Below are 72,089 nucleotides of genomic sequence, written 5' to 3'. Positions count from 1 at the left end.
CGTGTATGCAACTCCAGATCTTGAACTCCAGAACATAAATGAACTCCAGAATGAGCTAAATGAACATAAATGAACTCCAGAAGTGTATGAACTCCAGAACATAAATAAACCGGCATGCATATGTGTGTACGCATGCATGTGCGTGTATGTGTGAAATTATTTCAGAGACACAGCAAGGTGCTGATGAGCATTGGTGGAACAGTTCGTATAGAACCTTTGCCACCCTTTTGTCGAGCATGTCTAACACTAGTGTCTGCAGCTTGATCCGGAGAATGCTCTGTCGGCGACTCGCACGTTGCACCTCATTGCGTCGCATGTTGCACCATGCACTAGTGCGTTAGACGCACTAGTACGTGGGTGCAGTAGAATTGCGACGCATTTCCGATGGCACACCGACTAGCCGAAACCATACCAGTGATCGCCTTGGTAACGGAAATGCGTGTCTACTGTAGTACACATAAGTCAGAGGTTTGTGAATATATAAGGGAGCATAACATTGCCAAATGCTCGGCGATTTGAGAAGCAGAAATACACTTAAATAGATTTTAATGGCACGATAGTAGATACCGGTCCATTTTGTATGGATTCATGGTTGTTTGAATGTGCAAGCACACACAAAAACGCTCGTTGTGTCTGGTTCTACTTTGTTGTGTGTGGTTGCGCTTCCAAACAACCATGAGACTTTGGTTCCCCAAACCTTTGTCCTATATTGTCTGAGCCTTGGCGTGTACAGGTAATAAGCTGCTTACGTACACCAGTGAGTGGTCCTTTAGGAGGTTCAAAAACTCCTTTCCCGTATTAAACATTCAAACCTGACATACTTGCCTTTGACAATGATGGACAAATGACCACGGTGTCTCTCAAAGCATAGACTACCACATTTCCCGTTGATGCACACAATAAGAAAGCTGTGATGTGCAGTTTGGTTGCGATTGATGAAAAGTGGGCAGCAATTTCAAGATCCTGCAAGGAAGTGTGTGAATAAAAATTACATGCAGCAGACGACCGAAAAAAGTATGCAGATCCCACCCAGTGTGGTAATTGTAAGTGGAGCTTTCTGTGCTGCTTGCGGCGATTGACGATATTTCGCGGTGACGTTGGTGTCCTGCGACAGGCGGGTTGTGATGTTAAATGTTACCTTGCGTGCACCACTTGTGTTTGTCTACGTAGTGCACAAAAAATAGAACCATATGTGTTTGCTCGAGGCGTCGTGCGCCATTGTTCGTAGCCGGCGAGAAAGCACTGCCATTCCCTCACACGGGCGCATCGCATCGTGGCAGAAGTGTTGATTTTGCGGGGAGCCGCTTGCGCGTTGCCGTCTTGACGCGCGGAGCTCTAGTGCGGCTTTGCCACTGCACGCCCTGCGTCAGTTGTCCGCATGTGCCAACTTACATGGTGGTTACTTTTTCAGAAATAGCGGTAACGTGCCATATCATTCCTTGAATTAAAATCTTTACAGTTTGTCCGCAATTGTTGCAATGCCAAATAGTAGGGTTTCTTTCACAGAAGCGACCCCAAACGAAGCATGCTTTATGACGGCGCCTATCCCTTCTTCCGGGATCACCCCATGTATGCAAGCTGCCACAAGCGAACAGTGGTTATTGTTCACCCGTTTCGTCAGGGCCTTGGCTCTACGCATTCTCTGTCTCCTCGTTATACCATACTATCTCTGCTCTGGGCTATTCAACGTGGGTACAAAAGTAAGCGCAGCAGCTACTGCAGTTTTTTTTCGGGGGCCAGCGCCTCATTGCAGCCGTCCAGAGGGCATTGTGTCAATGGCCAAGGAGTTGCAGAGGGCACTGTGACAACGATCACGGAGCACCATAGGGCATTGTGGCAGCACCAACGAAGTTCTCGCTTGAAAGAGCTCACAGACGCCTCCTGCGTCCCTACCATGTACAGCGGTGAGCACTGTTAGGGTGAACACGCGAGCGCGTGGCCGACGGCACTGTCAGCGCCCCGTTACGGTCATCACTGGAAACATTGCGCATGCGCATCACGCCTTCCGCGAAATAATTGTTCCACCGCGCGCATGACGTCATGAATGCACTTGTTCGCCGTCTGCTAGCCGCATTTTTGTTTTCTAAGCCCATGCATCCTGCATCTTAAGATTTCTTTAAACATCTGTGCTTGAACAGAACAAGACAAAAAAACTTGTATATCTATGGGGGCGTGTCTATTCGTTCCCTTCAAAGTTGTTGTGCATGCAACGCCGTATATAAAACAACCAAACATCTTTCGCAGCCGTTCATTCTGTCGCCAGATCGTATTATGGCTAGGGTTCCCGATGATGAACGGCGCTCAATTGTCGATCGTTCCCTGAAAGGTTATTCCCAGCGGTATATTGGCGCTTTAGTTAATAGGCCCCTGAAGACTGTGAACAGGATAATTCAAGCCTACAAGTATGAAGGTCGCATTCAGGATGCACCCCGCGCGCCCCGCCCTAAAGCTACCACAGACGATGAAGACGCCCTCATAGTTGCAGCTGCTGTTCGTAACCCTTTCTTGCCAGCCCCAGCAATACGCGAGGACTTGGATTTGGACGTTTCGGACACCACTGTTCGACGTCGCCTGCGTACTGCGGGCCTTCGCAGTCGCGTCGCAGCGCAGAAGCCACTACTAACGGCGGCAAACAAGGACGCACGACGGCAGTTCGCTGAGCTGCACGAAGCATGGACATCAGAAGAGTGGGGTCGCGTCATCTTTTCGGATGAGTCGACGTTTTCGACGCGACAAGACCAAAGATTGCGTGTTTGGAGACTACCAGGCACACGGTGAGGCAAACTTCCTGCTTTGAAAAGCAATTGTTTTAGTTAACGTCACAATGCCACGCAGGAACGACCCGGACAACGTGCAAGGTGTTTCTGCCAGTGGGAGATCGAGTGTGAACGTGTGGGGTGCTGTTTCAAGATATGGTTTAGGGCCCCTGCAACGTATACGTGGACACTTATAGTCGGAACAATACTGCAACATTTTGAACAATGTGCTGTTGCCATATGCGAGCAGTTTATTCCCAGACGGTGATTACCTGTTCCAACAGGACCGGTCACCTATACACACGGCGCGGGCTGTCAAGGAGTTCCAGGCGGAGCAGCACATGCAGCTACTGGAATGGCCTCCGAAAGGAGCGGACCTGAATGTGATAGAAAACGTGTGGGGCCGTCTGAAAGCTTCTTTGGCAAGGAAGCCCCTTTATTCCGCGACTTCGGACCAGTTGTGGGCGCAAGTCAGCAACGAGTGGGAAAGGCTGAAAGCCGATCGGGAATATGTTCGATCACTTTACGACTCGTTACCGTCCAGAATAGCTGCAGTCGTTGCTGTAAGTGGTCACATGACTCGCTATTAGATTTGCTCATGTTTTTATATTTGTTCTCATGGTCTTGTTTAACTTGAATTGCAAAAGTGCAATTTTCTTGAATAAAAAGTTTAATAATTATCCCTCTTACACTCACTTTTTTCCTTCACGCGCCAATCTTCAATCCAGATGGACCTTGAAATGCAGAAGGTATCAGCTCAGCGAACAAAAAATGCGGCTAGCAGACGACGAACAAGCGTATCGATGACGTGATGCGCGCGGTGGAAAGAGTGTTTCGCAAAGCACATGCTGCGCATGTGCAATGTTTCCAACGATGGCTGTTACGCGGCGCTGATAGTGCCGTCGGCCACGCGCTCGCGTGTTCACCCTAACAGTGCTCACCGCTGTACATTATACACGTTCTCAAGCCCCCTTGAACCCGATGTGCAAGACAGCAACACCAGTGGAAAAGTCGAGGGAAGAGGAAAAAAAAAGCTTCCCTTGAAAAAAGTATGGCATATATGTTTTGCGAAAATCTGCAAAATCGAGGCAGTTTCATTCAATTCAGTTTATTTGGACATACATAGATGGTACAGGATGTCCACGAGGCGTAGCAAAAGGAAGGAAATTAAAGAATAAAATTGCCATCCACCCGAGAGTAGAACAGAGGAAACCCATACTGGTTTCTCAAAAGGAGAGCCTCGTCGTCGAGGAAACGCGTGTCTTCGTGCGCAGATCAAACACTGCTTTTGAGCAGTTCTGGTAACTCGGCTAACCTGGAATATTGCAGAGCAAGGACGAATTAACAGACAACTGAAGCGTATGGAATACAAGATTAAGAGCGTTAGCTCAATCATGTATGTTCTTTAACACCTACGGGTTGTAAGGCGCAGAGGGAACGTACACAAAAAGAAAGACAAGACGACACACAAAGCGCTTACTCTGTCGCCTTCATTTCGGGGTCGTTCCCTTTGCACTATACAGCCCGAAGATGATAAACCAACAAGCCCAAATTTCACTATCTAACACCTAGTTTTGTTTACAGACTTTTTTAAATTAAGCCAAGGATTTCACTGAATGATTGCGCTATCCGGGAAATCCTTGTGCAAGACTTGCAATCATTATTGATGCGGTTCCTCGGAATTCATACGCTTCGTTTTGTTTCTATATATTAGTTGGCCCTTTTGAAGTGAAGAAGGCTCCTCACTTGTAGTCTTTTGTTCCTCTGCTTAATAATGACAACTTAGTGTATTTTCACAGTGTAGCAATGTAGGCATCTTTTAAAGAGCTCCTTAATTCCTATCTGTGTGCGACTACTGCGAGATTGGAAAATCAGACCTTTGTGCAGAAGAAGGGCATATGCATTTGTTCTTGTTAGAGTATACAGATATGTTGATGACTTACTTGTATTTCTGAACATACCCACTAACATATCGCATACTTTGATCACTAGCAGCATCTTAAATGTGCTATTCATTTCTCACATTGATTAATAATTACTCATAAACAAACTGCTAATGATGCCTTGCAGTTTTTAGAACTTTGTTTTTTTTTATAAAGCCGATCATGTGTGTTGGGAACTTTCCTCATGGTTCAACGAAGGTCTGTTACCTTATGATTCATTACACATTAATCTTGTAAAATGACCTATTGCTATGTCATACCTTCGTTATTCGTTGGAGAATTCTTATAGGCATAAGATCGAGCATATTTTGAGTATGCAATTGAGTCGTCTGACCAGCTCTGGTTACCCAGCCAGTCTGCTAGCTGCTGTAGGGGTTAAGCTGCCAACGATGTTATGAAGACAACCGCTACAAACGCTCAGGACAAGCGGCCACCACGAAAGTTTGCTGTTATGCCGTATGTAAATACTCTGTAACACAATCTGAAAAAAAAAATTGGTTGGAAGCATGGGGTGGACGTCGTCTTCACAGCCCCCTTTAAACTGTCCCAGATGTACTCCCTCGTTAATGGCCATGGGAACGGGAAGGTGAAGAAGCAGGCATGTACTTGAAAAAACAACAAAAAAGCACAACAAGCACTTTGTTCCGTGCGTTTTGGGGGGCGCGCCTTGCGGACGAGGATCAGGACAGCCAACTGGCTCTCTTGGACCAAGCCCAGCGAGCCGCTCGTGCCAGTGGAGCCCTGGACTAGGGGCCCCAACCACGGGACCACAAATTTTGTTTCATTCATTATATATATATATATATATATATATATCTTACGGGGTGGTGTATAGAGTCCCACTGAGTTGCGGAAAAGTTTACATCAGCCAGGCGGGCCAGTGTCTGGCAGACACAAATATCAAACACTGGATATCAGGAGCTTCCCCGAAGACGTCGTCCTCCTGAATGGGGGACGGAGGACCTCCGCGCCCTCCTGACAAGGCGAGTGCTGCGGCGGTAGCCCTTTCCGTGGGAAACCCCGACATCACCGACTATAGGCTTCTCAATTCATCTGACAGCTCAACAGCGGCAGAGATGGAATCGGACAGTGATTACACGCTAGTCCAAACGCGCCACATGAAGCGGAAGCTTCGCCGGACGTAAGCAGGCAGTGATTCTACTTGTAAAAGCAGATGTGGCTAACGGGTCTTCTCCATGGGCTACACCCGAACTACGGCAGGAACGAATTTGAATTCGTTGAACAGACAATCGCAGACCAAATACTTCGATCGAATAGCCTCAGGACATGTGAGAGAGATCCGCATTAATGCTCGGAAGAACATTCTGGCGGTGGGCGTGAGCTCTCATGCAGTTTAGGAGGCTTTTAAAGCCATTCAAATGATTGGCAACATACCAGTTCGCTCATTCCTAGCGTACGGCAACGATACCTGCACTGGTGTCGTATCAGATGTGGGCATTGACATCAAGAATGAAGACCTGCGATCTCTTCTATCGCCGACAGTGCGAATCCTCGACATCCACCGATTCGGCCACTCGCGGTGCATCAAGTTAGTATTTGAGTCAGACTCTTTGCCAGCATCAATCAAAGTAGGTTATGTGCGGCACTGAGTGCGTCCATATGTGCCACGACCGTTACAGTGTCAACAGTGTTTCAAACTGGGCCACGTGAGTGCTGTGTGTAAGAACCCTACGTCGTGCCGAAGATATGATGGTGCTCATCAGGTAGACTCCTGCGACACTGGCGCCATGAAATGTGCAAATTGCTCCGGAACCCATGAAGCGACATATAAGGACTGCCCCAAAATGGCAGAGGACAGAAAATTCTGAGGAAAATGGTGAGAGAGAACTCCACGCACAAGGAGGCTGCCGATTGCGTCCGCAAGAGAAGGCCTCGGTTGCGGCAACGGCGTCGCCGCTCCCAGAGCAAGTCCCGGGTGAAAGAGGCCCTTCCTGTGAGTAGTTGGATGCAAAATGTGCCACAGAGAGAGCAAGGCCGGCACACACAAGATGCGCCTCCCCCAGTACCTCCGCGGCCGTCAAGGAATGAAGCGTCATCTAGCGTGCGTCCAACCTCTTCAGCTGTAGAGTGGCCTTCGCTACCACAAAGGGCTTCAGATGTAGATACTCCTTCGGCGCTCCCCAAGAGCCGGGAGCGTAATGATGAAAAGGTGATAGACATGCTAAACTGATAGTAAACACTATGCGTATATTGCTCTTCGGATTGGCAACGCCAACTGCACTATCTGTCGTGAAGGTGTTAGATGCTATGGGGCCGCTATTAGCGGCTCTAAAATAAGGGTGGCAATCATGGTTCTCACGATAAAACACTGGACATTGGAACAGAAGATGCATCATTCGGTTATAATGCAATGGAATGATCGAGGTCTATGCGGCCGCATGTCTGACTTTAGGCAACGGGTTTTAAAATACCGCTTTTCAGTGATCGTAATATGCGAGCCAAATCTCAGGTCGGAATTTCGCCTTTCCGGATACGTTAAGCTCTGGTCACGTGAAGATGGACACAAAGCAAAGTGTTAATGTGTATACGCAGTGACAAGACGTTTGTTCGGCACACGATCACTCCACATGACAGCAATGAATATGTGTGTGCGACACTAAAACATAAACTGCATGTGTTTTCGATCATCGGCGCCTACATACCTCCTAGAGAAAGACTTGTCCTCTCCTAGCTATCTACTGTGTTACAAGGGTCCCCAGGCCCGCCTGTTCTTATTGAAGACTTCAATGCTCATCATCCTTCCTGGGGAAGTGCCGCAATGAACTGACGGGGTAGGAACTTGGTGGACTCTGAAGGTTTGACTCTGTCTGACTCATAGACTCTGAAGGTCTGACTGTCATCAACGATGGGTCTCCCACTTACATCCGCGGCAGTACCTACGGAAGTTGCTTAGACCTCACTATTGTATGTCAGAGCCTCCTTCCCTCAGTCAGCTGGTGCTTGGACATAGAAACGCATGGGAGCAATCATATACCAACATAGGTGCAGATGAAGTGGCCATGAAATGTTTGTATTCCAGTGCAATTGAATATAGAGACTCAGAGCACTGGGTTACATAATTTCACATTCGTTTGTGCAGTCAACTGCATCTACTGTACGCTGCACTGATTGGTCCACATTATCTACATGTGACGAAGAGTATTGCGGAGACATCATTTCACCATCTGATATAGAAGACATTATTGTATCGTCAGTGCAGAAGACAAAGTTTATCAGTGCACCTACATACCAAATGGCGATTGATATTGAATATGAACGGCTCCGCGCGATCCGTCGTAGAGCGGAAAGGAAGGTTAGCTGAACTCAATCGAGGAGCTCAACCAAAAATACGGCGCCACCTTCAAAAAATGGGAAAACAACGGTGGAGGACCTTCTGTTCGTCTCTGGACCCTCGAAAGCCACTTTCCAGGATCTAGCAGATAGTACGAAGCCTTCGTGACGCTCCTCAGGAAAAACATCCTTTCCGTGCTTTAGCACTTCACCAATCTCTGACGGAAGTGCAGGTTGCCGAAGACTTCTGTAAGAGAGTCACCCGTACCGATATTTCAACATGTTCAACATTGTACCGACCTGTGCCACCTCCTAAAGATGCTCGTCTTGGCCTTCCTTTCACGATGCCGGAATTGGAAGCTGCACTTGCTGCTTCGAGATGATCTTCTGCACCTGGACCGGACGGTATTTCATATAACGCCGCGTGGTCATCCAGTACAGTCCCGAAGCCGTGGAAAACTAGCCGTTTGGTGGCCCTCCTAAATCCAGGAAAATCGCCTTACGAAATGTCATCTTACCGGCCAGTAGCTTTAGCTAGCTGTGTCGGTAAGGTGATGGAACGGATGGTGCTCACTAGATCAGAATGGTTCATGGAAAAGAGCGAGCTTTATCCTGAATTGATGACCGGATTTAGACGTGGACGGTCTGCAATAGAAGGGGTCATTGATCTCGTGTCCATGATAGAACACGAAAAAAGGCGACACCGACTTGTAGGAGCAGTTTTCTTAGACATAAGGGGAGCCTATGACAATGTACTGCACGAAGTCATTCTTGATGCCCATCAGTAATTTGGGCATCGGCGGCCGTCTCTACATGTGGATTGAAAATTACCTAGATGGTCGCACAGTCCTCATGTCCACGAATGATGGCGAAACGACAAGACACCTTGTGGTCTGTGGGGTGCTTCAGGGAGGAGTGCTCAGCCCGACTCTTTTCAATTTTTCCCTTATTGGCCTTGCGGAAATAATTCATGATACAGTAGGCATCAATACCTACGCAGACGACATATGCTGTCACGTGACCGCAAATTCGTGCACGATTGCAGAGATCTGTTTCTTTAACGTGTCAGTACCTGCAGTTCCAAGGACTACAACTGGCCCCAGATAAGTGCGCGGCGATAGCGTTCACGCGGATGCTTATGTGTTGGTATCCAATTATGATCAATGGCAATGCCATCCCACATGTGACCAACCAAACATACCTCGGCGTTGTCATTGACGCCGTGTTTCATGGTCGAACCTTTTGGCAATGTTAATGCAAAAATTAACTGGGCTTGCTCAAGTTTTTCGCATTCTGGCCGGTATGAAGTGGGGTCCATCTGACCATTCGCTACTGCGGTTGTACCAGGCTCTCTACGTCGGCTACATTTGGTATAGCCTGCCAGTTTTATCAAGTATGAGCCGGTCATGTTTGCGTACGCTGGAAAGTGCCCAGGCACAGATGCTGAAATCATGTCTTGGTGTTCCACGTTGCACCTCAACCTACGGAACAATTGAGGAAGCTCGCGTCACCCCGTTACCTGTCTATCTACGATGCGAACCTCTTCGAGTATTCCTGCCACTGCTGTGCCGTCATGGACGTTACCACTTTTCGACACACCCCGACATACGGCTGGACTCCACTTTTTCAAGAGCCATTAAATGCCGAGAATCTGCCATACCATCATACTTTGCCCCTGCTGACCTTCCACGTATGCCCCCATGGGTAATGTCCAAAATACGGGTACGTCTATCTATTCCAGGAATTTCCAAAAAATCGCGAATACCTATCGTTGGCCTGAGACATTTAACACTTCAATATATGTCGAAAGAATATGACTCCTTGGTGAATGTGTACACAGACGGATCGGTCTGGTCGTATGCGTCTGGTGCGGCTTTCGTCGTACCTGCTCATCTAGTCATTCGACGGTTTCTTCTGTGTAACAAGACGACTACAACATCTACGGAACTAGTGGCAATCAGGAAGTCCGGTCAGTATATCACACGACAGCCTCCTCAAGCATGGACAGTCTTCAGTGACGCAAAATCGGCTCTGCGACTACTTAGAGTGGTGTTGAAAGAAAGTGCTTCCAGAGTGTTGGCTCTTCAAACGGCCGAGCTCTACACTTTAGCGCAACCAAACGGCCACCACATTACATTTCAGTGCATTCCCAGTCACTAGGGTATACACGCCAACGAACTGGCCTATGCCGAAGCGAAGAAAGCACTCGAAGAAGCAGAGTCACTGCTTGCAATTCCTTTTTCAAGAGTGGACGCCTACTGCCTCCTCTCCAGTGTCATCCGAAAATCGAGAGAAAAGCACTGGGACAATCCGGATAATCGACACGGACGACTACAGAGATTGGACCCTACCATGAAATTTAGGCTACAACCGAAAATTCAACGCAGCTGTGCCAGTCTTCTGCACAGACTAAGGCTGGGGGTAGCGTTTACGCGCGGATACGTGCACCTCATGCGACGCACCGAGTCTCCAGACTGTGAGTTGTGCAATGTGAATGGGACTATTCGCAATGCACACAGACTGTCGCGCCGCGTAGTGCCCAGCGAGTGAAATATTGTTACGGAGAGTTGGGCAGAAATGACTTTATTTACAGGAGATGGATGATGGTGAGCGCGCAACCAGGCCTAGAAGCACTTCGTCCTCCTCTTCTTTCCAACTGCTTCTTGTATGCTCGTTACATTCCCCCACAAGCAGACGAAGCCCGTAGGGCGAGTTAGGAGGCATCAGTAGGGTAAAAACGTTTCAGGCGAGCAACATGAGTCACTTGCGTTCTACTTGATCGCCGGCCATTACCCAGGAGGCAAGCTACCACATAACAAAGTTCACTCAAACGTTCCAGGACAACGTATGGGCCGGAATAGTGGGACAGGAACTTTTGACACAAGGCCCGCTTGCGTTGTGGTGTCCAAAGAAGCACCAAGTCGCCTTTGGCGAACGAAACAGGTCCGTGACGCTCGTCGTAACGGTCCTTTGAACGGTGTTGCGAGGCCAAAGTACGAAGGCGGGCTATTCGGCGGGCTTCTTCAGCGAGGCACACAGTCTTTAACACAGAATCGTCGTCGTGCAGAATAAAGTATAAGAAAGTATCGAGAGGGCTGCGCGGTAGCCTTGCATAGAGGAGATAAAATGGGCTGTAGTTCGTGGTTTCATGTTTCGCCGTGTTGTATGCGTAGGTTATGAAGGGCAGCACGTCGTCCCAGTTCTTATGGTTGGAGGAAACATACATGGCAAGCATGTTGGTCAGTGTTCGGTTCGTCCTTTCAACGAGGCCATTGGTCTGTGGATGATACGGTGTGGAGTGACGGAACTCAGAAGTGCACAGACGAAGTAGCTCCTCAACGGCGTCCGCAGTGAACTGGCGACCACGGTCACTGATGATAACACGCGGCGGACCATGACGAAGAACTACGGAACGCAGCAGGAAAAGCGCCACACATGCAGCGGTGGAAGAGGGTATGGCTGCAGTTTCTGCGTACCGTGTGAGATGGTCCACGCAAACGATTATCCAACGGTTCTTATTGTTAGATAACGGGAATGGACCCATAAGGTCAATGCCTACTTGCTCGAAAGGTGTACTGGGCGGTGTCAATGGCTGCAGGGGACCTGGTACAGCGGTGGTTGGTCGCTTGTGACGTTGACACGTTTCACAACTAGCGACATAGTGTTTGGTTGTCTGGGACATGTTGGGCCAGTAAAATCGCTCTTGCGTGCGGTGTAGCGTTAGCACGAAACCAAAATGACCAGATATCGCATCGTCATGCATGGCGCGTAAGACGTCGGCGCGGAAACTCTCGGGAACAACTAGAAGAAAACGTGCTCCATTCCCGGAGTAATTGTTCTTATACAGCAACTCATCACGAATGGTGAAGCGACCGCTGCCTTGAGCAGTACGAGCGGCGGCAAACAGCGGATCCAGGTTGAGATCATTGCGTTGCTCTCTCTGAAAGTCTGCCGCGTCGGGGAACGTACGAGTAATGGCAGCGAGATAGTCATCAAAATTCTCAGCTTCGCAGTCGGAAGTCGCAAGAGGAATGCGAGAAAGGCAGTCTGCGTCGGCATGACGACGTCCGCTCTTGTATGACACCACGAAGTCATATTCCTGTAGGCGCAGCGCCCAGCGCGCGAGTCGACCTGATGGATCACGCAAGCCAACCAGCCAGTATAAAGAGTGATGATCGGTGACTATCTTAAATGGTCTTCCGTAAAGATAACATCGAAATTTCTGCACGGCGAAAACAGCTGCCAGGCATTCCTGCTCCGTAACCGTATAATATGTATATATTATACATATTATACGGTTACATATATATTATACGGTTATACATATATATACGGTTATACGGTTACCGTATAACCGTATATATATGCAACGACATGTTCGGCGTTGTTGTGACGTTGTACAAGTACCACTCCTATTCCGATTCCACTAGCATCGGTGTGCACTTCAGTCGGGCAAGATGGGTCGAAGTGACGCAAGAGGGGTGCTGACGTTAGTATAAATTTCAGTTGCGAGAATGATGCGTCACACTCCGGTGTCCATGTGAAGGATACATCCTGTCGCAGAATAGATGTCAACGGGTGAACAATATCGGCAAATCGGGGTACAAAACGACGAAAATAGGAACATAGACCAATGAAAGAGCGAAGTTCTCGTGCTGTCTGTGGTGGTTTGAAAGAGCTGACTGCTTCAATCTTACGGGGATCGGGTCTGACGCCATCCTTGTCGACTAGATGTCCCAGAACCAATGTTTGACGCTCGCCAAACCGACACTTTTTTGAGTTTAAAACTAGTCCAGCTTTCTCGATGCAACTCAGAACAAGACTCAGGCGGGCGTTATGTTCTTCCAACGTGCGGCCGAAGATTACAACATCATCCAAGTAACACATGCATATCTCCCACTTTAGGCCACGTAAAATTGTATCCAAGAATCTTTCAAAGGTGGCGGGAGCATTACAGAGGCCAAAAGGCATAACATTAAATTCGAATAAGCCATCTGGGGTCACGAATGCGGTCTTTTCCTTGTCTTTAGATTCCATAGGTATTTGCCAATACCCCGATCGTAGATCAAGCGTCGAAAAATAAGAAGCAGCGTGTAAGCAATCGATGACGTCGTCGATTCGCGGTAGTGGGTAGACATCCTTCTTCGTCACAGCGTTTAGACGTCTGTAATCTACGCAGAATCTCCAGGAACCATCTTTCTTCCGGACGAGGATTACTGGAGCTGCCCATGGGCTGGACGACTCTTGAACAACACCTTTTTTCATCATTTCCTTAACTTGTTCTGCGATAACCTTGCGCTCTGAGGATGACACGCGGTAGAGCTTCTGGCGAATGGGGTGTGCTGAGCCGGTATCTATTCTGTGGCGAGCTCGTGATGATGGTAAATCAAGTGGCTTATCTCCGTGGGTAAAATCAAATGCAGCAACATGTCGAGATAGGACTTGTACCAGTGCTTGACGCTCAGGTGTGCAGAGAGCCTTGCTGATCATACCGAGAATCAGCTCTTCAGAAGGGCGATAATCGCATGGAGAGTAAGCAGGAGCGGGCTCTGCTGTGAGTACTGCTATTGAGCTGCATAAAGCTTCATCGAAAAGGGCAATTTTCATGCCTCGAGGCAGAACTACTGGCGTGGCGGAACAATTCAGCGCCCACAACGTTGCGACTCCTCTCGTCAAGCACACGACAGAGCAAGGCACGAGTATACATTTTTTAGCACAGTTAATGGCTGATGGGCCTAATCACGAGGGCAACGCAAGGAGCGTCAACAGTAGTTGCACAAACACGAACGGGCGTTAGGCACCATGAGGGGGCAAGCACTGCATCAAGCACACTGAGTGTATTCCTTTCTTAGTCACACGAGCTTTGTTCAGAAAGCGCGGGTAAAAGCACCTCGTTCACATGGATTTCACCATTTCCACAGTCCACAGAAGCGCCGCAGTGTTGAAGGAAATCTATGCTGAGAATTACATCGTGCGAACAGCGGGCAAGGACTAAAAACTCCGACACAAACACTTTCCCAGCCAACGTAACACTTACAGCGCAAACACCGAGGGGGTGGAGCCACTCTCCGCCCACTCCACGAAAGGTAACGGCATCGTCCCATGAAAACATAACTTTGTGGCCTAGGCGGTTCTTGAAAGCGAGGCTCATGACAGACACATTCGCACCAGTATCAACTAAAGCAGTGGTCGGCAATCCGTTAACTAGCACATTCACTTTGTTTTTGATCATCACAGCAGGCAGAGGTATTTCATCCAAAGACCGTCCGGCGACCTCACCTCCATCGGCCGCGGATGCTAGTTTCCCGGCGGGGGCGAAGATGCACGGCGCCGAGGGGACGGAGAACGACGAGGACGGTTAATTGGTGGTGTCAGGCTGCGGTCAGACGCTGGCGAATCGCTGCGTCTGACCTCGCGCGAGAAACGGTCCGTGGGAAGTGAACTGGTCCATGGGTCGTGCGAAGTACGGGTTCCAGGTGGCGAAAACATCGGCGGTGTCCTTCGTGGCTGACGGTGCTGGCGACAGTAACGAGCTATGTGTCCCGTGGAACCGCAGCTGTAGCACACGGGAGGGTCACGGTTCACTGTATACTCTTCAAAACCAATGCTTGCTCTCTGTGGGCGGTAAGCGAGTTCGTTCTCTCTTGGGTAACTCGCCTCCGGTGTTCGCTGGGATCGGTTGTATCGGTCGTAATTGGGGTCCTGGTAGTAGGGTCGACGTTGCTCTGGTCGCGTCCCGGCATCATAAGTCACGGGGACTTGGCGATAATACCGTGGCTCTGCCCATCGTGATCGAGCGTCAGAGGGAGCGCCGCTTTCGTAAACAAGTGGTGGCTGTCGAGGCGGGAGTCTATATTCCGCTGGATACTCGGAAAAGGATGAAACGGTTGTCTCAACAGCTGGGGACGAGCATGGGTGATAAGTATCGCGGTGAGTCACTTGTGAGTGCAGGCTGAGCTCTTCTCGAACTATTTGACGGATCGTTGAAGCAAGATCGAGCGACTGGTCGTTATCTATGCTTGCAACGGTCGTAACGTTGGCTAATCTGCCAAACTTCGGCGTAACGCGCCTCGTCTTAAGCTGTTCGAACGTGCGGCAGTGCCGGATGACGTCGGCGACAGAGGCCAGGTTGTCTTTAGCAATCAGAAAGCTATAAACGTCCTCGGCGATTCCTTTTAGGATGTGCCCGACTTTGTCTTCCTCGGACATGCCAGAGTCCACCATCCTGCAGAGTTTTAGCACTTCCTCAATGTAGGTCATGCATGTTTCGCCCGGTACTTGCGCGCGTTGTGAAAGCGTCAGCTCTGCCCTTTTCTTTTTCGTCACGGAGTCACCGAAGCGCTCTTTGATTTGCGAAACAAATCTTTCCCATGTTGTGAATGTCTCCTCGTTGTTGTCAAACCCCACCAACGCGGTATCCGTAAGAAAGAACACAACGTTGGAAAGCTGGGAAGTGCTATTCCACTTGTTGTAGGCGCTCACCCGTTTGTAATGGATGAGCCATTCATCGACGTCTTCGCCCGGTTTTCCGGCGAAGGGACGTGCATCTCGTAGTTGCTGGGCAGAACTGGCAGAGGCTGGGACAGGCCGTTGCTCTTCCGCGTCGCGGGACATCTCCAACTCCGCTGGGTTCGGTGGAAGTCCAGCAAGGCGGCGGCTTCGACGAAGAACTTGCGGTATAACCTCCGTCTTCGGGTGTCGATTACCCAGCACCTCCACCACAACTGTTACGGAGAGCTGGGCAGAAATGACTTTATTTACAGGAGATGGATGATGGTGAGCGCGCAACCAGGCCTAGAAGCACTTCGTCCTCCTCTTCTTTCCAACTGCTTCTTGTATGCTCGTTACAATATTTCAAACAGTATCCGCATGGTGTTACCATGTGCGCGGTGTTACCTGACTCGGTACGCGCGGACGCCTTTCCGTTTTGCTCACAGCTTCTATTTACGTCATGTAAAAAAATATCAAAAGCAACAAGAGGTGTTGCGTGCCTCAGTGCACCAACCGAGCGGCGAAGGATGAGATAAGGTTGATTATTTTGCGCTGGACGAGTGTCTTAAAAAGGAGTGGGCGGTGAAGCTCCGGTTCGGCAAGCCTGAGGCGCGGCCAGTGAATGTTTGCAGCGCACGTTTTGTCGCCGTAGTTTGCGCTGCAAACCTCTCCATGCCCCACCCCTCCCACACACACACAAATCTTCGCTTTTGACTCAGTGGCAGGCAAAAGGGCAGCAAACAATAAATTTGGGCGGCATGCTGAAACGCGTCCTCGACCTCACCAGGCTCTTTACATCAGAGCGTAACTACATTCGCAGCTGTGCACCGATCGCTAGGTCTCTGGCTTATTTGCTTGCACTGACCCTTTTCGATTAAAACCGAATTTGAAAACAAGATCGGCGTACTTTTTCTGACTTAAACCGATAATGCCGGACTCTAGCCTAAGCGTTTGTTCTAGATTCGCTTCGCGTCGCATACATCGGTAAGGCCAAGGGCGTCATTCGCCGTAAAATAACAAGCACACACGTATACTTCTGGTTATGCACACTAGTCATCTATATTTACGCGGGGCCGTGAATTATTACATTGAAGGCTCATATATATTTACGGGGCGCGCGCTGCGGCTGCAACACACAACAAATAGCTTGGACGTGAGACGTCCTTCCAACGTGGGACGTCTGCACAGACAGTCCTTGAATTGTAACAGCGTGAGCATTGTATGTTTTGACGCCGCAACAAATTAGATGGCCAGCGTTGAAAATCTCTTCGCCTTCGATTAGACACCGGATCCTTTTTTCGTACGATTCAAGGTGTCCCATAATCTGTCCTAGAGATAGCCTTTTTGTAAAAGGCAGCGGCATTTCCCCAGCCGATGCGAATAAACTCTAAAAAATAATACACTCGGTGTGTTACGAGCAGGATTAGAAAAAGCCCGGCGTGCTACGACGCGGATGCGCAGTCGAGAATTCCGATACTATCTCTGTCCGCCATCGATGATGATGATGATGACGATTTATTGGCATCCCCTTTGAAACGGGGCAGCGACAAATAGTTACCTAGCCTCCTTGATTTAATCAGGTATACTATACATGTTCTTTATCTAGCATTGTGTATACCTAGCTCTCATTATTATTTTTCTTTTTCAAAAGTTTACCTTGTGCCGCTGCCTATGATTTTAAGAGATCAGGTCGTATCCATCTTTTCCTTGCTTTTTTTCCACGAGTACTGTAATCGTCTCTTGCTGATCTCTACGGATGATTTGTTTGTTTCCTTGCACTATAAGCCAAAGCGCTTCTGGGAGTTACACGTTACCTACGGTTCTCGCTGGGTGGATCCCGTCGCATTACATCAGGATGTGCTGAGTGGTTTCTGGATCTTTACTGCAGCATACACATGTCTCATCTAGTTCCGAATATTTGTTCTGGTATGTTTTGGTCCTTACGCAACCGGCTCGAGCCTCAAATAGCAAGGCACTGCCCTTTTTGTTATCGTACAGAATTTCCCTTCTAATTTCTTTCTTCTCATTCTTGTAAATCTCCATTGTCCTTTTTGTTTCCATTCTTTGCATCCAATTCACGGTCTCTATTTCTCTCACTTTCTTTCTGATGACTCCTGGTTGTCTATTTACAGTTTCGATTATCCTGCACTTGGTTGCCAACTTCCTTGACCTCTTCCTCCATTCTGTGTCCCCGCTTTTCATGTAGAGATACTTGTGCACTTTAGCCGCCCATTTATTTTCATCCATGTTCCTGAGCCTTTCTTCAAAACTAATTTTGCTCTGTGCTTCTCTGACTTCAAAAGAGGCCCAACCCATCTCACCCTGCACTGCCTCATTTATGGTATTACCGTGGGCTCCCAAAGCCAACCGGCCTACTGATCTTTGGTTACCTTCCAAACGCGACAAGGTATCCGATCTTAAGCATAGAATGGCAGCTTTCTAGTACACTGAACTGCGGCCGCGCGCTCCCGCTGCGCGGGAAGCCTTCGGGGTGATGAGGGAGCTAGGAGCGTGGTCTGCGCCGCGAGCTCCCGCCCGCGCTGCTGTATCTTGAAAGCCATCTGCGGCGGGTGCAGAGTCCGCTCTGCTTGTGTTTTCGTGGCAAAGATCGCGTTGATGCGAGCGCCGGCACGAAGCTCAATTCGCTGCTGCTGCACTGACTCGTTCCAGCGTTTTGACAGCCAGTTTCCGCGGTCACCGAGTGAGATGCGTTTCTGTTTGGTTGTGCGCGCGACACCATGCTTGTTAATTTAGTTGGTATGCCTACGTTTACAAGTTTATATGGCCGATAAATCTACTATCCTTACTTTGTATAGCTGTCCACTAATTTTCTATCGCAATCGATGCTTCGCCTTGCGGGCGCAACTTCGACTTTTTTTTTAACAGCGAAGCTGTTTAAGCTAGCCGTAATTTGTGCGTGTGCCACGAAATTATCACCATCAGCATTGGCTCGAGCGTCGTCTTCTTCCGCCGTTTAAGCTAGCCGTAATTTGTGCGTGTGCCACGAAATTATCATCATCAGCATTGGCTCGAGCGTCGTCATCTTCTTCCGCAGTTTAAGCCAGCCGTAATTTGCGCGTGTGGTACGAAGCAGTCGTGCCGTAGCCATGGCAACCAGGCGACGCCCCACAGACACGGCTGCGCCAAGCTCCCGCCAGCTGCGCGCTACTGCGCATCCGCCGTGACGTCATCCTGGCGCGTCTGCGCTCGCCGCCCGATAGTAATAAATAAAACAAAGTGAACGTCCTTGGCAAGGCAGGATTGGAACCCGGGTACCCACGGTCCGAAGGTGAGTGTCATAACCAATACACCCACGCTTGCACAACGTGCATTTATGGGAACCATATGGTTGCATTGTACTGGCGATTGCAACACAACTTCCTTTGGGAGAGAGAAAGAGAAAATGAGAGCGAGAGAGAGATAGAGAAATAAATAGAAAGACGGAGAGATAGAGAGAGAGAGAAAGAAATGGAGAAAGAAAGAAAGCGAGAGGAAGAAAGAAAGAGAGATATCATAGCTACAGCGAAGAGACGCAATCAATAGGCCAGCTTCGCTGTGCCTTGAGCTTTGCGCGGCCTAGTGCAAGCTTTTGCCTTTTTTACATAGCGATAGAGTTCATGTCGATTCCAGCAAATCTATAGTGTCCGAGCGTCTATTCTCGCATGATGTTTGTGTAGTCATTCAGAGAAGGTGCCCGTCTCATGCAAACATCCCAGCCAATTGATATTACTTCGCTCTGTAGAAAAAAAACATGTGCATCAAAATCCTAAACTAGTAATTTTATTTTACACTGTGCATATTGCAATTTCTTGCATATTTCTGTTTGGACTTCACCTTTAGCTTTTGCCATCTTTTTATTTCTTGTGCTACGGTGCTGTACAGCGATTCACTAGTGTCATGTATCTTATTGAATTCTGCACTGAATGCATTTTATAACATATATTGTTTATCTTTTCAAAGCCGCTAGTGCCAACTATATTTAGTCTTTAACAAGTTAAAGATTATCCTTTATCAAACGTTTATACACTTATGTTTCAAACTTGGTTGCAACTCTCAAACAAAAAATAGGATCCTGCAAAAAGTAGCTAACAGTTTTGTACAAGTGCCCGTCAGAAATTTCAATTAATTGATGAAAACCCCCGCATCGAAAGCGATTAATCAATTAAAGGCTGTAATAATTAATGACTATTCGTTAATCGAATAAAAAAGAATAATAGACCATCCATACTGTGCTCGGAAAGCGTAAGTTGCCCACCACGCTGTCTCCGCAGACGAGGGTCTTCGCCTGACTCGTCACACAGCCATGCAGCGCACTGAAAGGCGAAAATGACGCTGAAACTCTACGTCGGACATGTAGGTGAACGGGTCCAGATGGTCATATTGACACGTGCTGCCGCTGGATGCAATTGCACAGGCTGCTGATGGCGCCGCCATGTTCCCGGGTTCAACTCAAGCTTTTTTTTTTGTGATGTACGAGTTTGGCACGAGTTCGCCCGTCAATGAAACAGTCACGCCCCGCGTGGGGCTTGTAACTCTTGTGCGCGTACCCACCTCGGTTGGGCCACGCGCAACTTATTTTTCGGAAACAGCGACACGGTGCTTAACTGAGAGGCATCAACAATCTTGACCGACGAAATAAAATATGCACAACGCACTGTCATCGGTGATTTACTGTGCACCACTATCAAAAACAAAACACAAACTGTCACTGGTTTATTCATATATCTTCTCAAGCTGTGATGGCCCCACCACATAGTTTCATTGCCTGCATTGTGGCGACGTAGCGTGCAGCAAATAATTATCGGCAGGTCACTGTAGTTGCTTACAAGGCGTCAATGCGCCGTGGTGGACAACGATGTTGAGAAGTGCACAATATTGAGCAAGGTATCGCAGCTGTCGTTTGAGATGGCTGCGCAGTCATCAGTTATGTATCGGAGCCGCAGTGTCGTAAACATGGTCAGCGTCGAGATCGCTGGCTTTTCTAGACCCAGTGCGATGGCATTTCTTCATCGCAATCAATGCACACTATTGCAACACCTTCCTCCGTTGGAAGTCTCATTTCATAACTGCACACAAGTGCCCTCACCTGCCAAAAGGCGATTGCTGCGGTGTCGTTACGATATCCATCTGCGATCCCTTTTAGCTCCATCAGAGGCAAGCACCTTGGAGTGCACAACACACTCAAATACTGCGTGCATGCGCACAGAGGCACTTTCACTGGACAAGCGATGACAAGCGATGAATTGTGTCGCTGGGCAGCATGCTCTTCTGCACAATGCATCGCAGAGGCTTCGCGCACACATAAACTGGTACATTTTCACTGTGCTGCGTTACTACGAACCCTAGAATACCGTACAGCGATTTTGCAGCGACAACCGTTGCTCCCATCTCTATGGCTAGAGTGTCACTTTTAGTTGGTAAAGCGGCGCCCTTAATAGCCCCAGCGAAGCGCCTGCGGTGAACAGCCATGCCGCGGCGCTGCGTTGCCATTTCCCGAATGGACAGGTAATGGACAGATCATTGTCGTGACTGGGTTTATCGAGATTAGCACCGCAGCGCCCCTGGCGATTTCTCGCCGTATGAACTCCCTCGTGTGCGGGACCCTCTAGAATGTATCCGCGTGTAAGCCTTCTCCTCGCTGTCGCCACTAGCGGCAAAAGTGCAAAATTTAATGGCTTTCGCAATCTTGAGTTACAGGAGTGTAACATGCTGCCGAACGTTTTGGGTGACTGGTTTGAGCGCACGGCTAATCCTTTTCGACGTGAAACGTATTTCGATTTGTTACATTTCAATTTAGCATAGGGGTTCGCACATCAAATAACGAAAATATGTTCAACTATTATCGCTTATATCTTTCCAAGCACAGAACCAGACGCTTTACTTAAGCATCATTGTGTAGAGAAAAGAAACCATTACCAGATATTGCATGTCTGCTTGCGCAGATAGCATTGTTCTTGCGCCGCTCATGGCGTAATCGCAGTTAAAGTTAGCCTCCAGCTCACGTTAGTAGAGGTATAACTAGCTCTTACGTTTGTCGATGCCAGAGGGAGTGGTCGCGTTTGAGATACCTGACTCAACCATTCTAAGTATAATGAATAAAGCGCAAACTTGCGCTGGTCAGGAGTTATAAGGCCTACAAGTGTGCAATTTTCTGCAAAATCTGTGGCTTGCTCGGTTAAGACGCCCCCGCGTTCAACACGTAGAGTCGAAACATAGCGTGAAGAGACGCGGGTACCAAGACAAATGGATTCTAATTCGCATCCACCTCTTTAGACGACATCGGGCTCATTGCGAATGGGAAGCAACCAGATAGATAGATAGATAGATAGATAGATAGATAGATAGATAGATAGATAGATAGATAGATAGATAGATAGATAGATAGATAGATAAACTTTAATTCAAATATAGTTTTGTCTTGCCCCAATGGGGCATCGCTAATGGTCGGGGCCCCTAGTCCAGGGCTCCGCTGGCTCTTGCCAGCAACCAGGACTGCAAGGTTAGACTCTTTGACCCCAGCCAGCTATATCATAAGTTAGGCAGGTAAGCTTCATAATGTGTGATTGATGCGCCTTGCTTTGGTATCATTCTGATAGACACAAGAAGCCATTACTCGATCATGCATGTGTCCCGTGCGCAGATGGCCCCGTTGTCTCGCCAGACACGACGCAATCCGAATTCAATTTAGCCGACCGTGCATATGGCATTCAGGGAGGCGTACCTCAGCAGTACGTTTGTCGATCCGAGCAGGAGTGGTCGCGTTGGAGAGAGCTCCCTATGCCAGATTAGGTACAATTAATCGAACTCAAACCGGTGCTACTCAGTATAGTCAAAGGCCTGCAAGTGTTCAATGTATTGAAGAAATTTCACGCTTGCCTGGATATGTTGGCGCTGCGTTGGACACGTAAGGTACAGAAATGGTCTGAAGAAACTCGAGCAGCAAACAGTCGACCCCTTGGACCACGGCGGAGTATGTACGTCTCCATAGGGAGCGCCGGCTCAGGAGATTGAGGCAAGTGTACGAGTTGCAACCATACGCGTGCGGCGAGCTCGAGCAGCACAAGGCAGTCCGGGGGGCCACCAGTAAAGGGATAATTTCTGTGCCGCGCAGGTAGTTGCACGGCACTTTTTCGTATTGTGAGGGGGGGGGGGGTATTTCTTTCAGGCGAGAAAAACATTTATGTAGGGCGTATTGAGCAACAGAAAGCTTGACCGGCAATTGTTCAGCGAGGTCTACAATTTACTTATTAACAATTTTGCTGTGATTATAATGCTTGAGCCCTGGATAAAGGGGAGGGGGCCTTAAGGCCTACGTTGTGCCAAGAGTTTGACTTTTGTAACACAGCATTTTTGGAACCTGCATCTCTCATTTTCTTTATACGCCAACTTCCATATCACGTATGTCAATATGTGAGCCATCACATAATAAATTTAACGCTATAGTACAGGCGATTAGTTAGTTTTCTTCATTTTCTCAAGCTAACACTTTTGCGCACCCAGAAAGTATTTTACTGTGATACATCAGTGTCTACGAAAGGTAGAAAGGTAGACCAATATTTACTTTTTTAGCATGAAGCTAGACGTTTGAAGCACACAGCATAAAAGCATCTCAAGAGAACTTTGTCTGAAGGTATCTAAAATTCGTCTTTTGTGGGACCACTGCATTGCCATATTTCAACCATTTGAGTTAGGGTGCTATAAAACAAGAAATAATGACCCAATCGTAAAAGTGCTTGTATCCTTTGTACCAAGTCATTTTACTTTAAGTAGCCTTTGCTTGTGTTCCCTGAATCGGTCATTCAGCCAGTGGCCCGTCTACCCTATGAAGGACTTGCCGCAGGTCAGGCAGATCTGGTATGCCACTCCAACAGAACGTTTCACATACGAGTAGGCATGCTTTTTACCACCGCCTACAAATAGCCAATATTTGTAAGCGCCCTAGAGGTGCATCGGCAGAGCTGTGCCACCTTGACAGGGGCCGAGAAGATAAGGCGACGGCGTACATGCCTAGCAGCCTGTTTAGGTTGTGGGTAACGTTATGTACATATGGCAAAACTTCGGGTCTTACGGTCGTAGTGGTCGTCCTCACCCTTGCGGCGCACCTTCATCTTTTGACCTTCTGTAAGAGGTTCTCTGCTACTGACGCTATTAGCGAGTAAGGTAAGCTAGCTGTCTTTATTATCGTCTTGGCTGTCTTATTATCAAATGCAACCTGCATTTCGTGAGCATGCGACTTTCAAACAGCCGACTCCAGGCAAAGCATACCGATACCCCGCTTTGCAATCTTCAGGTCAAAGAGTCGTATGACAACCACTTTTCGCCCGAGCAAAGTGCTGCCCGCAGGTATGTTCTTTGGTAACAGAAATGCTTAGCTCTAGCTACAGGCTGCTCTCGTGATTAAAAGGGTCCCTTGTTATCATGTCTAAATATGGTTAAAATGCCGTCACAACAAGTTGAGGCACCTTTCCTGTTTAAACCAAACAATTAGCCATATAGCTACCAACATTTATATTCTTTAAAACCCACGGCACTTAAACACATCATCGATCTAGCGATTGATTGCAGTTAGAAATATGCCCCTCAAAAGCGGTGTAATGCACGACCCGACACATATATCACGTCCTCGCAGAAGGAGATTCTTATCAAATCTTATAAAAGTGCTGCTCAGATAAGTTTTTAAAAGCGTGCAAAAGGCTTCCAGCGAGACACCAGCTCCGTTCTGTAAGATCATGAAGCCCATTGCGTCGCAGCACGCACTGACTGCGACAAATTGATCGCTATGCAGAATGAAGTAAAATAAGGGTTCAACACCTGAAAAAAACGGTGTGCCTATCGCCTGATTGTCCCCAAGAAAGTCAGCTACAGCGTCTGCACTCTTAGTGAAGAAACGATCCGATAGGTCTAGTGTTTTCAGGGTCTTTAAAATGAAGATACTTACATGAAGCTGCCACTTGATACATTCGCTAACGATTTTCCTGAAGTCATTTCATGAATGAGCGATAGATGGAATGATACAACGATAGATGTATATATTACCTCATTTGGGTTTCGTCAGGCTAGGCTGACTGTGTTGCCAGCCCGTTTTGAAGCGGATGTCAATAAAACAAAAAATGGCTGCGGCTTAGCTCAGCTAACCCTGGATCTGCAAATATAACGCTTGGTTTAGCCTGGTTAAGTCTCGGTTTCACTTGGTTAACCTTTGATTTAGCTGTAATTATTATACTTTTATTGCGAGACAGCTGTTCAACCTCGACGGTTTATTATGCAGGCCGCGCGCTGAAGAGAATGACGCTGGCCATGATGATGAATGTATACAGATGAAGATGAATGGGCAATATAATGGTCACAATATATACACTCATCGTTAAGCCAGGTATAAATTATAAGCCGACAAGTCCAAGCGCTTTCGAGCCGAACGGCTCACTCTTCCTCAGTCTCCGACGCTAGCTTCGCGCGCTTGGCATTCCGGACTATCTCCAGTGAAGCAGCTCGCTGGGCGATATCCACGGGGTGGTCAGACGCCGCTTGCCGATGACGGCTAAAAGCCGCCCGCTCCCACGCAACGCTCGGAGAAAACCACCCGGTCTCGCTCTCGTCCATGGTGAACGCCGCGTTCCCTTTATCCAGGCGCGCGGCGAGTCACGTGGTCAAGCGGCGACCCAGCTGCGGAGCCAAGCTGGTGGCGGCGGTGGAGCTCTGCGCGGCGAGTCACGTGAAGCACTGCCAAGGCTACGGCTCAGATGCGGTCAAATGAAGGTCAAATTGCTGACGACGGCGAAACTCGGCTCGACTAGGTTAGTAAAGCTTTCGCTTTAATATTCGTCAGCCTCAGTAGCACCGCCGCGTTCGTTTCCGCAGTCCGTTACGCATCTCTTCTTGAAATGCGCCATTTCATTACGCGGGCTTATGAAAGCTTAGCTTGAACTGATTGCACAGTTCAAGGGGTTGGCTTTTTGTGAATCTTCACTCTCAACGAAAAACGCCGCAAAACGATTAGTTTTTACAACAAAAATACATATTTCAATGGGTAGGACCAAGAGTCGAATTGCCGCTGATTCCCCACTGCGGGTCTCGAGGCAAGAAACTGCGGAAGCGCCTTCTCGTTTCTGGTCAGCCAACCAGTGGAAGACAAGCGCCTATACGCTTTTTAAATACTTCATATTGGCAACTATTAAAGATAAAGTTCATGTGTTGCAGTTACTAACGCTACCATTGATTTATTAAGGTTATGAAGGTTATTAAGGCTATCATTGTGGTAGGTTATTAGCGTTATTAAGATTATCATTGCATCCCCTTACTGTGGTAAACAAGGTATATCAAACGGAACGCGCCTAAATCTGTCTGAATTAAAACAAGGTTTATAATGTTACTTTAGTGATTATAAAAGCATGGTCCTGAGGTCTTCAGGCACAAAGTTTCCACATTCGACTTGGGGAGACGGGGTCGGGTTTCTAGCGAGGGCACAATTTATCAGGCTCAAGTATTTCTCAAAATTCTAATAATAAGAGTTCACCTTCTGTCCGGTTGGAAAGGTACTGCAACAGTGTATAAAACGCTTGATTGACCGGGACGGAAATGAAGTACGCAACACTGGCTCTCGTGTTGTGGCATTCTGCTCTGACTCGAAATAACTGGACCGATACTTGATTCAATTAAAAATGAATAGTCTCAGTTCGCCGTTAGTGGTCATCTCTCCGTATCTGTCATAAAAAGAGTGATAATTTTTTTTAATGCAGACTAGTGCGCGCGTGGCATCTAAGCCACTGTGTGTAACTTGTCTGTGTATATACAGGGTGTTTCACCGAACACTTCGAAAATTCTTAAAGGTTGCCTGTGGCAGATAGCACAATTCTAGTTCATGAGCTGGTCTACTCAAAGAGGCGGACATTACTTGCATAAGAAATTGAAACGCATAATCAAATAATTAACAAAAATTCACTGATTAAGTTTTTAACTAATTACCTGATCGCCCATATTGCAATTTACAAATTGTAGCCGTAGAGTTAGCAAGGCGGATTCACCTGGAACGAGTTCTCGGGATAAAAAGAGTTTCGAGATAATAATTCCCGAACTTCGCGGAGAAATGCATTGGGCGTTTCAGTTACTTTCTTAATAAAACGTCGCTTTATGCATTGAAGCACAAAATTAACTGGAACGCCAATGCATTTCTCCGCAAAGTTTGGGAATTCATATATCGAAACTGGTGTTATCCTGAGAATTAATTCTAAGTGGATCCGCCTTGCGAACTCCACGGCTACAATTTGTATATTGCAATATGGGCCATCAGGTAATTAGTCAAAGACCTAATTAGTGAATTTTTGGTGATTAATCGATTATGCTTTCAATTTTTTGGGCGAGTAATGACGGGCTCTTCGAGTAGATCAGCTCATTAACTAGAATTGGGCTATCTGCCACAGGCAACCTTAAATAAATTTTGAAAGTGTTCGCTAAAACACCTTGTATACTCGGGCCCTCTTTCAAATAAATTATTTTTTGAAGTTAGTGTATAATTTGTGGATACGTCCCTGTTCTTGGTTTTCGCGCTTCACTTGCAGTATTTCGCACCAATAAGGCCGAATTTCTATACTTGCTTTCCGTGCCCACATTTTCATGCACTTTAAACCCTTGCAAATTGCAGCCAAGGGTACTAACCCGCCTATGCACAATGCAGTGCTTCATGAAAATTTTCTAGGTGAAAAAATCGGGCTCGTAATCTTGCGATTAATTATTTGAAAGCACCGGTGATGAAGTGTGCTAATGATAAATCAAATCAATAACATTTAATTAGCATACCTGGGACACTTGGAGGTTCATTGCCAAGAAATCAGTAGCGGTCGTTAGGCAAATCACGACAAGGACGGTAAGAACAAATCCAGAGGTGTACTGGGCACACAGAAATCTGTACAGCGATAACGCAAACAAAATAACCTGTAAGTAAAAAGAAAGATAACTATTACTAGGTGCTAAAAAGAACGTAAATGCCACTGTATGCAAAATAACATGGTGCAGCAATACTTCGGCAACAAAAGTAGGAGTCACAGCAACCTAGGTATAGTGCGAGACACACGAGATCACTCTCGCGTGAAACCAGCTGTGCACATTGATCAGCGCACACCGGAGACACCTGCACAATTTTCGTTTCAAGAGCATGCGTAGTAGTTCCCTTAAAGGGTCCCTTCACCAGACCACATAGCAAATTTTCGTTATACGATGGCATCCTGTGGTGCACTCTTCGAAATGCAAAAACTGTGAAGGCATAGCGACCCTAACTCACATGCTCTGGGCTTTCCCAGCGCTAAAAGGTCTACGTCGAAACAAAGAGTCATGGGAATCCACCCTCCATAGCCAGGAAGAACAAGCCATCTGTCAAGCCCAGGCCGCCACCGGAAGCCAACTGATTCCGGCCGACGTCTAGGGGGGAGGTAGACGGTGAAAGGGGGAGCTGCGTCTCACCCCGATCACCCATACTCTCTGACAGGTGCAAATAAAGTGCTTTCCTTCTCTTCTCTCTGATACTTTGCTGGTCGTCTTCCTTACTCCTTGATTCCCAGCCCTAGTGTCGTGCGCCAGATCGAAGACTGCCCTTCGTAAACTCAATGGCACTACTAACTGTCGTGTTTCTCTTCCATCGTGGGTTTCGACAATTCGATACAATTTCTCCAACCTTCTCAAACCTATGCAGGACCCGGCTCTTCTTACTCTAAATAAACCCATTTCCCTGAAATTTCAAAATAACGTCGCAGACTACTGTCCGCTTCGTGCCTTTTTCTCATTTCCGTCGCGGTTATATCCATGGCGGTGCCTGAAGTGTTATTTATATGGACATCTTTCCTGTCCTGGTTCCTCGTGCTTTTCTCCCCTGACAATATGGTAGCTTCCCCGATTTGCGGATCCGAACTTCTTTCATTGTCCTTGCCAACGACTTCGGTGGATTCCTGCTCCGTCCTACTTGCAATTTGTGTAGTGGGAAAACTCCAGAGGGCATCTGGATCATCCACTCTTCTGACTTCTGGCACATTTCCAAGAATGACACCGTAAAGCGGTTCTTTGACGCCCCGGGCTTCAAGCCATCCGCAGTAATAAGGCGTCAAAAGTAATACACGAGCCACAGGCATTTGACGTGTCGTCCCATCAGCCAATCGAACTGGCGTTTCTGTACCGGTGATGTCTGTTTCCGGCACCATAGATTGCCTTACAGGAACAATGTTGGACCCAGTGTCTGTGAGTACAGAAACGTTTCGTCCCTGAAGCATTCCCACTACCACTGGCATCGAAGTTTCTATGGCTTCCGACCTTGGAGACATCAAGACAGTACTTGCCTTGTCGTTGTACTCTATCTGTTCAGTTTGCTTCGTACTGTCGACATTACGGGGACTTTCGCTGGAGACATGCAAGCCGTCTTATACTCTTATACTCTTATATTGTATGTCCATGCCGTCCGCACTCGTCGCACTTCAACGACGAACTGCGAGTGCGGCCCAAGGGTGAATTAACAGCCCGATGTCCTATCCTCTCACACATAAAACATTTTATTGTGCTCCGAGTCTGTTGTCTCTCCTCTGGTATCTTCCTATCTCCCTTCCTCTTTCCCAAGTTCTTTTCGCCTTGGGCTTCTAAATGGCCATTGGCGTGTTCACATAGTTCAGCCACCGTCTTCAAGTTGCGCTCTTTCAAGAATACGGCCACGCCCTGATGACATGATGCCAGGAACAGTTCTGCAATCATGTTGTCCCTCAAGTCGTCAAATGTCTTCCCTTAGTTAGCCATCTCCAACCAACGATTAAAGTAGTTGGAGATTCGAGCGGCGAATTGCTGCCCGTTTCGTTTTCTTGTGGCTTGGAACTTCGGAATTTGTCCCTGAAACCTTCGGAGGTTAGTCTGAAGCGTTGTAGGAGAGCCTTCTTCACGTTGTCGTAATCTGGTGCGTCAGTCGCTAACATCCGGCTGTAAACGGCCAACGCTTCACCCCCCCCCCCCCCAAGACACGTACTCAATCCAGTCAACCAGTCACTCTTTTGCCAACCTTGTCCAGTTGCAATTCACTCAAAACGCTGTATGTATGCATCGAGGTCATCTCGCCTTTCATAAAATGGGGCGATTAGCTTCTGGGGACACACTTTCGCTATCCTCTGAGGTACGACATCTGAGTTTCTATTTCCGGCCTTTTCTCCACTGGCAATAATAACCAAATGCAACCAACAATATCATCACTTTGCCGGGGTCGGTTGTAGCAGATCGTTTGGCCTAAAACTACCAGAAGATTGCGCGTTTGACATTTACGACTACTGCCCACCAATAAAGACGCCTTACAATAGAAACGGTGCTTGAGCGAACCAGAGGCAACAGAACTGCAACATCTTCTCGAGACATGACCTTCCTCTCGAGGCATGACCTAGATCTGGGAGTGCTTCTTTTAGCTTAGTAACGGTATCTATAACCAAAACAAAGTCGGGAATAATTGATTCTGCTCACTGGCACATGGAATAGCACTAATTGGGACACATTGGGACAAAAGGACATTTCGCGTACTACCCTTCCTGTGGAGACATGTGCGGGTAGTGGTTTGCTGACACATTTCATCTAAGTTTCAGGTGAAAGCATAAGCACGAATACACACACGAGAACACAACAGTTTTGTTTTGCAATGATTTTATATATTTTAATTATTTTGCCATTCATAAGACCTTCGCATCAAGCGGCAAATCCAATATCTCTAACATATAACAAAAGATAAGGAATGAATATAGGAAAAAAGAAGGATAATAAAATACGGCCAAAAAAGAACAGATATTCCGCAATAATACGCTAGACTAATGGCTACGTTAAGTTTAGCCGCGAGTGTAGCTATTATTAAATGTTATTCAAGGGGTGTATGCAGATGGGGAGCTCCGGATTCAGGTAATGAGGATTGCCTTTAAGCTCCTTTTTGGCTCAGCAATAAAACAGGAGATCTTGATGGAACTTTGAAACGGTATCTTTATCGTTGCACAGGTAGATTAGTTATCAATTGCTGTTAGCCCAAATTGTGACGAGCAACATATCTTTGAAAATATTCGGCTTATAGAAAGTACGATGTGTAGACCTTGAATTAGAATGACTGCGACAATAGAGCAGCACAAGTTAGGAGTAGCGCATCATGAAAGAACAAGAGAGGAAGCCTAATTTGAACGATAAAACCGTGACATTCCTCAACGAAATGGCCTTTCACGCACATTAAACAAGCCTCTGTTTGCCTAAACGAAAAGCAGAAACATAAAAATACAAAATGGTGACCTCATTGCAGGAGCTGTGATCCTGCAAAGAGGTTATCATTGCCACTCTTATGCATTTTTAAAACTTATGTTTAGAAAAAAATCAACGAAATGCTTGTTTCAACGTCACTCATAGCCTTCAAATTGAAGGCCATGAGTCATCTAGGTCATCCAATACCATTCCATATTAGCAACACATTTTGTCCATTTCAGAAACTGAAATATAACCATTATAGCCTGCATTTATCTAGAACAACGGTCAGGTGCCACAGCACAGCCCGCCCTGCGCTGAAATTTAAGGATGTGGCATGCATGTTTAAAAACGAAATTGCGGCTTTCATTACTTATTGCTGTAAATAGTTTCATGTTATCGTGGTCGACTTTACTAGTCTGATAAATACAACAGTTGAAAGCTTCAAATAACGTATTTGCGAGAGCGCAGCAAGTGCCTCTTTCTTTGTTTAGTCCTCGCGTGCCCATTGGTTCAATTGCAACTGAAGTGCAAATAAGCTACAATAGTGAGAAACACTGCAAGTTCAATCGTTGAAACAGCGTCAGAAATATGTCTAAACTTTGAAACAGTATCTTCTTCACATAGCCCAGTAATATTTAGTGTACGGACACATCACTTCTACCTAAAATGCAATTATGACTGTGTAATTGTCATTACCACGGTATTACAAAATATACTCCTCATTGTAAACATCCCCAGTTAGAGATGAATAAACCGCAGTGTATGAAAATGACCTCACTTAAACAATCCCGTAAATAATCCCGATTACCTTTGTGTAATAGCAGCCCTACCCACTATGTGTCGCAGATTTCCGTCTGCTCGCCCCTTAACTGACCTTCTCTCCTTTTTACACCACTTTATTTAAAATTTATGAGCCATCGAATATTATTTCTGTGGTCTGTCTTAAAGCCCAGCAGCAATTATTCCATACGAAATAGGCATATAATTGCATTCTATGCCTACCTGCAGTAACCAATACTTCATGAAAAGAAGCATATTGTATGAGCAATGAAAATGGTTGTTATTATTCACATACCACATATTTGGGACAGCAGCGATGCACGTACCGATAGCTTAGAGCCACATTTCGTAACTGAAAAAAAAATGTCGCGGCTAGAGACCACTATGGGTGCTGAACTTACAAGTGTGATGCACATGACGGGATCTGTGATAGCGTCGACGCAAACGTAATGTGCTTCATAGCTGTAGACAGATGGTCTGAGACTGTAGGCGACGGCTGAGGCTAGAGTGAGTACCTGCAAATATTACGATATCAGAGCACGATTGGAAAAGTGAGATTTTTTAACAATGTGGAATTAAAGCGCTGCATCTATTAAAACACACTATAGAATGCTATAGTCGGATACAACTTTAGAAGACAGCGGCATTTGACCCTCAAAGGCGGATGGACACGAGCCGGCACCAATAGGCGCGCACTTTAGGTGACGTCATGAGCCGGACGGCCGGTGTCCCCGCCGACGGAGAACATGCCTAACATGGCCGCCCTCGCTTCGAACTGGGCCGAGTCGCGTCAGCTCTGTGCGTCTCCCTTCGTCAGAGTGAATTCGAATTGTTTGTGGTGGTCTGTCATGCCGGAAATATTATTGTGAGCTTACGATGCACAATTTGTGCCGCGTGCGTTTGTTCTGAGCCTTGAGCCGGCGAAGAAAGATTGCAGCGAACATCGGTGGCGCTGCCCTGCGCTTCATGTGGAAACAAGATCCCGCGGCGGCATACCGCTGCAAACAAACATCGTACGTGTTTGTTCCGTGGTGTTTTGTTTTGCTCCTAAGTGAAGTTACGACGAGGAGAGTTCGCCAAAGTCTGGTACCTACTGTGAGCGGCGGGTGTGTTTGTGTACTGTGCCCCTGCGTTTCTCGTCGGACGTGGTGAAGTGATGGAGCAAAACCATTATCAGGATAAATGAGAAAAGCGTGCGCGGATGAAACCAACCTGCGAGTTTCTCAACAGAAAAGATTTGTGAAAGCAACCTCCAACGCAAAGATTCGTTGCTGCCAGCTCAGCGTGCAAACGACCGATCGTTGGCAGCAGTGTGATAAGATAGCCGAGCGTCTAGCGGCGTCGTTCGAGTGTTGTGTAGCACCGTCGATTGATTGCTTTCCACCAATGCTAACAATCAGTGACTAACACGCGCAGCTTGAGTGAATGCCATTGGATTGTTAACGGTCAGGCGTTTGGAAGCAGTGTTTGTTTCCTTAATGTCAGCCTGAATGCTAATTTAAAATTATGACTGATACACTGGTGCCGTTGCAAGGGAGCTTGGCATGAATTCGCGTCGCTGTGTGGCTTAGAACTCTTCGCTCACTGCACGCGCCAGCTGTAGAAAGCCTGCTGTGACACAATCGCGCATAAGTTGTGCTGTCAGCGCTCGACTTGCTTTCCGACAACACAGCTTTGCGATTTGTCGTGATATGTCGCTACTAAAAAATTCCCATGACAGTGAAGGCAACAGAGCCAATATGTACATTAAAAAGAAGTACGACAAAGTAGGCACAGCTGCTTGTGAACTGACTCCTAATAGTTCTACTCGTGTCTGCGTTAAATGTGTGTGCGTGTTTTCTTGTGTGTTTGTGTATATTTGTTATTTTGCCTTTTTTGTATTTTAGATCTTAGTTTTCGCGTTTGTGTTCATGTGTGTGAATATGTCAGTTCTTCCGTGCGTGTATGTATTTGTTCCTATTTCTATCCTTTTATTTTTGCATTTGTTCTTGTAAGCATGCTGCAGCCACGACTTTCGACAATTCCATTAACTCGTCTCATTCAAAGCACCAAGTCCTGTGAATAGCCGGGCTGGTCTCTTTGATGTCATTAAAGCTATTCTCTCTTGTCTACCTTGCCTCCTCAGTCTGCCACCTTGCTTTGTTTTCTCCTACTATTCTGACCTTGCTTCTTGTGCTGTTGCTGCAACGTGATTAATCAACTTGCACCAAAGAAAGTTCTATCAGCTGTTACAACAGAAACATTGACAGATACAAAATGTTAAAAGCATCACGTGGCTTCCACAGTTACTTTGTCTCTTTCGTCTTTTTTCGTTAATGTGTTTATGCATCAGTGCATACGGTAGCTTACCAGAAGTGCACATGAAAAGGTGCCATATTGTGAAACAGCACCTTGCTATGTTGTTGCATTCAGTCTTTATAAACAGATGGTTTTGCTGCCCGTCACATGTAGTGGTACACATATATAACATTGTGCAGTGTGGTATCATTTCCTGTCATGACGCTTTCATTATTACAAATGCAGTTTTCTAGTGAATGGAGTCCAGCGAAGCAGTGCTGTGAGAGCTTTTGCAACTTTCACCATTTATTCCCCAATATCACTGTTTGAATCTGTCCGTCACTTTGCCTACGGCTTGTAATGAACAAAGTGACTCACTAAAACACGTTCAACTTTTTTCCGGTACGTAAATATGACAAAAAAATGCTAGCAAAGTTAATCACATTAATAATTGTGGTTGCATTCGCATTACTTGCTCGAGTCAGATTAATAAATTGAAAATTGGCTTTGACAACACTTCAATTTTCAGTGCAGACTGCTAACGGAGCCATAAAGCGTGCTCAGACTAATTTCACTATGGGGTGCGTCAAACTCGACGGTGGCTGCCTGAATGAGCAGTTTGGGCCTCTCTAAGCTAATGATGTTTTATATTTGTTCTCTTAATCGCATTACTTGTGTGAGCCAGATAACAAAATAAACAATGCAACCACATGAATGTGCTTTGGCATTCAAGCTGCTGACAGTGGCAGTGTGGTGTTGTCTGCTGCTATTTCACCACCACTTGCTATGACATGACTGTGATTTACAGTGCAGACTGCTAACAGAACCATAAAGCGTGCTCTGACTTCTGCTATTTCACTATGGGGCACGTCAAACTCGACGGTGGCTGCCTGAATGAGCATTTTGGGCCTCTCTAAGCTAATGATGTTTTATATTTGTTCTCTTAATCGCATTACTTGTGTGAGCCAGATAACAAAATAAACAATGCAACCACATGAATGTGCTTTGGCATTCAAGCTGCTGACAGTGGCAGTGTGGTGTTGTCTGCTGCTATTTCACCACCACTTGCTATGACATGACTGTGATTTACAGTGCAGACTGCTAACAGAACCATAAAGCGTGCTCTGACTTCTGCTATTTCACTATGGGGCACGTCAAACTCGACGGTGGCTGCCTGAATGAGCATTTTGGGCCTCTCTAAGCTAATGATGTTTTATATTTGTTCTCTTAATCGCATTACTTGTGTGAGCCAGATAACAAAATAAACAATGCAACCACATGAATGTGCTTTGGCATTCAAGCTGCTGACAGTGGCAGTGTGGTGTTGTCTGCTGCTATTTCACCACCACTTGCTAATGACATGACTGTGATTTACAGTGCAGACTGCTAACAGAACCATAAAGCGTGCTCTGACTTCTGCTATTTCACTATGGGGCACGTCAAACTCGACGGTGGCTGCCTGAATGAGTATTTCGGGCCTCTCTAAGCTAATGATGTTTTATATTTGTTCTCTTAATCGCATTACTTGTGTGAGCCAGATAACAAAATAAACAATGCAACCACATGAATGTGCTTTGGCATTCAAGCTGCTGACAGTGGCAGTGTGGTGTTGTCTGCTGCTATTTCACCACCACTCGCTATGACATGACTGCGATTTCCAGTGCAGACTTCTAACATAACCATAAAGCGTGCTCTGACTTCTGCTATTTCACTATGGGGCACGTCAAACTCGACGGTGGCTGCCTGAATGAGCATTTTGGGCCTCTCTAAGCTAATGATATTTTATATTTGTTCTCTTAATCGCATTACTTGTGTGAGCCAGATAACAAAATAAACAATGCAACCACATGAATGTGCTTTGGCATTCAAGCTGCTGACAGTGTCAGTTTCGTGTTGTCTGCTGCTATTTCACCACCACTCGCTATGGCATGACTGCGATTTCTAGTGCAGACTGCTAACATAACCATAAAGCGTGCTCTGACTTCTGCTATTTCACTATGGGGCGCGTCAAACTCGACGGTGGCTGCCTGAATGAGCATTTTGGGCCTCTCTAAGCTAGTGATGTTTTATATTTGTTCTCTTAATCGCATTACTTGTGTGAGCCAGATAACAAAATAAACAATGCAACCACATGAATGTGCTTTGGCATTCAAGCTGCTGACAGTGGCAGTGTGGTGTTGTCTGCTGCTATTTCACCACCACTCGCTATGGCATGACTGCGATTTCCAGTGCAGACTGCTAACAGAACCATCAAGCGTGCTCTGACTACTGCTATTTCACTATGGGGCGCGTCAAACTCGGCGGTGGCTGCCTGAATGAGCATTTTGGGCCTCTCTAAGCTAATGATGTTTTATATTTGTTCTCTTAATCGAATTACTTGTGTGAGCCAGATAACAAAATAAACAATGCAACCACATGAATGTGCTTTGGCATTCAAGCTGCTGACAGTGGCAGTGTGGTGTTGTCTGCTGCTATTTCACCACCACTTGCTATGACATGACTGTGATTTACAGTGCAGACTGCTAACAGAACCATAAAGCGTGCTCTGACTTCTGCTATTTCACTATGGGGCACGTCAAACTCGACGGTGGCTGCCTGAATGAGCATTTTGGGCCTCTCTAAGCTAATGATGTTTTATATTTGTTCTCTTAATCGCATTACTTGTGTGAGCCAGATAACAAAATAAACAATGCAACCACATGAATGGCTGCCCGAATGAGCATTTTGAGCCCGCCAACGATAATCAGGGTTAACAATAGTGTTTCAATTCAGATATGCCAGCATTTAAATGTGTTTCTATGCCACTTCTTAAATCGAGCACAATGTGTGCAGGACGTTGCTTATCAGAATTGAGCTTCTATTATAAGCAATATGCCATAAATGGAACTGCTTATTTATTTGAGAGGTCACGGAATGGATGGTTGGCTGTTGCGAACCCACCGGCAAAATTTTGGTAGCCCTAATAAGGGCTGTTCTTTTGTTAATAAGAAGCGTTTATGCTTCGTCGAGTGGCTCAATGCCAGACAGCTCGCAGTCGGAGTCGCTTTCTTCAGTGTCATCTTCACCCAGCTGGATGATGATGGGTTGAATGTGCTCACTCCCAGACGTGTCAAGTCTGAACTTTGCCTCCAAGTCCATCAGATGCTGAATGCTCTTCCTCCAGTCTTCCGCCGTTACCTGCTTGATTTTCTCCCTCAAGATGACGTCGACCGTGGACAGCTTGAAGTCTCTGTTGTCCGCAGCGATGCCATTTTTGACCTTGGCCCACACAAGCTCAATGGGATTAAATTCGCAGTGGTACGGCGGGAGCCTGAGTACAATGCAACCGGCCTTTACAGCTGTGTTGTCTACGATGTAGCTCAGAAAGCGTGACTTTACAGATGCCACCAGCTCAAGCAGCTGCTTCTTTATCATCCTTTCACCGTAGGTGATGTTCTTGCTTGTGAGCCACTCCTGTATCTTTTCCTTCTTCCAGGCTGTCGTCGGCAATTTTTCTTCTCGCCGGCTATGGTAAGGTGCATTGTCTAAAACAATGACGCTATGAGCTGGCAACTTCTGCAGAACGTCATTGAACCAGCCCTCAAAGCGATTGCCGTCCATTTCCTCGTGGTAGTCGCCTGTCTTTTGGCCTCGGAATATATCCAAGGAGCCGTCGACGAAACCATCCTCGCTGCCGATGTGCGTCACGATCAGGCGCTGACCTTTCCCAGAAGGTTGTTTTAGACCCGTCGTCAGGCCATTTGCTCGAGCGAACAGGCGTCCGCGCTTCTGCACCACGGTGTCTGTCCACACGATCGACCGAGTGTGTCCTGCCGTCACCCATGTCTCGTCCAGGTAGATCATCTTTCGGCCTTCCGCCCGGTAGCGCTCCACGTCACGGAGGTAGCGATTCCGCCAATCGGTGATGTCATCCCTGTCGATAAGCAGCGAGTTGCGGCTTCTCTTTTCGTGCTTGAAGCCGATCTCGGCAAGCAGGCGACGCACAGTACACCGCTTTAGTGATGGTAGTTCCATACGCTCCGAGAACTCGGTAGTTACCTTCTCGACCGTCGGTATCTCGTTGCGGCGAAAGAAATCGTGCACACATGATCTCAGCGCGCACAACGTGAAGCTGTCAAACTTCGCGCTGCGTCTCCTCTTCTCCGCATTGCGTGGGCGCTTTCGCGAGGGCGTCGTCAGTTTGCCACCCGAAAAATGCGAAGCTTTAACTTCCTGCCTCACCCTGAACACAGTCCTTTCGCTTACACCAAGCATGTCGGCGACAAACTTGCTCGTGTCCTCCACGCTGCGTTCAGGCTGCCTGTTACGCCAAAACGTGTCCCCAACAACACAAAACCTCCCAGGGATGTCCCAAAAATGCACCTACATCCCATGTCCCACACTGGACGTCCAACAGGCATCCTGCGGACGTCTCACACGGGATTATGCAGGGGTTGTTCCGAAAAACGCCCCTTGCGGGACGTGACCTGGACACAGCACACTTACTTCGTCCGTGCGTGTTGTAAATAGCACATATATGTTACAACGTGAACATAGTTATAACTTTCTTGATTTTGCATTGTTTTTAGCAAGTCCTGTAACATGAGAACGAAAAAAAAAATCCATTGCGTGGTTTTTTTACTTAGTGCGTTTCTGACCGGATCGCGATTGTTCAGTATAAAGGAGTCGTCCTTCTTGGCTTAAAGGGACGCACAATCTGACTTCAGAACATTCTTTTTACTTCAGCGGTACACTATGCCAGGCGGCCTTAAGCATTCTAGCTTCCGCTCAAATAAACGAAGACAAGCACATCTACTGGTTCCCGGGGCATGAAGGCCTCAACGTTCAACCAGGGGTTCCCAACGGCAATGAGCTGGCCCATAACCTCGCGCGAGATCTTACGCGCCGCGCGGGGACGCGGGCCGGCTCACCGACCGGGAGCCCCAACACGCACCCGGAGCCACTCCTCTCCTATCACGAGATTTGCTCGCACTATAAGTTATCGAGAAAGGAATTCCCTTCACCTCACCCAACACTAAATAAAGCACAACAATTAACGCTTAGATTGCTGCAAACGCACAGTTACCCCAACCCCTATATATGCAGCAAATACCTCCCAGATATAAGGCCAGAATGTCCTAAACGCCAAAATCCTAAGTGCGACTTAGATCACATGCTGTGGCAGTGTCCCGCGCTAAACGCTTGCTTCGGGTCTCCTGCCACCGAGGACGACTGGATCAACCACCTCAGGAGCCCCGACAGGGCCCTTCAACACCAGGCCGTCCAGAAGGCCCAACAGGTGGCTGGCGAGCTCCGACTCCCAGTCCCCACATGGGTGGAGCCACCGGGCCGGCCCCCGTAAGGGGTGCCCAGGCCCCTTCAGGACCATTAATAAAATTAATTCTCTCTCTCTCTCAGCGCGGCGCGCTGTTTCGCAAGATTGCCACGGCACATCCACGGCATGTTGCTCGTGAAGCCGAAATAACTCGGGTCTAATTGGTTTCGGTTTTAAGTCACTTTTTCATTGTAAATATGTGTTCTTATCTAAATGCACGCAAAAAATAAGTCTTGTATATCAATAACTATTTTTTGTAGAAATTTAAAATGTTTATAAATACTTTTGTAATTTCTTTGAACGCACTATCATCATCATTCTTGTTTTGAGCAGTAGCGGGACGATAGAATGCGGAACTATGCAGAACCACGGTGGAGGACGAAATAGTTTCTCGTGCGCTTTTTCCTGGCGTTTACCACTGGTTGCGCTTAACACAAAGGTAAATATTGCTATTTCTAGAGCATCTATGCTCACTGCAGAAGCAACCTCACTATGTTCACTGTTCGCAACCCGGTCTTACGGGCTCGTTTTGTTTCTTTTCTAGGCCGCGTTTGACTGTGCACGCGTGAGCAAACGTCCATGGCTTCCGACAGTGAGTGTGACGCTTTAGCAATATCTTGTCGAATGTGGTTTCACTGTCGCATCAATCTGTGAAACTTGAACTTCAGCTTGGAAGTGCTTATTTTTTTACCTCTCGGTGATAGCATCCTAGCAGCTAATTACTTTCGTCCTTCCCGCCAATATGTCCGCTCTGCCGAGACCGACGGCGCACCGACGTATTCGTCGTGCAGTACAGACTGAATTGGACACAATACTCTCAGCTTCAGAGGAAACTTTCGACTCTGCTGATCGTGTGAGTGAGCCGTCATTTTCAAGCTACAACCAGGCGCACGCCTTCGAATTAGCTTCGGTTTCCATGACCTATTGGAATCTTCCTATTGATGTTTGCTCATCTGCCTTCCGCAAGCTATGTGTCCTGAAGCATAAACTTAAAGCTGCTCCCACTAATATTAAACTCCTCTGCTACACTGCTCTTGTGTGACCAAAACTAGAATATATGTGCAATATATGGGAACCTTATACTAAACGTAACATTGATAGTCTTGAGTGTATTCGGAGAAAGGCTGTAAGGCTTATATATTTAACAAATTTTTTGCGTTAGACTCAACCTCTCATTTAAAGCAAGCTAATGATGTACCACTATTACAGGCACGAAGGCAAAAATATACATTAGAATTTATTTCCCAACTTTGGAATAACAATCTAGCTCTCGATCTATCACCGTATTTATCACCTTTAACTAGCAGGCCCACCTGACACCACCAAGAAAACGTGCTCACGTCATATTTTGCTCGCACTGACCTCCCTATTTAAATATTCTCATTTTCAAGGACCATTCATGAATGGAATTGCCTTATTATGGCAAATGAGCATACTGCGAATTAACATTTTTGAGCTTGCATCTGTGTTTTTCTTTTGTTGCTGAGTGTTTCTGCTTTGTATTTAATAATGTTCATCCTGCTTGGATCTTGAGTCCGCAGTATTGAATAAAGAAATAAATAAGTGGGTATAAGTTTGTACAATAAGACTGGCATTCAAAACACTGACACAAGAAAAGGAAGGTTGTCCCTGTGTTCTCATTTTCACATTTTGTACAGCTGCCTTTCTGTGCTGTAAACTTAGCGTGTAGGTCGTTTGGAAAAAAATGTAAGCTAACATTTATGAATGCAACACTGCTCATCACCGAGTTAAAATTTCAGGTTCGTGATACTTGCATCAGCCAGACAGGATGCATAAACATCACTCTTCACTGCCCACAGACAGAGATGGCTATTTATCCTTTCATTGTTGTGAATGCAGGGATACTTCCATTTTCAATGCTGTACTAGTGATGGTAGGGGGAGTGACGGCTTAATAATGTGAGCTTCTTAAAGGAAACCATATTTAATATGTGGCTCTAGACTTTGTTAGCAAACCATCTACTATGCTCACAACTGTGCTTTTATTTCAGCCTTCATGGAAAAAATTTTGTTTGCACTAAACGCCATAAAGCTGACTCAGTAGACACACGCAGTGCTTCAGTGAACTAATCAAGAAAGTGGACGACGCACCTTTGCACTCAACGAACATTCCTGACTTGCCATTTTCAACTGTAGAGGACTTGTTCAGATATGATGAAGAGCTTGGAGCCAAAAAGAGGACTTGTTCAGATATGATGAAGAGCTTGGAGCCAAAAGTGAAGCAAGGGTTGCAATGGTAATTTTGATTTATGGATCTCTGTCACCTAAGTTTACATTTCGTAGCTTCAGGGATGCTCTGTTTTTAAGTGACAGCTACATGTTTACATGCCTGCATTTACTATTCAGTGTAGCAGTGGCTGATGAAATGCAATTTTATGTGCCTGTTTCCATGCCTTGTAGCGTATAATTTATAGACTTATTTATACTCTTATTTCTAATTTATGTTAACGATATTAGTCACCAGTTGTCATCACCAATCAGACTATTCGCAGACGATAGTGTTGTATACAGGCCCATTGCCAATAGTGCTGATGTGAGTGCATCGCAGTTTGACATCAAATAGTGCACTGGTGCGAACATTGGTAGATGGAAATAAATGTCTCGTAAACAAAATATATAAAATTTAAAAGACCTAGTAACCCCGAGCTGCACTCTTACATAATTAACAATGTGGCAGTCGAAAATTTACCTACGCTAAAATACTTAGGCATCCACCTTCTAATCTCTCATGGAATGCGCATGTTGATGCAGTAAACAATAGGCTTCAAAAGCACTAGGATTTATTAAACTTGACTTGCACTCTGCCAAGCCATCTACTAAACTTCTTGCATACATAACCTTAGTTTGCTCAAAAATAGAATATGCCGCCCTTATTTGCAACCCTAGTCAGTTATACAAAGCAGCCCACTTTATTACAGGAAAGTATTCACACTTCCATAGTGGGACAGCTATTAAAGCCTCATTGAACCTACCTACACTAGAAAAGCGAAGGCTTATCGCGCTACTCTCGCACTTTCACAGGCTTTATTTCAGTGATCCGCTGTTTTACATTCACAAATCAAACCAGCCCATCTCATTTTTCCGCGCTTGGATCACGCATATAAAAACGGCCCATGTTTGTGCACACTGTCTTCGTAACTCACCGCTGTTTTTTGCAATTTTCCATCGGAACAAGCTGCCAAGCGATGTCACTGCGCGATCATGACTCATTTGTTAATGCATTGAAGCACCTGTTCAACGTAGAGTTGTAATTTAGCTATATTGTCCGATGCCTTGTTTTTATTACGAATGTCATCACTCCTAACACTTGTAATAGCATATATACTGTAGATGGTATTACATTGCATTGTATTGCATCTGCATCTTCATGTTGCACGCGAACTTGTTGTGCCTTTTATTTTTATTTTGTCAACGTAACCCCAATGTATTAAAGTAACCCCCCCCCCCCCATGTAATGCCTAAAGGGCCCTTAGGGTATATGACTAAGTAAATAAATAGGCATGATTTGAATTGAATTCTGGGGTTTTAGATTCCAAAACCGCAATTTGATTATGAGGTACGTCGTAGTGGGGGACTCCGGATTAATTTTGACCACCAGGGGATTTTTGTTTCCTCAGTTTTGTTACTCTGCTATATTATAAGCATTGACACAACACTCCCTTCATTGTTTTTCATGATCACAATAAGCTCCCCTTTTGTGAGTATGCGAAACAATAATGGTATACAAGCGAACCCTGATACATCGAATCTGAAGGGGATCAGAAACAAGTTCGATATATAGGTAATTCGACATATAAAATCAAAAATTTTATAGAAAAAAATTTCAAGGGGATGTTCGTTATACACAATAATTCGTTATATGTGGGTTCGATATATGTGGGTTTAACTCTATATACTACTCCTTTAGCCTGATGTTTCCCCACATTTTTGTTTAACAGAACACGCTGCACTGAAACCATCGAATGTTATATTATGTCGGGTTTTGAGATAATTCGTTCTTTCAAACTTTTATTGCACTTTTCCTCCCAGAAAAAGCACATGGCCATACAAGGAGGTGAAAGCACGCAGCAAAAAACGTCCCGCATCCTCAAAAGCGTGCTCTCTTGGAATGTTGCTGTACAGTTCAGCTGGTTGGAGCTAAAGGGAAGAAGTTCAGTGACCTGAACATCTGCAAGCTGATGTGTAGTAAGTTATTTTTCATTATAGAAGACTGCCTTACATTCCTTGTTTATTTATCATTGTTCATTTTTAATGTTTCCTTGTGTATAATGTTCCTTAATCACCTGAGGATATTTCATAGAACCTGTGCACTCACCCGCGCAATGCTTGTGCTGAATGCGAAGGCACAATGTACATAACCCACAAAGCACCTGTTACCATTAGACAACTGGGTGCAGTAACTGTTGTGCCTATATTTACTTGAATGCTATTTTAAAAACTAGCTTATATGTAAATAATAAATGATTACCAAGGGCATCATTATTCAGGAATTTGAGTGAGAGGCAGTAATGGCTGTGAAAGTTTTTGCTTTTCAATCTAAAGATACCCTGCTAACCTTAACAAAACAATACATGTTTTTGATGTGTGTGCAGGCAGCCTGACCAATGACACGTCCTTCAGGGCCACCTTGAAAGACATTGAAAAAGCTGGCATGTCATGGTTCCGACATGCTCCCGATAGGGCGGCAGGAGAAAGGTCAACAGAGGCTGACTCAGCGTGATATGGTTATTTAAAGTGACTAACAATTATTTTTATTATACTCATTCTTTTTTCCGCTTAGTTGCAACGCAAAGCTTGCCAGTTCATTGTGCATTAATATAGTTCACTTCGTTGAACAGAATAAAAGTATTTTTTTCTGTACGGATGTTTCTTCCAGAGTTCTTGAACTGGGGGCTCCATGGCAGGCCCGTTTTTCAAGAACTGAAAACATACACCATACAAATCAAGTACCATATGCAGTGTGCTCTTTCTACACTTGCCCTTCTTCCTCATTCTCGCGTTGAAAACCTCTGTGACAGTCCAGTATATGAGAAAAAATGAGACATTTAACATCCCAATCAAGTACCACATGCAGTGACATTGGGACATCCCAGGGAAGTCGTTTTTTTGTCTCACTTGGGTAGTGTTTGGGATTATTCTCGGACATCCCTAGGATGCCCTAAAGATCCCGTACGGGACATCCTTTGTACGTCCCTAGGATGCCTGTGTGTTGTTGGGGGTAGCAGTGGAAGATCATGTTGCGTGAATCGCTGTTAAGGATGTGGCCGCTCTTGTTCTTGCCGAGGCTCCTTGGTGGTGTGGTCATCGAGGCGACACAAGGCACGTTCGGCAACAAAGGATCGCGTTCCGATGTCACCTCGCTGGGCTCCATGGCGGAAAACTGGCACGGAATGCCGCGCGCGATCGTTCGCGAACTCACGAGATCGCAGGTTCGCAACCGCGAAAAAAAAAGAAAAAAATATTAATTAAAAATAAGCCCAACACATTAAAAAATAAGGTTGTGCAAACACGCAAAAAGTATATATGAATCTTATGCAATTAAGCCAGCGACTGCTACGCCCGGTGCCGTCGATCTTGCTCTGTAGCAGACGACGCACAGCGTTGCAGAAGGCACGGAGTTATTTTTCTCTCGCGATCTGGCAAGTGCGGTAGCATTTCCATCATGAGAGTTTTATCAAACCACTCGTCAAGATACACAAATCTTATTTATACCGACAAATACGTGTTTTAGAAGCAGTCACATTTTTTTGAGTGGGACTATTTCTTTAGTCGCGGAGGAATTGGCTGCTGCGCTTCGGTCAACTGGGCGGGGCCTCCTCCTGTCTTCTAAAGTTGTACCCGACTATAGCTAAATAAAAAAAAAAGTCTCAACATTGTCCACCAATATGTCAAAAGTTAAAGCAAAACCAGTGAATATCCGATCAACAAAGTCTCAACAGTTTTATGATAACATGCTTGAGAATCTTGATTACAGATAAATGTGTCTAGCGTATGAAGCAATTGTACAAGCTTATGAGAACGTACATTTTATTTTAGAGCATGTAGTGTATCTCCATGTTTAGTAGAGCAATAGCACATTAAGGACCACTATTTTAGTGGTCATATGAACAAGCCATCACATCGCTAGCTGCACTTGTGGGCTGCTAATCATGTGAGATGTTTGTAAAACAGAGAAGGCTAATCGGGTACATTGCTCGGTACTGGTTTTATTAAATACAGAAACCTACCCTAGCCACACGCATTCGACACTTCATTAGAGCTGCATAGTCGCCATTTCTATTTTCTCTTCTTCTGTTGTGTCCCTAACCAAGTCGGCCTTTTCTACATAGCTAAAGTACTGTTTTCAAGTTTGGGAAACAACGTTACTTCAAAATGTAAACAAATTATTTTCACTTTTAAAACAGGATTTAGACGCATTGCGAACATTCCAATACGTAACGTCTACATTGCGTAATACATTGTGCCATTTACAAAGTTTTGCAACATTACCATTAAACTTTAAAACATTACCATTCGGTCCTAGCTCGGTCGTGTGCTTGTCTCAATCATATGTCTTGTCTCAAACATTTCCGGTTGAAGCCTCTTTCGCTATTCCTCGAAATCATCACCATCATCAGTCTATTATGTCCGCTGCAGGACGAAGGCCTCGCCTAGTGATCTTCCATCCCCTGAATTCCGTTAGCTGATTCCAAAATACGCCTGTAAATTAACTAATTTGATGCCATCCTTGACTATGCTTCTCTTCCTTTGGCATCCATTCTGTAACTCTAATGGTCCACCGGTTATCTGCCCTACGCATTACATGGCCTGCCCAGCTTCATTTTCTTTCTCTTACTATCAACTAGAATATCGGCTTACCCCAATTGCTCTCTGATACACACTGCTCTCTTCCTGTCGCCTAACGTTACGCCTAACATTTTTCGGTCCATCGCTCTAAATTATCGATAGCATAATGGATTCAAAACTCCTTCCTATTTTACTGCTTTAGAGACTGTGTACGAACCTCAGATTTGAAACTTCACATCGAGACCTTACCACACGAAAACCATCTTATGGCATGATATTGTCGTGGGAAACGGTATAGCTGAAAATATATTTACAAAATATATACAGCGAGCTGTAGCACTGCCAAGATGGCGGAAAGACAATCTCTTCAATGGTCGTCTTCTTCACCCAAATGGTCAACGTCATCTTTGTTCCATTGCGCGCAGTCTCGTAACAATATCATCCCGTACGATGCGGTAGCTTTCACTGCTGTCGTTTGATTGTCGAAAATTTTCTCCCTATTTCGCCGGTATTTGCTCCATCGTTCGGCTGATAGCGGCATTTCCAGAAGGGAAACTTAGTCAACAATGACCAGTTCTTTATTATCAACAAGCCGCGCACTTTTTCTAAAACTAGCAAAATGTGGCCGCCATCGTACACTGGTAGCGTAAAAGAGCGATTACAATGTGCAACGCCGTTTTGAATGATTACTTCCAATCAAATTTTAAGTCCAGTTCAAGCTCAAGCTTTTTTGCTCAAGCTTATCAGCAACAAAAAGTGGCTATGGATTGCTACGGAGCAGAGAAACGAAGCATGTCACATCAAACAACAATTACCGCTAACAATTACCGTCCTATTTCTCTTACGTCTATTTGCTGCAAACTTCTTGAACATATCATTTACAGTCACATAATGTCTCACATTGAATCTAATAAATTACTTTCTGAAAACCAACACAGCTTTCAGAAAAACAGATCCTGTAACACCCAGTTGTTTGAGCTAGTAACCGATTTACACAACTCCATCAATAGTTCATTTTTCATCGATGCAATTTTTATTGACTTCTCTAAAGCATTCGATCGCGTCCCTCACCAACGTCTACTCATAAAACTACGTAGCCTACAGCTAGATGACAAAACCTTTATGTGAATTAAGGGTTTTATTAGTAACAGACTTCAGAGTGTTAAAATCGATGAGTATGTATCTAACCACACGCATGTCAAGTCGGGAGTCCCACAAGGATCAGTTTTGGGACCGTTATTATTTTTAATCTACATAAATGATATAGCGACCAACATGCAGTGTTCCATACGTCTTTTTGCCGACGACTGCGTAATATATAAAGAAATAACAAACCAGAATGACACATTGACCCTGCAATCTGACTTAACGACTCTTTCAGAATGGTGCAGTAAATGGCAGATGAAAATTAACATTGAGAAAACTAAACACGTTAAATTTGGTTCCAGTCTCAATTTATTGCCTAACGAATACCTAATTAACAATTCTGCAGTAGAATCAATTTCATCGATTAAATATTTAGGAGTCATGTTCAATTACAATCTAAAATGAAATTTATGATGTAGAATTAATCACTAGCAAAGCATTTAGAAAGCTTGGCGTTCAAAAACGTCGCCTACGCCTTGCTAATTCAGGCACTAAACTTCAGGCATTTAATTCGCTAATTAAACCATCATTAGAGTACGCGTCCAGCATATGGCATCCCCATCAAGCTTACCTTACCGACATGCTGGAATCCATTCAAAGTAAATCCGCTAGATTCATCTCGTCCTCGTATTCTAGTTATCAGAGTGTGTCATCCATAAAAAGAACAGTTGGCATTTTACCCCTCGTGATACGGAGAAAGTATTCGAGATTATCCTTTTTACATAGTTTTTATCACAGTGACAGTGCCTTTTCACGCAAATTCATTCATCCAGCAGCCCACATCTCCGCGCGTATTGACCACGACCTCAAGGTCTACCCACCATTTTCTCGGACTAAGAAACATTTATACTCACCTCTAGCTTTATCAATAAATGACTGTAACGCCCTTCCGCAATGCATCGCCAACATTAAGGAATCATCTTCTTTTCAATCGGCTTTACTAACCTACCTTAATGAGAAAACCTGGCATACCAGCTGATCATTTCTACACAACCATATTAACCTGCTTTCACGCCTTACTACCTTTGAACTCTGTATTACATTTGCTGTATTATTCTAAAATTATTGTAGCTCTATCTTGTATTATTGCATTATATAACAATTACTTCATGCCACTACTAGATGCACTGTATCTCCTTAATGTTGTGATCATTTGTGTTCTTAATTTGCGTTTTGTTGTTCATGCTTATAACCCAGCTTTGAAGTTTCTTGTTGTTATCCCCCCCTATGTAATGCCCGATTCTGGGCCCTTAGGGTAAATAAATGAAAAATGAAAAATGAAAATGAAAAAAGTTGTTCCGTTGTTAGCAGTTTTTCATTTTCTCGAAATATTCTCTTTGAAGAAATGAATAACAGACTTCGTGTCTTCTCTTCCCGGGCTTAGCTAGATCAAGACGTGTATCTTCTTATACTGCAACAAGAAAAGCTTGTATTTTTCTAACGCCCTCATCCATTTTATTTATCTCGGCAAAGTTAATTGTAGGAGTTCGAAACAAACGTTTGCATACGATGGTATAAAGATGTCATTTCCTCGGGGATAGGACTTCGCTTTATATATTTGACTTTCGTGGAAGGTTTTGACGTACCTGGCGACATTCGCTTTCAGGCTTGTTAAATTGAATCTTTGAGGCAGATTTCGATACGATGTCCACAAGCCATCGTGACTACCTGATACTAGGGCATTGTGACAAAGTGCGAGTATAATGACAGAATTGCTTTAGGTAGGCGAATTCTGTGCACCTTCCCAGAGCGCTGTCAGGTTTATGCTCTCGAGATGGGCCTGTCTCAGCACATGTGATCGTGAAAGCACATCAACGTCTCGGTGCTTAAGCCCCATGCAATGTGCAAGTTCAAAACAGAGCTCCTGAATATCGCCTATATCACTTATCCACCGAGCAATCCTTCCCTTGCTAGCTGAATGGGGTGAGTCACAGCTTAGTTCTCGATGCAAAGCTTTAAATTTTGGCCTTCGAAGTGAAACTTCAAGTATATTCACACCATTACAAGTGCAAATGCCTCTTCCTAGGTGGTGGGGCAATTAACTTCATCCTTAGAAAATGTTTAATAATAACATTCGATTACTTGTTGGCACTATTCAGCGCCTTTCCGAGTATGATGTGGATATAATATGGATCCCGGATCGTAGTGAGAAGCGTCTTTGCACAACTAGAAAGGTAACGAAAAATCACGTAGTATGAGTACGCGGCCAGAGGAATTGATTTTGAAGAGGCCATCGCAGCAGCGTTCACATTCAGCAGTCAATGCAAACGGAACCTTTTTTATTGCGATAGCAATTATATGGACACTTCAACCGGATTTCTGCCGTCGGCGTCGCCGTCGCCGTGAGGTTCCGTATAGATAAAATCTTCACCGCGCGCCGTATGCCCGAGCGGAAGCGTGCGGGGACGCGCGCTATCACGGAGAGCGAACGCACTCAATCTCCCACGCGCAAGCAACGAAGCGGGAAGACAGCGCCGGAGGGAGCGGGGGGGGGGGGGCACTTCTACTCTGACAACAACCGTGCTCGTCGCTCGACCGCACCGTCTCTTATCTCTCCCACGCGCAAGCAAGGAAGCGGGAAGCCAGCGCCGTAGGGAGCGGGGGGGGGGGGGCGCATTTCTACTCTGCCAATAAACGCGCTCGTCGCTCGCCGCACCGTCTCTTATCTCCACACGGCTCTGACCTTTATGCACTGTGCATTCGCCGCTCAGTTTCTGTTGAAGCGATAGACCACACGTACCTTCGCCCGCTGCAGCGTATGGGCTTGCTGCCAGCGTATTGACAGTCGTTGTCTGCAGTTATTCAGTGTGATCTATTCATGTTTGTTTGTGCGCGCTCACACCACGCTTGTTCATTCAGTTAGTGATAGTCGGGCCACATTTTCCAACGCACGCTACACATGTAATGCTGCACGGATCGGCAGTGCAGCGCTACAGGTGTGTCCCTTCGCACGCGCGCTGCCCGCGGGAAGCGCTTCTCATCAACACCACCGTTTCACACGCGCCTTCTCGTGGTCATCGAGTCTTTCTTCATGTCGGTCTACTTACGCCGCAGCACACCTGCTTACTTAATCAGCTCATGTTTACTACAATTCATATTGCTACCAAGGCCGCTCACCTTACTTCGTATGACATTGCTGTGCTGCTATCGCATTCATTGCTTCGCCCTTAGGGCGAAACTGTGACATCTTTTTTCTCTATGCTAGTGTTATTAACAGCCCAGGAGGCAAAAGTCGGCTACAAGCGTTCCTGACTCGGCTTGACCCAGCTTGACACGACTAGTGCTAAGTTAAGCTCCAAATTGGACGTCTTCTGTACAGCTTTTATTACACGTCTTGAATACTTCTGCTGTAAGACCTGGTGGAGACGTATAGGCTCTGGTATAGGTTTTTAAAGTAGATCTCCAAGTCTCGCAAGCAAAATTTGCGCAGATTTTGACCGCCAGCTTGCAACGATTCCTTCGACAGCACCATAAGTGGAATGATTACATCGTTATGTTATCGTCATATAACAACGCTCCGCACATTGCAGCGTACACCAGCGTACTGCAAAATTTTAGCTCGAGACGATTTCGCATAGACTGCTAGTTAGACGGTGACAGCGCGCTTACCAATATCAGCTAATTCAAACCTACCGCGTCAGCTCAAACTGAAGGCGGGCCATAGTTTCGGGTGCCCGTGATGGTAATACACCAAAAACTTTGAATATAAATGTGTGCCGTTATTACGCAATTTGTAAAAGCTTTAATAAAAGCTTTTTGAACGAAGTTTCATGGCGTACCGCAACAGTTGGTGCGCTACTATGGCTTGGCCGCTTCGAACGCTAGCCATATAGAAAGTTGAACTTCTTTCTTTATGCGCTAGCTCCAGGGCCCGCACACTCTCAAGTTCAACAAATGGCCACAGAGGGCGGAAAAATCGACAGCGCCGGGCGCGGCTAATAACCCAAGCGTAGTACGTCGTCAAAAAGTTGCCCCGGTGATGGCCGTAGTCTCCCGCTAGACGCGCCGTAGTAAGCACAATTTCAACCTACAAACTGCTACAAGCTTACTCCCAGACTTATCGAAGTGTTTTTATTTTATGACAAAGCGTACAAAATTATTATCCCTAGTTATACATTGTACTGTTGAGTAGTAACACTATTGTTTTTTGCCATTATAAACGCAAAATAAAGTTAATCATCGACCTCCCACGTGACCTCACGCCTGGATTTAAAATTATTACCGGTATTTTCGGGTACACGGCAAGCACGATTCATTGGTTGGTAGACTTATGCTGGCTGCTTATTTGTGCGAACACCACTTTATTGCGCTTCGATACCTCGCGTTATTTAACTTGGTGTGAAGTTACGTGTTTGCGAGCTGAGATGTAAGCCCGAAAGCTAGGTTTTGGTCGGGAGCCATGCGGAACAAGTGTGCATCGAAACAGGAGCCGGATTCTGCTGCGACTGAGGATGGCAATACCGGTGAGTCGTTTAACATTGCTGCTTAAATCGTTATTTAGTATTCGCATATGAGTAGTCAGGACCCTCCGTTGCCGTTTCTCAAATAAAACTTTAGTTGCGAGGCCGTCGTTATACACACAATCACGAAAGAGAGAGCGATATTGGAGCGCGCGTCACATGTTTATCTCGTTGTAGCCGTGGCTATAGGCGACTGAGTAGCCTGGTTAGCCTGGTCAGTATATCCCCTTAAGGTACATGGGACATATGTGTCCCTAAGTTTTAACCATGTCTCGATAAATACTTTTTGCCCTTAGAAACCCGGTGAGGGCAAGTTACCGAACTAAACAGCTTCCAATAAAGAAATATATAATTTCGGTTGACAAATCTATGACAAAACACTGACGACGCGTGGGTGGAGTCGCACCTCAAAGGTGTGCTTCACCGCCGCCGCATTAAGTACATGTTTTGTAGATTTTTCTAATCAATAAAGGAATGGAACGCGTGGCATATAAAGTGTCGTTATCAAGGGTTTGTAACAAACCAAGCTTTTTGATAATAAACGAGTATAAACTAATTTTTGTGCGATAAAGAGGTGTTGGGACATGTGTCCCAGTGTACCTTGACCGAATTCTTGATGCCATTTGGCGGCGTTCGCTTGAGGGCGGCACTTCCATGTTCCAATAGCCGCTTGAAATGAATAAACTTGTATGCGTTGTGCCTTTACGTGTAGCCTGCTTTGTTTCAGATACAAGCTTTCATTTTCCGGAATTATGGCAGAAAGAATAATGGAAATTCCCAATATCGTAAGAAAACATTCTCTAAGATAGTGTTTCATGACAACGATGATGAGCCTGTTTTACAGCTTGACGAAGAATATGCTGACAACGTTAGTGCAGCATCGACGCAAAACACTCAGAAAAACCATCACAAGCGAATAAGGGAAGGTCAGCAAAACATCTTGCAATTACTCCTCCCAAAATTACGTGTTTCGTCAAAGAGTCATTGAATAGAAGAGGATGTGCAAAACGGCGAGTCACAGCTGATTCCGGCATGAAACAAACAGAAATAAAGTGTATTCGACCGTGAAAGCATCCAGCGGATCTTATAAAACTAAAAATATTTTCTGCTATGAAGTTGGAGAGCTTCGTAAAAAAATGCTTGTGAAACAAAGCACTCGTTATGCTGAGAAAATTGCGAACGGCAGAAGAAATAAAGACCTTCCTAGTTGTTATCCTTTTTATGAGCGATAACGTCCAGCCTGCTCAAAGAAGGTAACCAACGATGTGGACTGTAAGTCAACAATTAAATACTACCTCCGAGTGTTTTAGGAATTCCGGGAAATTGAAGTAAACATCGCGTACATTATGTACGTCATACTACAAGCTGACGAGCCGACTATGCCCGCTCTGACCTCCTGCAGTTCTGCCAAGAAGGCGCATGGATTCCTTGGAAAATTTTTTGAGCCGAGATCGAAGCACAAGTCTTCAGAAGATATGCAAGCGCATAAGAATGTGTGCAAGGCAAGAAAAACTCCTGCACACTAAATTACAAAAGCTCCCGCTCGAAAAAGGTGCACGGATTGCTCCAACTGAACGCTTGAAATCCCCACATTTCCCTGCTGCAGCATTTGCAATTTCACTTGTGCTGTCCTACCGCAAGGAATTGCTTCATGGAGTCGTACGGTGCAAGCAGCTAAGAAGCCCACGTTATTGTTCAGTTCTCTTATGGCACATAGAGACTCATATGTCCCATAGTGTAAATTATAAGCTATCAGAAATATACTTTTGAAAAGTGTTTCAATGTTGTTTGACAGGCCAAAATAAAGAAGAAAATACAATACATCGATAATTTCGCGGCTTATTGGCTTATGTACCTGAGGGGCTAAAATTTTTCTTTTTTTTTTCGAGTCAACCGAAAACTTATTTCGACCACAAAACCGAATAACCCTTTGGCAAATTGAAGTGAAAGTACTGAATTGAATGTAATAAATAGTTGCACGCATGATAATTCACCCACATTTCGCACTTGTTGGTTCCGATGTTCTAGCTGTTCAGTTCGGTTTACTTTAGGGCATTTGTTTTGCAGTAGTGAAGCGGTGCTTCACGTTTGTGCAGAAAACGAATTCATCAGTTCTAATAGCTTTATGTATTTGATACCTTTGCTTGAGGAACCAGCGGTGTGATCTCTTCTAGTGTATAAATAGGCGCAAAAATGTTGTCATTTGTGATCCTAATAATACTTGAGGCGTTGACACGCATTGTAGTTAGGCAGACATAAATTTTATGGACAGTACCAATATTTATTTACATGCTGATGAAGCACCCTAGAACAAACAGTGTACATTTGCATGTGTTCTGCAAGCACAAACCGTTACAATATATATGTACGTCACAGCTTTTGCATTTCATATTGCCAAATTGTGTTTTTCAATTTCTGATGCAGTCAAAATTTCTGTTCCAGACATCCAGTAAAGAAGACGGCGCAAGTGTAAAGCAACACAGTACACACAATAAAGAGAAGCTACTGCCTGCTACAAGGACATCGTGTGGATTTTGCTGCTACTACAAGGTAAACAACACCGCGTTCAGAAATAAATATGCTACTTCTTCTTCTATCTGGGGTTCTAATTATGAGGCACGCCGTAGTGGAGGGCTCCGGATTAATTTTGACCACCTGGGGTTCTTTAACGTGCACTACAACGCAAGCACACGGGCGTTCTTGCATTTCGCCTCCATCGAAATGCGGCCGCCGCGGCTGGGATTCGATCTTGCGATGTCGTGGTCAGCAGCGCAACGCCTTGGCTGACTAAGCCACCACGGTGGGTAAAATAAATATGCTTGATATATGGTGTATTGGCTTGCTAGTCTTGAGATACATTGTCATTTGTTTGCAGCAGATGATATGAATGTTTGTTCATATTTACGGTGCAGCATAATTGGTTCAAACATAGAAAGCACTACATGACTTTGGCTAATCTCTGCTGTATCGCATGTGTTCTTCCCCAACAGAGTCTGCACCAAGCACATCTTGGCACTCATCACAGGAGCCCTCATATATCTACACCAACAGGAAGGGGCTGGAGCTGAACTCGCAAGGCTTTTACACCACGAACAAAGAAGCGGATCCAGAAGTATTTGGATGAGATACCAAGTCTACGTAGGACTCTATCAAGACTGAAAAGAGCCTCAGCCATCATTCCACCAGCACGGACATTTGCAGAGTGATCCAGGTACATCAACAAAAGAAAATCATCGTGTTCAGATGCGCCTGCAACCTCTGAACAAGCATGGACGACGCTGGCCAAAAGAGTTCCATCAGTATGCCCTTCCTTAATCAGCCTTCTCAAATTCAATTTGGGCCAAGTATAAATTTTTATATGAATGCAAGCTTTTTCATTCCCCATTCTTGCTAGCTATCATTCTTCTTCCTTACCCAAACATAAAGGTGAACCAATTCTTTGCTCATACTTAATGCCCATCATTGTCTATTAGCATTACATCTTTGTAGCAGTATCCTCTACTGTACGTTGCCATGTGAAATTCCTCTCCTGAAATAGCAGATGCGGCATCGGCTTGTCTCTGCATTAACCTTTGCCCCATGTGCTATGTAGCATACCACTTTTCCTAATGTTATTGGCCTTCACTGCTTGCAGAGCAGAGTGGCTTTCTTGAATGCAAGCTTTCTCATTCCCATACTTAATTTCTGGTCACGTTCAGGATTGCTCTTCTTGTTCAATAGCCTGGGTTTTTGCGCAAACTACACTGAAGTGGTTGATTGCAGAATCTGGTTGCAGAAACTTGGTCGTCGTCGCTGTGTTACGTTTCTAGGATTTGGGGGGGGGGGGGGTCTGGTTAATTGCATTGGGAAGCAGTCTCTCGAGCTAAGCACCTGCTCCTGCAGTCCGTACAGCGACAATTACACGCACCGTGATTGGTGCTCCCCATTCCGTCCTTTCCTGCTGCAGCCGTGTGCAAATTTTGCTTGTGGCCTTCGTTGGCCGCGATTTGGCGTCAACAGAGAGCAGCATACATGTTTACATGGTCCGAAATTGTATGAAAGTGATAGCCATATGGGTGGAAAGTCTCACAGAAGTGGCTGCTGAAGGTGATGCCTAAGAAACCGACTTGTCCATATTGAGACAAAGGGGGGCACCAAGTGTGAGCCACATATTAGTGGCCCCCGAAAGAAAAGAAACGTGCAGGCTGCAAAGGAGCTAACACTAAAATGCTGGGCAGTCGATGTTGCTGTGTTGGCTGCGGCAGCAGATGCCTGCGTCAGCCGAATGCTGCGCAGTGCAAGTTGCTATGACGAACGCCAATGCATTTCTCCGCAAAGTTCGGGAATTAATATCTCGAAACTGGTGTCATCCTGAGAATTATTTCCAAGTGCATCCGTCTTGTTAACTACACGGCTACAATTTGTAAATTGCAATATGGGCCATGAGGTAATTAGTTAAAAACCTAATTAGTGAATTTGTGTTAATTAGTCGATTATGCATTTTAATTTTTTTGCAAGTAATGTCCGCCTCTTCGAGTAGACCAGCTGATTAACTAGAATTGGGCTATCTGCCACAGGCAAGCTTTAAGAATGTTTGAAAGTGTTCGCTGAAACACCCTGTATATATAATAGTGTTGTAATAATGTATCAATATAAAGCGGTCGTCGTCAAAACTTGTGATAGGGGCGCCACTTACGTATGGGTCTAAGGTGCGTTTTTTGAAAGTTTTTGAAAGTAAACTTCGCATTTTATACAATATCGCTGCAAGAAAAAACTTAGGGAAAGCAGTGAAACATTCACAGGGACGTTTTAAATTCTGCGGCTTCCAAAAAAGAAATCGTCCGCTACCACCCCAACCGCCGATTCAAAACTTTATTATGACAAGAGTGTGAACAACTTTCGTCGTCCGCTACTGATATCATGCGGCAGTTGCGACATCTCCGTGACCAGGTTTGCCGCTCTCTTCAATATGCTGGCTCTTACCCTACGTAGGTGGCGCCGCCATAGACGGCGGCCTTTTCGCGCTCATCCGGCAGGCATAGATTATATAGGAGGCTGTGGTAGTACTCAAAGCCTTGAACAGCAAAAGTACGACAGCCTGCTTATGCAAGCGCTCCTCCAGATGAATGCTACCTGTGGTGCAGTGAGGCCATCATTTCAGCGAAGAATACCAACTACAGTGACATAATCTCGAGCCATGTTGCACCTCAGACGGAGAATCATGGCACTAGTTCCCAAAAGCTTGGCTGGGACTTAAAGTACTTAAAACGAGCAGAGCAGGATCGAACATGCGCAGCTGTATAGGAGTATAGGTATGCATGTAGAAGTTGCGTCGTGTGACATGTTATTAGCTACTGTCCAGGCTGTCAAAATGTGCCTGTCTTGTCTTGTGTACCATTTTTACGTGCTTTCAGACATTTACATTGTAATAACGGGCATGAGAAGAATATAAGACGTCAAGATGAAAGGCTCCTAGCAGCTCTCAGTTACCCCAACGAAACTGGCAGAATGGCAGTGCCCGATTACAAGCCGCCCTTGGAAAATAAGGAAACCATGACTGCATTAAAATTCGAGTAGAGCTCCGATCCTGCTTTTTGATGACACCTTGTAAGTAAAAGCTTTATGAATTGACTACATGAGCACATTTGTATAAATAACCCATTCCAGATGTAACTAATGCCTTTTGTATGCATGTTAAAGTGACTTCGTTGTTTTATTGAAATGCTATTGAAAACTGCAGTTTCGGTTAATACTTTTTTATACTATGGCTGTTTACATCTGGAGTATTTGTGTGTCGATATTGCTGCAGTAATAATTTCTCCTGAACGCATAATCATCCAGTGTCATTTGCTGTTCTGCCCTACCTTTTCTGGGGATTTCATACCCGCCTTCATGCAGCCATTGTAATAGCCACATTGTGTATATTGGTGTTTTCAGCTTTGAATCCCGTTCGTTTTCTTGCAAAATGTTTTTTAGACACAACGGCTCTCTGTTATTGGGGGCCGGGACTAAAGAAGCTTTACTGCGAGCATGCTACCCACTATTTTCAGACAGCTTAGGTGCAAACTTAAGCTAGACTCGAGGCCAGCGGCGCAAAAAGAGCTTCAGGGACGTGCATGTCTACAGTGTCATGGAAGGTAAGTTTAGAGGGTGGCTGGTTTACTGGGCATAAGTGCGGTGACTCTTACAAAATCCATGGTGTTTGGAATGAAAAAAAAACATAAAAAGAGATGGACACATTTGAAAAAGAAAATTATTCACCCAGTGTAGCTAAGTCGGGTGGATGATATTTTTTTGTTTTATAAGCCTTCCTCTTTCTTGCAGTTCCATAGAACTGATGTCCCACAAATTTTATTTATTAGTTGCAGATCTGTTCGTATGTAGCAATGGTTCGGATATCAGCCACAACTGCTGATACCGTGTACACGTGCTACTTGCAATGTTTGAGTAGATGGTTTGGTATTCCAGAAGCTATTCAAAGCAATACCACCTCGGGAAATGTGATCACCCATGCCATTCGCCAAGCAGCAGCTGCCTGGTTGAAGAATTGCAGTTTGCGAGGGGGTAAAAAGTGAGCATGTTACGTTAAGCTTAGTGTTTAGGTATTTTTTATACAGAAATTTAAAATACACCTATGTTATTAACTGAGTCAGCATCATGTAGCATGCTTAAATCCTAATAAAATCGACTGTTGGTTTTTTATCAGAAGTGCATGGTATGGGATTAGCATTTTGTCTTTGGGTTCTAAACTCTACTTACATTGTAATGAAGCAGAGGCGCCCCTGGGTATGTGCCGACTGAGGAGGAAGACGAAGGATCGTGCCGTGATCGCGAGAGAACCCCGTGCTACAAACAGTCCTTGCAGTGCCTACCAGTACCTAGCGTTCTTACAACGTTATCGACGACAATAAACCTCGTCGCATTTGGTGGAGGTTGCTGAGATCCTTCGCCTCGTCCTGGAGCTCCGCACTCGAACCCTGCCAACACCAACACGATCGCCCAACACGATCAACTGTTAAATGTATTCAAATACCTGTTCACAATGGCCAGTTAACTTCCAAGGACCATCTATGCGTGCTGTTGTGACAACATGCTTTACTGTGGTAATAGGGAAACTTGTATACATTCTGATGAATTCTACTTTAGAAAATAAATTTTGGGAACATCAAGTAGAGTATGACATGCAGTTATTGCAGTTGTAATTGGCGTTTAGGGCCACTAGGTGACAAGATGCAATGTAAAATAAAGCTATAATAACTATTTACTTCCAGGCAGCAAAAGGGCATGGGACATGCTTTAGGTGAACATGAGTAGGCATTTTAAATTGTAGAGTGAATTATACCTGTCTTTTGGCATTATGCTTATGCCTGAAGTTTTTATGCAGTTTTTTATGTGTTGTATTTGTTTCTTTTATGCCATTGTTCAGTCTTGTGAGGACAGCCACTGAAAAGCCAGGCATAAAAACCAGCAACTATGCATCATGAGTGCTAATTGAGGTCCTAAAATATTGTAATTTCATAACTGGCATATTGAACGAGCATGGCATCAGTCCTATAATGCTTGAAAGTGGTGTGTGCATTACAGAAACTATAGTTACATACCCTTGACAGTAGTGACCAAGAGAAAAGTCTATTTTTACAAAGTGTCTTCGCTAATTTTTCTAATATGTAGAGATTATTTCTTAGTCATGTTTATGCTAAGCATTCTGATTTTACTGGTATTACTTTAAGTGAGTCTGGTCTTTTTTCCTTTTTTTGACATGCAAACATGTATACATACATAAGGCAACAATGCTATTTATGCACCGAAATAACATTCTTCAGAAATGAATAGTCTCGCAAGAGCATTGTTGCACTTTGCAAGTGAACAGCGCTTTAGAAATTGCATGTCACACATGGCCTCTCGACGTTATACCTTCACAGACTTTGTTACAAACTGTGACATCTATGCGGCTGCTTTTAATATTCATGCGTTTGCAAAAGCATGCATTTAGACCATAATACTGAACTTTTTCAGCTTAGTAGCTTTTGGTGTGTGTTAGTTTTGAACTTAAAGCCAGTTGCATTCAATATATGTACATTTCCTAGAAATCCTGAATCACACGACTGGTTCGAAGAAAAGCATATGAGTACTAGCGATCTGCATTAGTTAACCTTCTTTTTTCTTCAAAGCAGATTTCATATCTTCTCCGGCAAGCGAAATAAGCCTTCATACGCAAATTCTACACATAGTCTAACGAAAATCTCATGAACAGCTTGCCAAGACTTTCCCAAGAGGAATACGGAGGGAGCATTAGCTTGGCTTTAGGAGTGCTTGTGGAGTTCTAAGGCTATTGCTCAGTTTGTACAAGCCGGATTGTAGACAACATTTTGGCTTGAAGAAGCCCAAATGTAGACGTCTTCTAGATGGGTTTGTGCTACCTGGGAGGCAATCGTAGCGAAATTTTGGACCTTGTAAGAAGCCTCCTCCAAGAGATAATGTATATATAGAGGAGTATTCATGCAAAACTTGACGTTTAAACTGACAGCGAAAGCATGACGAAAAGCTCAGGAAAATAGAGCTTTTTTGATGTTGATACTAAGAAAAAAAACGCCATTACCACTCGCCGAAACGGACGCATGACCACGCGCGCGGCTATTCGGAATGACTTGCGAGAATCTCGAAAGCCACTCAGCTGGGTAGCTTAGATGCCACGGCTGCCGCGGGGAGCCGGGACAAGTCCTCTTGCCGTCGATACGCTCGCAAGTACCGCCTGCTCTGTTTGGTCTCTGTGGTACTCCAGACATAGAGAAGTGAGCCAGCCCGAGCGCGCGGCACACAAAGCACGCTGAAAAATCTTGGATTCAATAAGATGGAAAATAGGGTGACTTGGTGAAGCTTCATGGTAGTTACAGCGAGGTTGCCTTGTTAGAACTTTGGTAAAGCCATTGAGTTGCCTCGTGCCATAGCAATTTCTTTGTTACGGTGGTCAATCAGCCATTACCTGTGTATCGCCTTCGAAAGATGCGCTTACTGTGATAAGAAGGTTGTTTTTGATAGTGTATCTGGGTATGCTAAGGGAGCCCGAAGTTGGTCATGCGATGCGTGGTATGTATTATCTGTTTTCTTTCACTAACCTTTAAGTTGTTAGTCAGCGCCGCCTTGTGTCCACTTCTATTTCTTTTGTCCGCGTATGTCGAGCTGTAGCTACCAGTGTATCCATCTTCTCCTTAGGTACTGTTTGAAGCTGCTAACAAAACAAAACCATGCAGTTGCCAGCTCGGCGGCTTTTCCAAGATTGGTTTAATGGCATAGAGTACTAATGACTCCTTCATGACTCCTGCAATTAACCCATGTCCCTCAGTCCCCAGGGGCTGCGGAGTACCTGACCAAAGTGGCGGTCAGACTTGCGACGCGGAAGAGGGTGCTAAGAATCTCTGGGTCCGGACAGGGCGCCACTGGAAACTGAATCAGGCTACGTTCAACACACGCACCCTTTCGAGAAAGGCTAGCTTAGCAGGGCTATTTGAGGAATTGTCAGGCATTACCTGGGATATTATCGGCCTTAGGTTAGAAGAACTGGTGATGCTTATACAGTGCTGACTAACGGCCCCGTCTTCTGCTACAGAGGCCTTTCGGATAAGAGAGAATTCGGGGTTGGATTTCTAGTTCATAAGGACATAGCGGAATACATTGATGCCCGCTAAAACGTTAATGAGAGGTTAGCAGTCGTCTTAACAAACCTGAATAAGAGTTATAAATGAAGGTAGTACAAGCCTGTGCCCCAACCTCCACTCACGATGATGACGAAACAGAATAGTTTTATGAAGATGTTGAATTAGTGATGAGGAAGATGCAAACTCAGTATACTGTAGCCATGGGCGACTTCAAAGCAAAAGTGGGGGAAAAGCAGGCTGGTGAGAAAGCACTTGTCAACTACCGCATCGATTGTAGGAACACTAGAGGAGAGATGTTGGTAGAATTCGCGGAGGGGAATATCCTCCGCATAATGAACACCTTCTCTAGGAAGCGCAGCAACAGGAAGGGGTTGTAAAATCGCTAATGGAAAAACAAGGAACGAAATATATTTCCTACTCTCTGCCGATCCAAGCATAGTGCAGGATGTAGAAGTGTTAGGTAAGGTAAAGTGCAGTGACCACAGGTTAGTGAGGTCTAGGATTTCTCTCAATTTGAAGCGAGAAAGAGTAAAATTAGTAAAGAGGAAACAGACCAACATATAGGCAGTAAGGGTAAAAGCAGACAAATTCAGGCTGGTGCTCACAAACAACTATGTAGCTTTAGAACAGGAAGATGAAGACAACATATAGGTAATGAATTAAACCGTAACTAGGCTGATCCCAGAAGCAGCAATTGAAGTGGGAGGTAATTACAAGGCAACCAGTGGGTAAACTCCCCCAAGTAACAAAGGACATAATAAAGAAACTACAAAGCATGAAAGTGTCAAACTCAAGAGATCAGAAAGAATTCGCTGAACTGTCAAAACTGATCAACAAGAAGTAAGTAAGAGATAATCGAAATAATAACGTGGAAAAAATTGAGGAAGCAGTAAAATATCGACGCAGCATGAAATCAGTCAGGAGAAAACTGGCGTAGGAGAAGGCAAGATGTATACATTGAAAGATAAGCCGGATAATATCACCAGCACTTTCAATGACATAGTAAAAGCAGAGGAGGAATTATATACTGACCTGTACAGTTCCTAGAACAGCCAAGCTACTTTCATTTGAAGTAGTTATAAACAGGATACAGAGGCTCCTTCTATAACTAGCGATGAAGTTAGAAGGGCCTTGCAAGACATGGACAGGGGTAAAGCTGCTAGAGAAGATATAATAACAGTCGATTTAATCAAAGATGGAGGAGATATCATGCTTGAAAAGCTTACGGCCTAACGACTTCAAGTGTTCCAGAGAGCTGGAAGACCGCCAACATTATATTAATCCATAAGAAGAGAGACGTTAAAGAATCGATGAATTATAGACTCATTAGTTTGCTTTCAGTACTGTATAAAATATTCACCAAGATAATTTTTTAATAGGATCAGGGCTTCACTTGACTTCAGTCAACCAAGAGAATAGGTTTGCTTAAGGAAGGGATATTATATTCTACGATGGACCTTATCCATGTCATCAATCAGGTAATCGAGATATCTGTGGAGTACAATCAACCTCTGTGTGTGGCTTTCATAGATAATGAAAAGGTTTTTGATTCAGTAGAGATACCAGCAGTCATAGAGACATTGCATAATCAAGAAGTACAGGAAGTATACGTGAATATCTTGGCAAACATCTACAAAGATTCCACAGCTATCTTGGTTCATCACAAGCAATGTCGAAGGTTACCTATCAAGAAAAGGGTCAGGCAAGAAGACACAATCTCTCCAATGCTATTCAATGCATGCTTTGAAGTATTTAAGCTCATTAGACTGGGAAGGCTTAGGAGTGCGGATCAACGGCGAATATCTCAGCAACCTGCGCTATGCAGATGACATCTTCCTATTCAGCAACAATGGGGACAAATTACAACAAATGATTGATGAGCTTAACTGAGAAAGTGTAAAAGTGGTGCTGAAGATTAATATGCAGAAGACAAATATAATGTTGAATAGCCTGGCAAGGGAACAAGAATTCAAGGTCGCCAGTCAGCCTCTGGACTCTGTAAAGGAGCCCGTTTATCTAGGTCAATTACTCACAGGGGAGAAAGAAATTTACAGAAGAATAAAATTGGGTTGAATTGCATACGGCAGGCATTGCCAAATCCTGACTGGGAGCTTACCACTGTCGTTGAAAAGAAAAGTGTACAATCATTGCATTCTACCGGTGCTAACATATGGGGCAGAAACATGGAGGTTAACAAATAAGCTGGAGAACACGTTAAGGGCCACACGAAGAGCGATGGAACGAAAAATGTTAGGCCTAACGTTAAGAGACAGGAAGAGAGCGGTGTAGATCATAGAGCAAACGGGGATCGTCGATATTTTAATTGACATTACGATAAAAATATGGAGGTGGGCAGGGCATGTAATGCATACGCCTGATAGCCGTTGGACCATTAGAGTTACAGGATGGATACCAAGAGAAGGGAAGCGCAGTCGAGGATGGCAGAATACTAGGCGGGGTGATGAACTTAGGAAATTTGCAGGCACAAGTTGGAATCAGCTAGCGCAGGACAGGGGCAATTGGAGATCGCAGGGAGAGACTTTCTTCCTGCAGTGGACATAAAATATAGGCTGATGATGATGATGATGATGACTACTAATAACAAAGTTAGATAATGTGAAATTTTGTGGCATCTGACCTTAAGCATCTCGCTTCCGTTTTGTAGTTATTGGTAAATGTTCTGGTACGACCTGCCATACCCAACAAAACTCGAAGGAAACGCAGATTCATGCGACTTTACAAAATATGAATTCTACAAACCCTACTGCGGAAGTCCAGTTCATCTAAAAGAGCGTCTTTCTTTACTTCTTTCTTCCGGGCTGCTCGACTCAGTTCTTGTAGTGCTTCGGAGGAGTACCTTATTTACTCAGTTATAAGGGGGAGTTTTCCATTATTTTGTTGCTTGTGGGTTCTGGCTGTACATCAGTACGATTAGGCGATAGTGAGTCAGTATTGCTCTGCAAAAGGCAATGAGATAGAGCATCTGCGTCTTGGTGACTCTTTCCAGACCTGTAGGTAACATCGAAATCATACTCGTGTACACGGATCACCCAGCGACCAAGGCAACCCGCTAGGTTCTTTAGCGACCATAGCCAGCACAGTGTGTTATGGTCGGTGACGGCTGTGAAGTGGCGGCCGTGGAGGTATGGCCGAAACATTTGCACTGCCCATACAACAGCAAGTCATTCTTGTTCGGTAATGGTGTAATTTTTCTCGGCAGCAGTCAGCGTCCGACTGGCGTAAGCAACAACTCGTTCACGCAAGGGGGTGTCACGTTGCAGGAGAACAGCACCGACACCATGACTGCTGGCGTCAGTGTGAATGATAGTAGCTGCACGTTGGTCAAAGTGGCACAGTACCGGGTAGGACGTCAGGGCCTGCTTGAGTGTCAAAAAGGCACTTTCAGATTCGGCAGACCGAACGAAGGGCGTGTTATTTGAGAGGACTTGATGGAGCGGACACGCAAGCACAGCGAAGTTGCGGATGAAGCGCCGAAAGTACTGAGCCAGTCCGAGAAAACTGCGCAGGTCTTTTTGGCGCAGAGGACGAGGAAACTCAAGGACGGTGGATAGTTTCTCAGGGCCTGGTCGCATGCCTTCTTTCCTGACTAAATGCCCCAGAACTATGATAGTCTTGCCTGCGTAAGTAAATATTTTTTGTGTTGAGCTGCAGGCAAGCGTTTGTGATGCAAGTTAGCACATGTTCAAGACGCTGCAGGTGTTCTGGGAACTTAGTAGAAAACACTACGATGTCGTCGAGATAGCAAAGACAGGTCTTCCGTTTTAAACCGCGCAGGACATTCTGTATCATGCGTTCGAAGGTGGCAGGTGCATTGCAGAGCCCAAAGGTCATCACATTAAACTCGTATAGCCCCATCTGGGGTGGCAAAAGCGGTTTTGTCCTTGTCGGACTCTGACACGGGTATTTGCCAGTAGCCGGATCTAAGATCAAGACTAGAAAAATATTCAGCATCCTGTAATAAATGTAGTCCCTAATCTTGAGAGAGAAATTTACAGAACAAAATTGGGTTGCAGTGCACACGGCAAGTATTGCCAAATACATACTGGGAGCCTACCATTGTCATTGAAAAGAAAAGTGTACAATCACTGCATTCTACCGGTGCTAACATAGGGGGCAGAAACTTTGACGTTAACAAAGAAGCTCGAGAACACGTTAAGGACCGCACAAAGAGTAATGGAACATGAAATGTTAGGCCATGTAATTCGAAGGACGGATAACCCGTGGACCATTAGAGTTACAGAGGGGTTACCAAGAGAAGAGAAGCACGATCAAGGAGGGCAGAAAACTAGGTGGGGTGATGAAGTTAGGAAATTTGCAGGGGCAAGTTGAAATCAGCTAGCGCAAGATAGGGGTAATTGGAGATCACAGGGAGAGACCTTCGTCCTGCAGTGGACATAAATATAGGCTGATGATGATGATGAAAAATCGTGCGTCGTCGATCCGTGGCAAAGGGTAAACATCCTTGCGCGTGATTTTGTTCAGGGCATGGTAATCAACACAAAAACGCACTGAAGCGTCTTTCTTCGGCACTAAAACAACTGGAGAGGACCAGGGGCTGGAGGAAGGTCGTATTATATTCTGTCGAAGCGTGTCCGATACACTTTCCTCGATGATTTCGCGCTCCTTATGAGACATGCGATATGGCCGCCAGTGAACAATGCGGGAGCCGTCAGTGTGTATATGCGATGAGTCGCAGCAGCTGTCATACCGAGTGTTGGCGAATTGATGTCGAACAAGGAACGGTGTTTTCTAATAGTGCGAGCAGATCGCGACATTAGGCAGGGCTTGTGGCAGGTCTGGGCTTATGATTGCCGACAGCGGTGTGGAAAAGGCAGTGAGTGGCGATTACGCTGACTCTGGTAGCACTGTCGAAAGGGCAACAACTGCATTAGGCTGTGTATCAACAGCACAATCGACACTTCATCCACCGGGTAGCAGTCAAGGTTGGGTAGTTTTGTTTAATGTGGTGAGGAATGCAGAGCCATGAGAGAAGCGAATAAGGCCAGGAGTAATAAGAATTCCTCTAGATAGCGTATGGCCATAGGGAAGAATGAGTACGTCGCTATCCGGAATGTCACTGGAATCAGCACGTATAATTTCTTCTCTAGATGGCCAAAGAACATAATCGGAGGAGGTGACGAGGCGCATGTGCTCTTCATGATCAGGAAGAGAGCAACCGGTCGCATTCAGGTGTACGAGTCGCTCACGACAAGAGATAGCAGCGGACGCGAAAGACAACAAAACCCCGCCTAAAATAACCTCGTGGGAACACTCGGGAAACACAGCAAAAACAATGTTATGACGTATTCCGTCAATGAATACTCGAACTGTACATTGCGCGATGGGACGAAGAACGGCGTTGGTCGCTGCACGCAGAGATCGGCCGCATTAAGGCGTCATCACCTTTCGAAGACGGGAACAAACGTCTGGGCGAATAATCCAAATGGCGGCACCTGTGTCAACGAGACCTTCGACGAGCACACCTTCCGCAAGCACTGAAAACAAGTTCCACGGTCGCTCCGGAGGAATTGTAGGCTGTCCGGTGGATGCAGTTTCCACTCCTAAAACTGCATCCCCACTCGGAAAACTAGTTTTCCGAGTGGGCGTTGTAGACAGGTCGTAGAGGTGATACGGAACGACGACATGGAGAAGGCGACCTTCGAGGAGATTCTCGAGAATTGAGAGGCGTGTTGGTAGGGTACGGATGAGAGGGTGATCAGTGAAATGAAGAGCGGTAGGAGGTTCTCTCGTAGCCCGTGTCTGGACGGACGCCTGTTCGTTCTTCGGGTGTATAACCGCGTTCCTGATCCTGTTGACGTTGTCGACAAATCCGGGAGATACGCTCTTGGTAGCCACAGCAGTAGCAAATGGGTCGAGCAAGAAGCGAAGGGGAGCGTTAAGGCTATAAGCGCACTGGTGGCGACTATGAAGCCACAGGGACATAGTGGTCCGTTGGTAGAGGGGCCGCGGTGACCGGAGGGAGCGCCGCGACATCGGCATATGCTGGCACCTGTCGAGCGCAGGGGCCGTCGGTGCACGCTCTACGGGACGCAGAGGCGATCTCTTGCTTGATCTCTTGCCGGTCGGACAAGGGGCAATGCCAGGTTCTGTTGCACAGGAAGAGCAACGCCCATGAAGTTCCTCCCTAACGCTATCACGTATGCTCGTGCGCAATTCTACTGCTTATCGCAGACTAATTGTTTACTCGCAGACTTTGTTTGTGTGTTGGATGGGGGCAGGATTTTGTGTGGTGAGTGCGCTAAAGGCCACTGTGTTTATGCCTTTATTAATGTGCTGTATGCGGTCGGTCTGGGACATGGTGGCGTGGACACGTTTGCACAAAGCTAGCACATCATCAATGTATGATGTGTACGATTCCCCGGGCTCACCGAGCTTCTTCGCGACCACGGTGCGGACAGCGGAAGCGCCGAAGATCTGACGAAGTTGGTGCGTGAACGTTTCCCAGCCGGGGAGACCAGGCTGATGGTTCCAAAACCAGGTTTTCGCAACATCAGTGAGGTAGAAGGGGACATTATGCAACGTCTAGGAGTTATTCCACTTATTGAAGTCGCTTGCCAAGTTGTAGTTTTGGAGCCATTGCTCGACGTCATCTTCCCGCAGCCCAGCAGAGACTGGTGGGTCATGGTGGGGGTTGTGGATGGCCACGACAGATGGCGAAGGCTGTGCTGGGGTGGTAGTATCGGACGTGATCGGATTGTCTTGAGCAGGCACGGCAGTAAGTGGTATGCGGCGACTCGAGCGGAGCTCCAGTGAGAAGGGCGATAGGTCTCGGGGAACAAAAAGCACCTTCCACCGATTATGAGGAACCCTTTATTCAGCCGAGCTCGAGCTACGACGAAGAACAAGCTGTGCGGCTAATGAGATCAAATACAGATGAGGAATTTGTACAGGTGATGAAGATTTGTACAGATGAAGAACAATCAGTCATGGGTCACGCTCACAATAGTGGGTATAACACCACCGCTACGTGGGCGTAATTATCGATGATCGCCTCTTTTGGCGCCGTGCCATTACCTCTGTGACGTGCAAATCCCGGTCGCTGCTCAAGTATGTGACCGCCTTGACTGCTAGAGGCGGCGACCAGATGACAGCACTTCAGGTATATGAATCATCTGTTCTCTCGGGCGTGATGTATGCCTTGCCAGTCTTGAACGTGCCGCCAAAAGTGATGTCTCAATTGGAACGGGACCATCGTGTTGCCCTCCGAGTTATGCTTGGCTTACCTCGTGAGATGAAAGCTGTTCCACTACTCTCAAAAGCGCACCAGTTGCCCCTGAGCTTGCAAGCAGACCAGAGAGCGCTACACCATATCGCGCGTTTGCACCGAGCATCACATGGCCAAGCACTCATTAATTGGCTTATTCGGCGCCCGTTCTCTCGCATGGGGAAAATGGCGGCATTCTTTTTTGACATTACTCACAATTCAGAAGACACTACTTCATTCACAACTCCGAAAAATCACAACGAATGTTGCTTCCCCATTTATCTGTCAATTCCCGAAATACACAAAAAGTCTAGCCAGCCTGTTTTGATACTACTCCAATTGGACCAGTCCCACCTATTTGAAAAATTTCGATATTATGTTAAAGTATTCACGGACGCATCTGTACGCAGCGACGCTCAAGGCGCTTCTTCAGCTTCTGCCCTTCGACGGACATCAGACGCGTGTTTGAATACGTCATCCAACCTCATCAACAACTGCAGAACTGGCCGCGATTGATGTTGCTCTGAAGTACGTACATGGAGAATTAAACGCATTGAAGGTCGTCATTCTTACAGACTTCCGTGCTGCCCTCAGCAGAGTGAGACAAGATGTCGATAGCCCAATTTTATGCAGTATCCTAGAATCTGCCGGCAAAAGTTTTTCGCGTGAAGTGTCCATCATTTCCCAGTGGATACCCTCGCACGTGGGCATAGCTGGAAATAAAGAGGCTGATCGCCTCGCTTTAAGTTGAGCCCACCCCAAATGTGACTGCCCGGCCATTTCCTGTATGTTTGAAAACGCGCGTCGTCTGATACGCCGACATCTCCTAAAGCAGAACTCAGACCAGCGCGTTGCAAACGGACTGTTCACTCCCCGTATTCGTGGTCGAGGCTTGGGTCGTCGAGCTAAAACACTTTTATACACGACTTAGATCTGTATTGGTGCGCGAACGCCTATAGTAACAAGGACGTGTGGACAGCCCGTCGTGTAGGTTTTGTGACTTCTACGGGTACCCTTGGACATCTCGTTTTAATTTCTACCGCTTTCGTTGCGCAGCGCGCATTGCTAATTAATGAATATAATCTTATTGGACTGCAATGTGCCTGCAATATGCAAGGTGTCTGTTTCCAAGGCGGTGCTCTGCTCGACGTGGCCAGGCCCTTCGAGCCTTGCTATCATTTCTGAAGCATAAGGGCTTGGCCTATGGTTTATAGACATTATTTGTGTTTTATTTTGTTCTGTCTGTGTCTCCGTTATTTATTTGTTTCCTCTTTTATTTCGTCATACTTTCATTTCCTCTAATCCCTCCTCCTGAAAGAGTAGGCAGCGTTGTGCCCCTCTCCATGGCAGTTCTCAGCTTGCTCCCTTCCTATTTCCTTCGTGTCCGTGTGTGTATATGTGTACGTAGCAAATAATAATAATAATCAATCAATCAATCAATCAATCAATCATGTTTATTTAACGTGCCCAGGAACAACCCTAAGATCTGAGTGTTGGCGCACGCATACATTACAAACCAAAAAAAGACACTCAGGGAAAAATCATTAAACAATAAATGAATAAAAATAAAAATTGTGAAAAGAAGAGAGTACCGACAACAAAGCGCAAAGTAAATACACAAGAAAAAGGAGGAGAAGGGCACTTGAACAATACATGATATTATAATACCAGGCAAAGCTCGGAAAAGAACGATGACAAGGAGTTATGAAAGATATCAAGTTCACGAAAGTAAGCGTTATAAAGATTCTGTATTCTGTGGACAGTTGAGTGTTCCTGATGACAGGCAGGAACATGGAAAGGTCTATGTTCTCTGGTGATCTTGCGTGGGATGCGGAACATGACACAGCTGAGAAGTTCGGTGCACGTGAGGTTACCGTGAAGGAGTTTAAAGAGAAACAGAAGGTCAGCGCGATTACGTCGGTCGCGAAGTGAAGGCAATGACAATCCAACAGTGCTAGTACAGGGTGCAATGTCCAGGTTTGCAAAGCGGTGATTATATATGCTTAGAAACTTTTTCTGGACACGATCTATAATGTCACTGTTGGATCTAGAAGAGCCGTTCCAGACGACCGACGCATATTCGAGTTGAGGAAGACAGATGTTTGTGTATAATTTGCGGAACGGTGTAGGAGACTTGAATTCTCGCGATAGTCTGCATACAGAACCAAGAGAGCGCATACCCCGCATTGCAACACGTTTAGTGTGAGCCGAAAAGTGTAAGGTTGCATCAAAAAGTACACCAAGATCATTGATCTCGCAGACCTTACACAACGGCACAGAATCTATCGAATAAGAAAAAGAAATACTTGCTGTTTTGCGTGTGAAAGTCATGACTTTGGTCTTAGCAGCATTCAAGGTAAGGTTATTATCCTTGCACCATTTAGAAAAGAAAAACAGGTCAGACTGCAGGGCGCGACAGTCATCAATAATAATAATAATAATAATAATAATAATAATAATAATAATAATAATAATAATAATAATAATAATAATAATAATAATATTAATAATAATAATAATAATAATAATAATAATAATAACTAGAAGTGAACTCCGGATAATACCCAACTTTTCAATACGATATCCTGGTTCCTGAATTGAATCTTCGCATCAGTCTATCTTGAAAACACTCGGCTTGCACCACCATAGCCATGAACCTGAATAGACTTTTGTTTGATGATATCTTTCTGACACATGTATTTCTGTTCATTTATCAGGCTCACTGATGCGCCAGTGCCTGCAAGTGTTGACACGTCTTGACTGTGAGCAAACATAGGGACATATAAGTTTTTTTTCGGAAGAAACATGGCTTCTAGTTCATTATTGCGTATTGTTCATTCACCGCACCTACAAATCTCCTTAAGTTATCGTGTTTGTAGGGGCGTTATACGCCTAATGGTACGGCTGCTCTGGATCGAAAAATAAATTAACAATACAAATTGTCAAAACAACCAGACAAACAAATTGTAAGGGGCCTCGCCAGCATTTTATAACTTTGATACTCCTTTCTGTATGCAAAACTTTCTGTATTAATTTACTTATCAATAGAATGAATCTGAATTCATAGAATAAGTGTCCATTATGTTTAGGAATGATCCAATAGCGGTCATATAGCCCGTGCTGGTGTGTTTCTTTGCATAATAATAGTGAATTCGTTCGTAGGCGTGTGTAGGGTGAGGGGCCAAAGCAAGCGGCTTACCAGGTGCGCAATGTCCAGGAGTGTAGCCCCCCTGGTTCGCCGAGAAGCCAAGGTCTCGCGTCGGAGCAGTTCCGCCCACCCTACAGCCAGCAGCGTGACGGCGGCGCCTATCTTCAGTGTTACAGACACTCCGCCGATCATGGTGACACTGTCTGAAATTTCATAAATATGATGACACTCTTAATCCAAAGCTAAACACCAGTAGTAAATGAGCGCAGGGTGGTGCAATACTCTTAACATTTCGTGAGTAGGCGAAGAGGCTAGATTAGCAGCAGAGGCAAACGCTCCGGTCTTGAATTGCATGGCCACACCAATGCGCCTGTTTGTTGGGATGAATTTAACGATTTCATCATACATTCTGTTATTTTGGTTGTTCTAGCTCTCTAGGCCCGCCTCGGTTGGAGCCCGCACAGCGGCGGTTGTACTGCGGTCGCCACTCGAGTCTTTGTTTTCTCCGTGGCTCGAAGCCGAAACATCTGCGCCCCGAGCAGCGGAAAGGGCTGATAAAAAGCATAGGCCA

At 45.5% G+C, this 72,089-nt stretch overlaps 1 pseudogene; it reads left to right on the top strand.

Annotated features, from left to right (window-relative positions):
• Nucleotides 1-39,162: 39,162 nt before the first annotated feature.
• Nucleotides 39,163-43,957, top strand: LOC119430973 (uncharacterized; annotated as a pseudogene).
• Nucleotides 43,958-72,089: the final 28,132 nt, after the last annotated feature.

Source organism: Dermacentor silvarum, chromosome 10 (assembly GCF_013339745.2).
Source record: "Dermacentor silvarum isolate Dsil-2018 chromosome 10, BIME_Dsil_1.4, whole genome shotgun sequence".
Lineage (NCBI taxonomy): Eukaryota > Metazoa > Arthropoda > Arachnida > Ixodida > Ixodidae > Dermacentor > Dermacentor silvarum.
The sequence above is the reverse complement of the archived record's forward strand: the minus strand, read 5'-3'. Positions and strand labels throughout refer to the sequence as shown.